General features: G+C 36.2%; 2 protein-coding genes across 3 annotated transcripts; one reads left to right on the plus strand and one right to left on the minus strand.

Moving 5' to 3' along the window:
* Window positions 1–25,238: 25,238 nt before the first annotated feature.
* On the plus strand, window positions 25,239–34,024 carry LOC114314283 (uncharacterized). Its single transcript, XM_028260760.2, has 3 exons — window positions 25,239–26,324; window positions 32,298–32,375; window positions 32,523–34,024. The coding sequence occupies exons 1-3, from the start codon at window positions 25,476–25,478 to the stop codon at window positions 33,750–33,752; spliced, it is 2,157 nt and encodes a 718-aa protein (XP_028116561.1). The 5' UTR covers window positions 25,239–25,475; the 3' UTR covers window positions 33,753–34,024.
* A 1,285-nt stretch (window positions 34,025–35,309) lies between these two features.
* LOC114314282 (protein ULTRAPETALA 1) lies at window positions 35,310–43,217 on the minus strand. Of its 2 annotated transcripts, XM_028260759.2 has the most exons (4): window positions 42,593–43,217; window positions 42,127–42,385; window positions 39,634–39,958; window positions 35,310–35,690 (listed from the first exon to the last, which is right to left on the minus strand). In XM_028260759.2, the coding sequence occupies exons 2-4, from the start codon at window positions 42,347–42,349 to the stop codon at window positions 35,516–35,518; spliced, it is 723 nt and encodes a 240-aa protein (XP_028116560.1). In that variant the 5' UTR covers window positions 42,350–42,385; window positions 42,593–43,217; the 3' UTR covers window positions 35,310–35,515. The 2 variants fall into 2 exon arrangements, with proteins under 2 accessions (XP_028116560.1, XP_082739950.1); XM_082883824.1 differs by lacking the exon at window positions 42,593–43,217 and having other exon boundaries at window positions 42,127–42,387.
* Window positions 43,218–72,089: the final 28,872 nt, after the last annotated feature.

Consider the following 72,089-nt stretch of genomic DNA (forward strand, 5'->3'; position numbering starts at 1 on the left):
CATCGATCCCTTGGCAATTGAGTTACGCGTAAACCGATTCACCATTGAGTGTGTACTCATTGATCCAGGGAGCATATCGGAGGTGATGTATTACAAGACATTCACCAAACTTGGCTTCTCCGAATCAAATCTCTCTCCGGCTTCTTATCCACTATTCGGCTTCAACACCAATCCAGAATACGCATTGGGAAAAATCACACTACCTGTTCGAGCGGGCTCCCGAACAGTGGATGTGGAATTCTTGGTCATCAAGCTGCCATCCCCGTATAATCTCATCATCGGGCTAACTTGGTTACATACTATGCAGGCCGTGCCAAGCACCTATCATCAGCTGCTACGCTTCCCGACAGAATGCGACATTGAGCAAATCCGTGGCTCACAGAATTCGACACAAGCATGCTATCTCCTTACTGGAAAGAAGCCAAAGGAGTTGCAAATGAATTCTATTGACGTACCGGATAGGGAGAGCCTCGACGATGTTGGGTGGCTCCCAAGTGAAAAGGCCACGGAAGCCCTAGATCGAGTTGAAATCAATGGAAACCTAGACAAGTTCTTTATGGTCGGTGCCTCTCTGAATCAAGCCGACAGACAGCAGCTAATTTCCTTCCTACTCAGCAACCTTGATGTCTTTGCATGGACTTCGTATGAGATGCCGGGTATAGATCCGTCTGTTTCGCAGCACCGTTTGAATGTTGACCCTAAATGCAAGCCGATTATTCAGAAAAGTCGACGATCAGCCGCAGAGCACACTGCCGCCATTGTTAAAGAGGTTGACAGGTTGCTGGACGCCGGGATAATCAGGGAAGTGACCTACCCTACATGGTTCTCTAATACTGTGGTTGTGAAGAAGAAGAATGGGACTTGGCGAGTGTGCGTTGATTTCACATACCTAAACAAAGCCTGCCCCAAGGATTGTTTTCCCCTACCCATAATTGACCAGCTTGTAGATGCGATGTCACGCCATCAGCGCATAAGCTTCCTCGATGCTTACAGAGGCTACCATCAAGTCGCCATGCATCCGGAGGACCAAGACAAAACTGTATTCCTCAGCCCAAAAGGAACCTACTGCTATAAGGTTATGCCTTTTGGGTTGACGAATGCGGGGACAACTTACTAAAAACTGGTCACTGCCATGTTCAAAGAGCAACTCGGCCACACTATGGAAGTGTACATTGATGACATGGTGGTCAAGTCCAAAGAAAAGCAAACTCATCTAGCCGATTTGGAAGAGACATTCGGCATTCTACGCAAATACAAAATGAAGCTGAACGCTTCCAAATGTGCGTTTGGAATCGGCTCTGGAAAATTCTTGGGTTACATTGTCAACCACCGTGGAATCGAAGCCAACCTGAGGCAAATCATAGCAATCTTGGAGCTCGGCTTTCCTCGTTCAATAAAAGAGGTTCAAAATTTGATGGGGATGGCTGCCGCACTCAACAGGTTCATTAGTCGGTCTACAGATCGCTGCCGACGATTCTTCCATACACTACGGCAGGGCAAGGCTTTTGAATGGTCCGTCGAGTGCGAAGCCGCTTTCAACGGCCTCAAAACCTACCTCCGATCAGTTTCACTCTTGACAACACCGTCGGCTGGCGACCCGCTCATTTTATATCTGGCAGTTTCTGACTGGGCCGTCAGCGCCGTACTAATAAAGGAAGAGCTGGGGAGCCGCGGCCAGTGTATTATGTGAGCAAGGCAATGGTTGACGCCGAAACACGCTACCTTCCGTTGGAAAAACTCATCCTAGCCCTAATCATGGTGGCAAGAAAACTGATGCATTACTTCCAGAGGCATAGCATCGGGGTGCTAACAGATTATCCCCTCCGATTAGTACTACGTAGTGCAGAAGCATCAGGACGTATTTCAAAGTGGGCTCTTTGTGACAACCCTCACCTCTAATTAGCGTTAAATTGTGATTAAGCATGATAAGTAATTGATTAAGATGAAATCCTGAATTGTTTACATGAGTGTGTTATTTTAAATGTATTTATATCTGTTTGTTACTGAATGATCTGTTCGTGTTTTAATTTCAAATTGCGAATTAAAAGTCTTATCGGCGACCGATTCAGAAATTGATTAGTGTTTTTTGCTAATTAGGAATTGTAGGATTTTATGGTAGGCTTAATTAAAATTCAATTTGGAATGATTAAATTAGAATAAACAATGTTAAACTAATTGAATATAAGATATTTACACTTTTGCCACTAAGTGGATTAATTCAAGGCCTTTTCTTCTCACACTCTACACTTGTTTGGCATCATTCTTCATCTCATTTTCTAGACCAAACGAGAGCGAGAGAGAGAGAGAGAGAGAGAGAGAGAGAGTTGGAAGAAAATTGTATTCATCTAGAAATTTTGTTTGAATTTAGAGGAATTGAAGAGGACTTGCAAAATTAGGCTACCATACTTGAAATCCAAGACTTAAGATAGGAAATTCATCCCCTTAACCATGAATTGAAGTTGTTACATGCATTGTTCATGAAGGTTTCATTGAAACTATGTTCAATTGGTGAGTAGAGTCAAGAATTTGCTTAAAGTGTTGATTTGAGAGTGAATTCATGCATGCATGTCCATTTTGAGGTTGTTTTCATGAAAATCCTACATGCATGTTCATATTTTAGTTGTGGTTCAAGAATTCACCATGTTTTAGAGTTCAATCTTGCATTTGATCATGTTTTGGAGCGTTAGAGTTCATAAGAACTCATGCATGTTATGTTCTTGCATTGTTCTTCAAGTTTCATTCAAAATTGTGTTCAATTGTCACACTTTTGAACTTGATTTTATAAAATGATCTTTGAAACATGTTGTATTATGGGTTTCTAAGTGTTTTTCAGAAAATTGGCCCAAAAGGTCGAGTTTTGATATGTTTGATTCTTGGTTTGAGCTTTGGAAGCAAATCTGGAAAACCCAGATTTTGGCTTCCACGCTCGAGCGACCACTTTTGTGTTCAGAGCTCCGCTCGAGCGACAGAATGTTGGTTCGAGCGTAGATTGCAAGATCTCAGGTTTTTGCTTGTGCAGACTCACGCTCGAATGACGAGATCCACGCTTGAGCGAGGAATTGTGTGTCACGCTCGAGCGACAAGATCCACGCTTGAGCGAGGAATTGTGTGTCACGCTCAAGCAAGCATCGAGCGGAGATTTTTAGCAACCAGTACTTTTTGCATTTTTACAGACTGCTCGAGCGAGGGAGTCTACACTCGAGCGACCCCTCTGTTTTGGTAAGCTTGCTCGAGCGGAGAAAGCCACGCTCGAGCGAGACCCCTGTTTTCAACAAATTTTGAAAAGTGTTTTAAAGTACATTTTTGCATCCTCATTCCATCCTAGGCATTCCTAGGCCATGTTTAAGGCATCTTAATGAGGATAATGTTATAGAACCACACCAAGCCAAATAGGGGCTAAGTTATTAATCTCAAGTGCGTAACTTAGTGTGTGTTCATGTTGCAACTGTATAGGTTGGCACCCGAGGATGCTGACTAGCCTGTCTATAGCCCAGTAATCTGTGAGTAACAATGCTGTAAAGCTACGTTCAATTATGATTATTTTCTGAACGATTAACTGTACTATTTTCTGAAATGATATTGTTTACTGAATGAATGTTTGTCCTATTTTATGAACTGTACTTGTGGCATTGTAGACGTCCCCCAAACGTCTCGGCGGGATGAATCCCGTTCTGTTCGTTTTGGGTTCACTACAGTTCGGACTCAAATCATCACGGTTCTTAATCTGAACCAAAGAGTCCAAATCCGGCAAATCATTTTGGAAAATAGATTTTTAGAAAGAAGTGCAAAACATGGACTGCTTTACCAGATACAGAGTCGTCACCTAAATATTTTTTTATGGGGGAGTTTAGGAAACCCTGACTCGTTTGCCTAAGGCCACGTGTCCGTCATCACTAAAGTTGTCTCGGCTCGGAAACTTGGGTACGATTGGAGAAGGTCAGCTATGAGCACCCCCTCTCGCCTGATCCGAAGATCGGCCTCTACTAACCATGATATCTTGTTTTGAAAACATTATGCGTTCTTATACCGGTTATTAGCCTAGAATTACTATGTGATGCGTACGGCAAAACAAGTATAGACTAAATTGCCTAAGTCGGAACAAAGCATCGCATTTTCGTTTGTTTGGAAAATGGTTCGAATTTTGCTACTCGTGAGTAGACTAAAATACGGATTTCGATGAATTATCCCAATTCAAACAATCCAACCATCACCCACAGGCATTCATGCAGTTATATCACATAAGCATATAGCCACATGGTAAGCATGTTTTCATGTTAACATTCACACTCATGCGAGATGCTAAAGCACAAATACTTATATCGTACTCCGTGCCAAAACAGTGAACTAGTTAGTAATCATATGCATGATCCTAATTCATGTTAAGGTGGCTAATATATCTCATACAAAATGTTACTAGAATAGGCTCAGCTAATCTATGAATGGCATGTGAGATGCGACAGATAAGATGTATTCAAGTTTCATTTGAAATACGATGCAGTTAGTATGATGCGCCGAGCCCGGTGCATGCAAGACTGATGAATGATGCCAACATACGAGCATAAGTATGCTAATTGAAACATGCCCTAATACTAACCGTTGAAAGCAGGTAAGTAAAAGGGAGAAAGTAGTGGGGGTCGGAAGACATGCGCACAAGCACCCACACTTATTACAAATTCGCCCTCGCTCGGAGGGACCAAAAGAATAATACAATTTAACTAACTATCAAGCTAATTAAATGTTACAGACAATTAACTAGTTAAGCAAATTAACTAAGCTAATAAAGCAGTAAAAGCAGCCTCGGGAAGAGGGCCCAATGCAAGCGCACTCGGTTCCGCTCGGAAACCCACCACCATGCACAAGTTTGCCTCTGTTTCCCCCGCTTTGCTCCTCTAAAAATTGCACAACTCCCAAGGTATGCTCCATGGACACTGTGGATCACCACCGACCAAGTGGAAACCCCACCGACCATGTCCGGATGGCCATCGACCATTTGTTAAGCTCTCGGCCACAAATATTTGGTCGGTCGGCAGCATAGATGGTTGGCCGGCCAAAGCTTCCTACAGAAACCTGTTTTGACAGCAGCAGAGGACAAAACATGGCATGGCAATGCATTTCAAGCAATGTTTGCACCAACTACATTCTGTATCATGTTTATGACTCAAAGGAGGATGGTCCTCGATTCTCAGACCATCAATCGCACATTTCAATGTGTGATGGCCCAAGAAACCAAGTGTGCCATTTCAATGTCGAATGAAATGCACTTAAACAAACAAATGGCCCAAACTCTATCACTTGATCAAGAGACAAGGCATGAATGCCAATGCAATGCAACCTAGGCATGCGAACTAGGCATGCAATATGAACATGAAGACAAGTGTCCTAGGCACACAACCTAAGCTAGCAAGCATGCAATAACTATGCTAATGATCAACATGCAAGATGTAACCTAATCATGCAAGTGTATAAGGCATGCAACATGTTATTCAACCTAGTCAAGGAAATGCGTACCAAATGCAAGTGTCGCTTAAACATGCAACAACAATACATGGTAAGTCAAGTATGCAATCAACACACAAGGAGAGCATGCCACAACATGCAAAGGAGGGACTTACACTAATTTGAACAACTCTCTATTAGGCCCAAAACAGTGGCCAAATGCTATGAAAATGAGAGGCAAAACACACACAAGCATGCACATGTTAAGGCCTAAACACTTAAGAATCAAGAAGCATCTTTTAAGCACACTTAAAAGGGAATAATCATGGACATATGGCATACATAATAAGCTTTGAGAACATGTAGAAAATGATGCCAAATCAACCTACCAATGCAAGCTAGGCATGCAACCAAGCCCAAGGACCTAAAACATGATCATATGACACATGAAGCAAATGACCAAAAAGAACCAAAACAGTCCTAAATCATGCAAAAGTAAGCCCTAAGAACCACTTAGATGGCATCTAAATGACCTAATCCTAGAGGCATACACAATAGCACAAACATGATGCATGAAACCCCAACCTCTCAACATATTAAAGCGGCATCAAATGTAAGCATTTAAGCATACCATGAGGACTGAAATGTCATGGTAAATGGTTCCAAACCACTGAAACAAAGCAAGTAAAGCATGCTCCACACTCACACACCCAAGGCTAACAAGCCAAAATGCAAGGTGGCTATACTAAGCATGTCATGGTCGACCAAAATAACCAAAAACAGAACTTAAGCATGCTAAAACAAGCACAAAAGCTTCACAAAACTAGGCCACAACAAGTAAGCATAATAGGCTAAATGCTAGGCACATGTTAAGGCAAATTTATGGCATTACAAGACAAGTATGCAAGGCATGCATGGTGTGTCTAAACTAAGTAAAAACAGTGCTATATCATAGCAAAATAAACACAAATAACACTTAAGACATGGCCAACATGAACTTAAAAATGGTACTCACACATGAGGCTAAAATGACACTTTTTGAAGACAACAAGAAGAAGAGATGACCCTCTCCTTCTTAGGACCTTAAGACACCATCCTCACCACTGAAATCCCTCAAGATTTTAGTGGTGAGGAGGCCCAAACAAGGTGGTCCCGAAGCTCACAAAAAAGGCACAAAATGAGGCCAAACAAGGCCTAAGAGGGGTCAAACACCCCCAAACAACAAAGTAACCTTAAACAACTATGTTAAGCACTCAAAATCAAGACTTTTATTAGTTATATACAAAGTCTAAAAACAGTTACAAGATTGGTTAAAAAGCTATGCAAAAATGGGGAATAAAGGGTGAAGTTCTTACCCTTGATGACCCCCTTCACAAACAATGCTCCAGCTGGTTGTTTGAGCTCAAAACCAGTCAAGAACTTCAAGAACAGCTCTCTGGCCCCTCAGAAACCGAGATAAGGTGTAACTCTATGTGTTTGTGTGTGCAATAGTAAGACTAAAACACACACTTATGCACTAAAGAGAGAGATATAGAGATAGAATAGCTACAAGTATGAACTAACCCTAACTCAGAGCTCCCTCTGTATTTTTTTTGTAACCCTAATGGAGGGAGAAGAGGCCCCCTCTTATAGAGCTCACTCTTGCAAAGCTTCTCAAATAAGCTAGTCAAGAGGGAGATCCCTTCATACACGTGTATAGAGGGGAGCAAAGTGGGTGCCAGCTATCACAGCTGGCACAAAATATCTGCCAAAAGCAAATGCACAGTGGTCGGCCAGCCAAAAGTGTAATTTGACCAAAATAGATGGCCGACTGACCATCCAGAGTGCCGACCGACCAAATATTTGGCCGATGGCAACAAAACCTAGCCGGTGGCCTCAAGCCATGGCCGGTGATGTGTGGGAATGGCCAACAAGCCATTCCCTGCCCCTGAAAGGCAAAACACAAGTGTTTGGCGCAAAACACAAGTGTTTGGCGCAAAACCAAACACAAAACAGTCGAGTCGAGAGATCCTGGGGCAGGGTGCGTGGCGGAGACCTCCGGGAACTCAAGACGAACACAAACATAGATGATCACCGAGTGCTCAAGCGGTGACGTCCAAGTCTTGAGGACGGTCAAAAATGGGGTGTCTACAGGCATCCATAGCAACTGACTGCTACTGTTACTGTTACTGTTACTGTTACTGCTACTGTTATAGAGATCTCTGTCAGTTCCAATGTTTGGAACTACTATTGTTTACTGTTTTGACGGCTATCAACTGACTGTTCGGTCTATTAAGACCTATTGTACTGTTCCGCTATTGGATGTACCACTTATGAATGTTATGATTTCTAATTGACTGATATGGCATGAAATATGAGCCACTGATTGAATAACTGATCTACTGATGCAAATGACTGTTTTAATTACTGAAAGGACATTCATTCTTAACCTCTTTACACAGTTGTTATTCACTGGGCTTTAGTTCACTGTTTATATATATGTATATATGTAGGTGGCCAGGTACCAGACCGAAGCTAGAAGCGTCAAGTTAAGCTTACGTTTTGTCAAGCCAACCGTCGTGCCTCACTTCGAGGTCCCAAGTCTGTTCAAGCCAAGGCTATTTTTGGGGTGTCTCAGATTCACCCTTTTGTCTCTGTTTTGTAACGAATGTTTAAGACTTTTGACTGTACAGTTATGGTGATGGGATTGGATCCCTAACCTGTATGTTACACGTATCTGATATGTATATATGTTTATGGTTATGATGTGGACTAGTCCATAAAAGTCCTTTTTCCATTCAGATTTTCATAGCTCATTGGACATCTTTCATTTACTGTTTGGCTTCCGCCAGCCCCTTACTCTGTATTATTGTCATTACTGTTAAGCAGGCATTTGGTAATCACAGATTACTGGCCAGTTACGATACTAAACCCATAGGGGCGGGTTTAGGTCGTGACAGAGTGGTATCAAAGCACAAGTTATACCGCACACACGTGTCCAAATGAGCTATAAGATGTCCTAGAAAAGTAATTAGGCCATTGCATGAGCATGAGAAAGTGTGTGTGGCCATGATATGAATATATGTGCTGATGTGGTTAAGTAAGCAATTTCCTATGTTTATTATTACCGTATTGCATATAGTGAAATGGAGAATGCAAGAAATGCCGATGAATCTGAATCATCTGAGGCAAGAATGGCAAGGTTAGAAAGAATGGTTGAACTGTTGACTGAGGCCCTAAGACAACAACAAAACCAACAGCCCCCACCTCTTCTAGTACAACCAGAACCGAATGTTCATAATGATGTAATTGCTTTGACATAGAAGTTTAACAAAATGAAGCGACCATCATTGTCACGCCCCAAAATTTGGACAATTAAATATTAAATTAGGACTAAACCCCAATTAATATTCCATCATCCAAATCCTAGGGGTGAAACAAAAAAAAAAACTAAACAAAAACTAAACCATCCACCATAAATTTATAACTAACAAATACCTCAACATTAAAGTAACAATACAAAGTCAAAATAACTTAAATAAAGTATGGTTACAAACCATGCCAAATTATTCCAATACTAAAGTCATAAAATAAATAAATACATAAACTATTACAACCTTAAGCTCAAGAAAACAAAAGAAATCTAAGAGATATGCCCAACAACTATAGTTACTTCTCGTCACCACCGCAGCCTTAACTAATCCTGCAAAGGAAGCTCAGCTGCGCTCAACAGAACGCACCCGAGTTGTCAAGAGACAAAACGGGTCAGTATACAGGTATACTGGTATGAGTACAAGAATTGACACCCACGTGTCCACCAGACACAAACAAAAATACATTAAATTCTTATTACAGGACAAGACAAGTAGTTCCAACCGCACCGAGACGAATGGGTAGTTTCTCGAGACACGGTGGCATTTAGTTTCTTGTCCGTACACAACGAAATATAAATGTATTATAAAATAAACAAAATAGAAATAGAATTATGGTGGGTCAGCCCTGCATAAAAAGTTAGTAAGACCCACCATCCTGCAAAACAAATAAAGTTAGTATAATTTAATCATAAGTAACTTGTTGAAACAAATATAAAATTACACCGTTTCATACTTAAATAATTCGAATTGATCAAAACTCAAAGAACGAAAGTTGTACAGAATCAAATTTCCTATAAGACAACGCGAACGAATTTAACAGAAACTGAACAGGTTAAGAGAAAAACTTGATATAAAAATCTAGATAGAATTCAATCGAAAAATCTGAAGCTGAAAACGAACCAAAATTGCCCTAAGATGATTTTTTTCGAAAAATTTCAAAACACGAAAAGTGTGCAGAATGATGCTTTACTTCAGTTTACGCGAAACCAATAAAAATGAGCTCGTTTCATGGGTTAAAACAGCCTATAAAATCTGCATTACCAAAATGAATCAAACCGACAATAACCAAGGTCATCCGATTATAAGTTCTAATCGATCTTTTTAATAAAAAGCTACAACACAAAAGTTGTCCAAAACCACGTATACATGCCTCTCCTCAAATTTCATAATTTATTGAGGTCGATTACTTTTTTTCAAGATGTACAAATCAATAAACTCATAATTAAATTTTTGTACCTTAACTCCACCACTTCGGCCCTCCCCTTCCGGCCTACACATATATCCCATGTGCCTCCCGTATACCTAACACCGCTCCGAAGCCAAACTTGCACGGGGATATCGTCCCGAGTTTGACTCACACTCCCCGGATGGTTAGCATATACGTACGCGCGTAAATCAAAGCACTCGTCTACTCATGAGAACGAGGCAACAATATAAATAACATCTCATCAACATCCTGAGACAAATATAACAATGCCGGGCATAAGGCATTAAACAACTCTCATAATCCTCACTTTTTTATACACTCTTTCTCCCCATCACTCAAATAAAACAACAATCCATGGAGTCATGGTGGAGTATAAGGAATTCATCTATAGGTTCATAATTAATTTTTAATTTCATATGACCATGAGTGTAATTACAACCATAAAATAAATCCATATAAAAATCATAAACATGGCATACACAATTAATCCAAATAAGTAAAATCAATCCTTCATTAACATGCAAATACAAAATCAATACAATATCAAAATAAAAATAAATAAATAAAAACAACGAATCAATCCATCCTCTAACCAATATCAATGGATTCTAAGTTTATTTTAATTTTATATAATCATGAGTGTGATTACTATCATAAAATCAATCCATATAAAAAAAATCCGAAACCTTGCATGCAACTAATCAAAATAATTAAAATCAAACAATCATCTAAAAACCCTAAACCTTACACAAACAACCAATCAAAATAATTAAAAATCAATCAATCATCTATAAACCCTAAACCTTACTTACACAACTAAACACAATAATTAAAATTAATCAATCATATAAAAAAAAACTAAACTTTACCTACACAACTAATCAAAGTAATTAAAATCAATCAATTATCTAAGAACCCAAAACTTTACGTACACCACTAGTCAAAATAATTAAAATCAATCTATCATCTTTGTGTGAATACAAAATCAAACTAATATCAAATAAATAAATAAAAACAAAGAATTAAATATAAATCAAGGGAAGTGGATTTTGTACTCACAATAATTTTTGAAGATCAAAGAATCACTCAAAGAATTAATAAAGTCACCCAAAATAAAACCCTAAACCTTGCATACCCAACTAATGCAAATAATTAAAATCAATCAATCATCCAAAAAAAAACTCTAAACCTTACATACACGTCTAATCAAAATAATTAAAAATTAGCCAATCATTCAAAAATTCTAAACCTTACATATCCAACTAATTAAAATAATTACAATCAATTAATTATCTAAAATCTTAGACCTTATATATACATCTAATCAACATAATTAAAATTAATCAATCATCTAAAAATCCTAAACCTTACATACTCAATTAATTAAAATTATTACAATCAATTAATCATCTAAAACCTTAAACCTTACATATACATCTAATCGACATAATTAAAATTAATCAATCACCTTAAAAAAAAAAACCCAAACCTTACATACCCAACTAATTAAAACTATTACAATCAATTAATCATCTAAAAATCCTAAACCTTACATATGCGTCTAATCAACATAATTAAAATTAATCAATCATCTAAAACAATCCCAAACCTTACATACCCAACTAATTAAAATTATTACAATCTATTAATCATCTAAAAATTCTAAATCTTACATATACGTCTAATCAACATAATTAAAATTAATCAATCGTCTAAAAAAATCCCAAACCTTTCATACCCAACTAATTAAAATTATTACAATCTATTAATCATCTAAAAATCCTAAATCTTACATATACGTCTAATCAACATAATTAAAATTAATCAATCGTCTAAAAAAAATCCCAAATCTTTCATACCCAACTAATTAAAATTATTACAATCAACTAATCATCTAAAAATCTTAAACCTTACATATACGTCTAATAAACATAATTAAAATTAATCAGTCATCTAAAAATCCTAAACTTTACATATACATCTAATCAAAGTAATTAAAATTAATCAATCATCTAAAAACCCTAAAGTTTACCTACACAACTAATCAAAGTAATTAAAATCAATCACTCATCTAAGAACTCTAAACTTTACATATACTACTAGTCGAAATACTTAAAATCAATCTATCATCTATAAACCCTAAATCTTATATCTACAACTAATCAACATAATTAAAATTAATCTATCATCTTTATATAAAACAAAATCAAACTAACATCAAACAAATAAAAATAAATAAATAAAACAGCGAATTAAACATAAATCAAGGAAAGTGGGTTTTGTACTCACAATTATTTTTTTGAAGGTCAATAAAATATTTGGAGAACTAAAGAAGCCACCAAAACAAATCCCTAATCTTTTTTTTTTCTCCTTTTCTCCTCTCCTCCCACCGTTCTGCTCTTTCTCACGCCATACAGAGCACTCTCTTTGTCGATTAAACACTTTTTTCCTCGATTTCTCTCTCTCTCTCTCTCTCTCTCTCGCGCCGTACAGCTGCTTCTCACGTTCTTTTCCTCTTAAGATTATGACCTAATCACTTACAATATAACAAATGGCTATTATATTATAAAACATAAATACAATGTAAATATAACATAAATAAATATGATATATATTTTATTTTATTAAATAACTACAACATATATAAATATGTTTTATAAAATCAATATATGTAACACCCTCTTTTTTTTTTTATAAACAATATAATTAATTACCTATAATTAAATAACACATTAAATTAATTACACAACACATTAAATTAATTAAATACCGCATTAAATTCTCATGTGACCACAAAATTAATAAAATCAAAAATAAAATAAGATAATAATAATCATAATAATAAATAAATGACTTAAGAAAATTAGGGTCGCTACAATCATTCCAAGGAGGTCTTGAGCCACTAACGGCCGAAGCATGGGTTTTAGAAACTGAAAAATTGTTTGAAGTGTTTCCTTGTTCAGAGGCACACAAGGCTGGCCAAACAAAATCTCCGGATTATTTGAAGTGTTTCCTTCGTGGATATCACGATTGGTCAAACAAAGTCTCCGGATTCGGAGCCCCATCAGAGCACGATGCCGTTGGGCCGATAAAGCCTCCGAATTCAGAGCGCCCTTCTTGGATATTGCAATTGGCTAAACAAAGTCTCCAGATTCGGAGCCCCATCGGCGCACGACGCCGTTGGTCCGATAAAGCCTCCGGATTCAGAGCGCCCTTCGTGGATATCACGATTGGCCAAACAAAGTCTCCGAATTCGGAGCCCCATCGGCGCACGACGTCGTTGGGCAGATAAGGCCTCCGGATTCGGAGCGCCCTTCATGTATATCACGATTGGCCAAAGTCTCCAGATTCGGAGCTCCATCGGAGCACGACGTCGTTGGGCCGATAAAGCCTCCGGATTTGGAGCGCCCTTCATGGATATCACGATTGGCCAAAGTCTCTGGATTTGGAGCCCCATCAGAGCACGATGTCGTTGGGCCGAAAAAGCCTCCGGATTTGGAGCGCCCTTCGTGGATATCACGATTGACCAAAGTCTCCGAATTCGGAGCCCCATCGGCGCACGACGCTGTTGGGCCAATAAAGCCTTTGGATTCGGAGCGCCCTTCATGTATATCACAATTGGCCAGTCTCCGGATTCGGAGCCCTATCGGCGTATGACGCCTTTTGGCCGATTAATTCTCCGAATTCGGAGCGCCCTTCGTGCATGACACTTATGGGCCGAATAATACTCCGAATTTGGAGCGCCTTTCACGATGAAGGTTAAAGTGGAATGCTCTGTTAAGATGAGTTGGCAAAAACCATTTACACATCAAAGCATATAAACATTCAAAATGAAATGCTTAGTTAACTTGGGCTGGCGCAACAGAATAAACAAATAAAAAACATTCGGAATGAGATGCCTAATTAAGCATGTAAAAATTCAAAATGAACCACAAATATATAAAATAAAGCATTTTATTCAATTAGACAGTAATTACACAATCTTGCACGCAATCTACGTTTGAACATTACAATATCTATTTTTATACGACGTCTCCTTCGTCGTCACTCTTCTCGACTTCGAAAGCGGAAAAAGAGAAGTGATCGCGTTGGTATAGCGGCAACGCCGAATCAACGCCCGTTGCTCGGAGAGCCTCCGCGGCTTGAAATGCCTTGATCCAACCGTGCTTAAATCCACGATTTTCACATCAGCAAACTTCATCGGCGAGCTTTTCCCGGGTCTTCTCTATCCCAACCTTCCGGCCCTCGTGAAAGCCTTTTTCATAACCTATGGTCCTCACATTTTCTACGGCGAACATGCTTGCCGTATCTCGGTCGGCAATCGCGTGACTTAACAGCCGTTGGGTCACTCTCTCTTCCACGACCAGGTTGGACTGACCTGTCGCACGCGACTCAGTGGTTTGAGCCTTCCTAAGCTCCCTGAGCTCACGCTTGGCCTTCTCCACGCGAACCTTCAAACTTCGAATTTGTTCGTCTTTCTTCTCTATTTCCCGTCGCGCGGCGCGTAGGCGCATGCCGACTTTGTAAGCGATATACAGCCCTTTCACCACCCCATGGATGCCTTCTCGAAATATTTCGAAATCCTGTCGACCAACCATCGACTGCTGGACTTCCGGTGGAAAGATTTGTTGAGTGAACTCGACTGCTACACCTGGGTCGTTGATGATAGAGTCCGCCTCTGTCATCAATTTATTCCCTACGAAAACTGCAAAACTCAATGGTCGCGGTGTCGCGTCGGGCTCGTTTCTCGGTCGCGGTCGCGGTCGCGGGGAACTTGCTCGTTGCTGTTTTTCTTTTCGAGGTGATTTTCTTCGACGACTTGGGAGCTAATGTTTTTCCCGTTCCCTGGGCGTCCTTCCTCCCATGCGCATAGGCTCGCTGCTGCGATTCATTGCAGTGTCTAGGTCAGCCAACGTTCGTCCTTCTCTTCTGCTGTTGAAGAACAGTATATTTGACATTCACACTTGTCTAAAGCTAGTTTAGATTGAGTTTGAACGCGATAAGTGGAACCTCTGGCACAAAGAACTCACCCTATTTTTTCCTAATGTATGCAGCACACCTGAGGCGACTTCATTAATGTAAAACTTTAAAAGCCTGATGCCGATCGGATTACTCCATGAACTAATATCATTCGACTTTGGAGCTCATGCAGTGACTGGGGCAAAGACAGATTTATGAATCTGATCAGCCAAATATCTAAGCCTGATGCCGATCGATTCATGTCGCAGCCACTCCATGAACTAACAGCGTTCGGCTTTGGAGCTCATGCACTGGTAGGACAAAGGCAGATTTATGAATCTGATCGGCCAAATATCTAAGCCTGATGCCGATTGATTCATGCCCCAGCCACACCATGAACTAACAGCATTCGGCTTTGGAGCTCATGCACTGGCTGGGGCAAAGGCAGATTTATGAATCTGATCGGCCAAATATCTAAGCCTGATGCCGATCGATTCATGCCGCAGCCACTCTATGAACTAACAGCGTTCGGCTTTGGAGCTCATGCACTGGTAAGACAAGGGCAGATTTATGAATCTGATCGGCCAAATATCTAAGCCTGATGCCGATCGATTCATGCCCCAGCCACACCATGAACTAACAGCATTCGGCTTTGGAGCTCATTCACTGGCTGATATAAGGGCAGATTTATGAATTTGATCGGCCAAATATCTAAGCCTGATGCCGATCGATTCATGCCGCAGCCACTCCATGAACTAACAGCATTCGGCTTTGGAGCTCATGCACTGGGCTGGGACAAGGGCAAATTTATGAATCTGATCGGCCAAATATCTAAGCCTGATGCTGATCGATTCATGCCATAGCCACTCCATGAACTAACAACATTCGGCTTTGGAGCTCATGCACTAGTTGGGGCAAGGGCAGATTTACGAATCTGATCGGCCAAACATCTAAGCCTGATGTCGATCGATTCATGCCACAGCCACTCCATGAACTAACAACATTTGGCTTTGGAGCTCATGCACTGGCTGGGGCAATGGCAGATTTATTAATCTGATCGGCCAAATATCTAAGCCTGATGCCGATCGATTTATGCCACAGCCACTCCATGAACAGTATTCGGCTTGGGCAATGATAAATTACTAAACTGCCTAGCTATCTAATCGGAAAGTATACGAGAATGTTTTATTCAAAGTACAAAGGAAATTTAATAGCAAAGTACATTCATCAATAGCAAAATTAAGCACAAATAATAGCAAAAAGCAAAGGAAATTTTCATTAGTAAATTGGGCACAAATTGTAGCCATATTACATATGAAAACTACTAAACAAAAAGCTACAAGTTCGCATGAAAATGCCTAGCAAAAAACTATGAATGTAGCAATACATGAAAACTACTAAACGAAAAGCTATAAGAATACATTCAAAATCCTAAAAAAAAAACATCCACTATGACTGTCGCCCAAATTAGTCCTTGGAGTCAGACTCCAGCGGCTCAACATCCACTTGCTCGTATGGAACCGGCATAGCCAATGTCACATCAGCAGCAAGGGCTTTGAGCCAGCCGTATCTGAATCCGCGATTTTCAAATTTAGGGACTTCATCCACATAGTTGGTGAAAGCAGCACTTTGCCCGGCCTCGAACGCCTTGGAAGCCTCCGAGTCGACTGCTTTCTTGGCCTTCTTTAATTCTTCTAGCTCAGCCTCCAGTTTGGAAATCGCCTCCTAGGCTAACTTGAGCGCGTCTTCGCTCACATCTACCTTCTTCTCGGCGGCCAATCTCAGCTAATCCGCATTTCTCGCCCTCTCCATCTCGGCCTCGGCCCTGGTGCTTTCCATTTTCGCCCTCGCCGCCTCAAATCAGCCTTGCTCTTTTGACCCTCTACTTCCGTTTGTAAACGGCCAAGTCGTTCGACGGCGTCATGCTGGCGACGACCTATCTCGGCTATTCTCCAGGCCGTTTGCGAAACAGGAAATTAAAACCAAAACAATATTTGCATAAAAGGAAAAGACAAGGTCAAGGTATATACTAGGAGAGCCGATTGAGCGGCTAGTGTTATTGCCAGCAGATCCGGCTCTGCCCAAAAAGTCGCCTTGTCAGCCAGCAATGAGACGGACGTAGCCATACTGAGTGCGATGGCTGGGCCTTTAATTGCCAAAGCATCAGAGGAGATCGGCGTGTTTTTTATCTTCGGTTGAATGACAAAAGACACAATCACATCTGATTCCTTTAAACGAGGCCGTTTGTCGGCATGGTTTTCTTCTGAGCCGGCCTTGACCTCGGCAGGACGCTTCTCTGCCCTTTGCTCAGTCTCTTGATCGGCCTGCACAACCACCTCGGACTTGGCACTTCGGTTTCTTGCCGTTTCCTCCTTAATAATAGGTAAAGAGGGCTGAGATTCAGCAACAGGCAGGGAGGGTTGAGATTCGACGGCAGGTGGTACTTCAGATCGAATGGCCTCTGCTCTTCGTCGCGCGACCATCCTTTCTGCATTTCTCTTTTTGGCAAGTTGTGTAAGGCTTAACCCAGCCATGTCTTCGAGGTATGCGCCGGGAAGGTCCTCTAAACTGTTAAAAACGTCGTCAAATAGAAGGTCCCATCGGCCTGAAGTGGACGGAGGGCCTGCTGAATTGAGGCCGGCTTCCTCAAAACCTAACTTCAAAGCCTCGTCTACTTCCGTTTCAGACTGATCTGACTCGGCGACCTCAGCTACTTTCGCCCGCTCCGAATTGGACCCCTCGAAACCAACTTGCCGCAAGTTTTGAAGTCGGTCAAAATAAGAGCGGTAAGAAACTCTTCACCCTTCGGAATTGGGATGTTTTCTGCCGCCGAGAAGGTTGTATATGTCGTCTCGTAGCGAAGCAGAACGTGGGCTGCCCTCCTTTGTTTCTGAAGACTTGGACGGTCGAAATATTTGAGCGCGACTTTGATTTTCGAAAAAACGGCGTCGTCGGTTGAAGTCAAGACTTTTTTCAAATCGTTTCCTGCACAAGCAAAACCATGAGGTCTCAAAAATGAAGCTTTATAAATATAACAAAAATAAACACAAGAAGCTACACGGCCACCTGGTTCGCCCCTCCGTCTAGGAATAGGATCGAGGCGGTCTTCACCTTTGCCGAATTCTCAGTTACCTTGGACAACGACCATAACATCATCGACTCGTTTCCTAGAACTAGAAAGCATAGTCACCAATTGATGGTTGGTGTCCTTGGTCCTAAGAAAATAACGTCCGTGCCAACCAGAAGACTTGGCCAAGGCATAATAATGTCGAATAGCAGGAATGCTGAGGTTAATCCTAAGGTGACGGTTCAGCTCTATAATCCCCATTGCGATTCTAAAAAAGTTGTCATTGGGTTGGGAAGGGATTAGACCCTAATGGCAAAGCACAGCCCTAAGGAATGGGTGAAGGGGGAAACGGACTCCACCATCTGCGATTGATAGGAGAGGGAAGACAATTGTGGTTTCATCAGCCCTCTTCATATCGAGGGTGTTGTCTGTCACGAGTGACAGACGGACGTCATCAGGAATGAAAAAATGGCGTTGAAAGTCAGAAATTCGATCTGAGGAGAGGAAATCTTTCAAATGTTTTGCCATTTCCTTCAGCCTATAGGAATATGCTAAACCAAAAACACACCAGGAAAAAGGATTCAAAGTAGAGGGGGAGAGAACTTACAAGAGACGAAGAGGATAGTAAAGGAAGGGAAGTTGCAGAGGTAATTCGGAAGGCAGTCCAGCGACAAGCACCTAAAAATGTGTATGTATTTGAAAAGACGTCGAAATTTTAAATCACAATAAATAGAAGTGTACGAAGGCGCGGGAAATTGAAATGATAACTGAGAGGCGTGTGCTCAGACATCTGCGTTGGAATGAGGTCAGCCGCCGAATTTCAGCTTTGACTTTTCAAGTTCGAAACCAAATACTCCAGCTAACTGTCGTTAGAGGAGTGCTTAGGGGGCAATTATGGGAGCCGAATATTGGGAGTCGTGAAGAGGCCGAATAGTTGAACTTAGAGAGTCAAAATATATATAGCATTCGACCCCGTCTCGTACGTTCAAATCCTACCCTATTCGGCCAAATAGCGGGTTGAGTAAGGGGCCGAGCGAAAAGCAGTTTGCTACGAAAGAAAGTTGAATGGCGAATTGAAAGTGGGCCCAATCACGAGGCCCAAGAAATAAAAGATATAAATAGAAGAACATTAGCCAGAAAGATGTGTGTGAGAATCATTACGCTTAACTTAAAATACAAGTAATCCAGAGAGTAGAGACTGACTTGCCCGTCGGAGTGCTAATTCCGGCACCCCCGACCGGAGTGTTTATTCATTTTCAGGTGACTAGCTAAGGATCACGAGCGTCCCCAGGATCAAAAGAGTATTTCCAAACCACTTCCCCATAGAGTCCTTTCTTTGTTTGGAGAATATAGTGAATTGAGGCGAAGAGAAAAGCAACAAGAGATAGAGAAGAGAGAGAAACTTATGCTTTCAAGTCAGTCGAGCCCAAGATATTCGAGCTACAGATCATTTTCCTTGATTATATGAAAAGGTAGATTATTGTTTACTTACATATTTTTCAATTATATTTTTTTCCAAACTAGTCCCGTTACATCTTCTTAATTTTTGTCTCCCCAATTCCACCCTAAATGATGTGGTTAAAACTCATGTAAAGCGATTTTACACTCCTTTTCTCTCATCTTTAACTCCCTCTAATTTCACATCTTTAAAAATATAATTAAAATGACAAAATTAAGAGACAAATCATTTTCCTTTTCCAAACATTTTTAATTTGTATATTTAATGCTCGTTGAAAAGGACATTCACTTAAGAGTTTTTGCAGATTTATTTTTGCTTAACTTATTGCTTAAAAGTTGAAAAGCAAAAAAAACATTAATAATATGTTTTTAAAAAAATTTGAAAAAAAATCTTACAGTTTGATTAATGATGACGTGATATTATAAGTTTAAACATTTTAAGGCAAACTTCACTTTACCCTTTTATGATTTGGGTTGGGTGTGGATTACCTCCCTGACATTCAGACCTCCATATGGTTTGTGGACTAAAACACACATTAATTTCTGTTAATAGAATGTGTAAATTTACCTTTATATCCCATCTTCTTCCTCTTCTCTCTTTTAAATTAAACCTGCAAATACACATACGTACATATATATATATATATATATAAACACACACCTATTTTCTTTCTTCTTCCTTACATCCTACCAACTCTAACAAATTTCATTCCAACTTGTACAAGAAATCCAAGCGGCACACACATTTCCACACCAAAAAACCAGTCACTCATTCTCGCCATCAACAATAAATGTATATATATTATCCAATCATTCAATATTCTACAAATCAATTTAAAATCTAAATACCAAATTCCTAAAATCATTCCCAGTAGTTATTCATTATATTGGCACAAATCATTCAAAGTAGCTATTCCTAAAAAAAATAAACAAATAAATAAAATAAAATAAATTTTGTGAATATATACTTTTTCATCCTAAAAGACTCTTTATCTCTTCCATCACCACTCAACAATCCAAATTTCATTCATATATGCATATATAATGTAAATATATACATAGAACCTAAGGTCCCTTCTAAAGGTAGATCTCGTTGGTCAGTGGATATTAATTTTTAGCTTCAAAAAATTTTGATTGATGCAAACCCAATATTTTTCTTCCAAGCTTTATTATTTTTCTTATTAACTTGAAGTGGCCATGGAGTTGTAGAGAAGGACCTGGGTATGCCTATGTGAATGGAAGGGAAATCTAAAGAGAGGGAAGATTGGTGAGGGAAGAGGAAGTTGGTATGGTACAGTGTGTTGGAGTTATGAAATATAAAGATAACAGTAATGATTCAGGCCCCCACAAAACATCATTCTTACAGCCCCCACTCACTTGTGCTTGGTCCAAATAAGGAAGAGGAAAAAAAAAAAAGATAATACAAACACATCATTAGTCCACATCACTATGAGGGTGGTGGGGGTCTTCCCAAAAGGGGGTCCTAAACATTTTCCCAAAGATAAATAGTCCACAAATCATATGGGGGTTATGTGATGATTTCCCAATATCAGAGGGGGTAATCCGCACCTGGTCCAAACTAACGCTGTGTTTGGTTGGAGGATTTGAGGAGAGAATTGGAAAGGAAAAGGAAAAAATTAGATGAAATATAAATAAAATATACTTACATTTCACCTAGTTTCACACACCTTTTCCCTTTCATTTTCCAAATCTCTCTCTAAATCTCCCAACCAAACACAACATAAGGGGGATAAAGTGAAGTTTGCCTAACATTTTATTTGTTATATAGCCTAACTCTTTTGTCACCTAAGGCCATGTTTGTTTGGTTTTTGGGGAGGGAGATTAGACTAATAGTTTGTGAGATCTACTAAAGAGTGTTTGGTTAGGGACATAAGCGAAAGGATTAACTATTATCTTGGATTAGGGGTAGGTATCAGCTTGCTGGTCTGCCTAGCTCAGCTCCTATGTTTTTAAGGTTTGAAAACATTATTTTAACCTATAAAGCTGTAGGGCTGAGCAAGAAATCCGTAAAATCCGTAATCCGATCCAGTCCAGTCCAATCCGATAGGTTTGGATTGGTTTTTCGAATCCGTGGTTCGGTTCCGGATTGAAGAATTAAAAATCCGTAGTCCACGGATTGGTTCCGGATTGAACCTCACGGTTCCGGATTGGAACCGATCCGGACCGTATACAAATAGTCTATATTTTTATTATACATCCTCCCCCATAGTATCTTCTCTTATTCTATATAAAATCTAAACTCAAACCTAAACCTCGTATAATATCTTCTTTTATTACTTTTGTTTTTTAGTTTTTAGTTTTAATTTGTAATGATCTAAATACTTATGATGAAATTAGTTTTTTTATGATTGTTTAAATTCTAGAACATTATGTCGCTATTATAAAAAAACATGTTGCTATTGTAGAACTAATATAGCGCTATGTTTATATTTTTATAAAATTAAAGTATTATATATATATATATTGTTATTTAATTATGTGAATCCGTGGTCCTAAACCGATCCAATCCGTGTTGAAATGGATTGGTTCGGATTGGTTCCAAGATTTAAACGGATCGGATTGGTTCCGATTTTTCAGGAACCGTAGATAACGGATTGGTCCTGGTTTTATCCCAATCCGGTCCAATCCGGACCATGCTCACCCCTATAAAGCTGGACTGAGTTTTTTTTTAACTCGATTAATTAATGGGCTGAGTTTAGAAAATCTCACTCTGGCCGGCCCGGTCCGCACATATTTAATTTATATATTACACTGTCAGATACATTTTGTTAAAATAGGATCCTTCTACAATGCAAAACTCCTATTTATGAACTTAATTTTTTATTCTGAAATATATACATTTTGCAAATATTATTATTGAACTCTCCAGAGTACATTGTTGCTATGAAATATGTTTGGTTTAAAAAACTTTTCAATGTTTTAATTATTGGAGGGATTCTATTTACGCCTCAAAAATTATTAAGTACTTTTAATTTTAAAGTACATTCTATTTAATTATTTAAAATTTTATTTTACTCTCATTACATCTTATTATTTTTTTCAAATTATTCTCAAGGTAAACTCAAATAATAAATAATAAACAAACTAAAAAAACTAAATTATTTCAAAAATTTTTTAATATAGAAAATAATTCTTAAATACATAAAAAAAACCAAACTTACAAGCACATAAGTATTATAAATACAGAAAAAAAACCAAACTTTTAAAAAAGCATTATAAAACTTTTCAATACAGGAAAAAAAAAAAACTTATGCTATAAATTATACACAAGAATACTCGTGGAAAAGTAAAAACCAAACTTTTAAGCACATAAGCATCATGAACTAACAATAAAATGCAATTTTTTAAATGACAAAATAAAAACAACTTCAATAATATGTTATTGTTAATCTAACTAATGGACCCTTAATTTTTTCTCAAAAAAACGATATAGAAAATAATGGGTAAATTACAAATGCACCCCATGAGGTTTGCTGAAAATACGAATTGCCTCCTGTGATTTGGAAAATTACAAATATCTCCCTGTCAGAATTTTTTATTTAACAGAATTAATTAAAAAAATAAAATTTCTAATTGTTCACATATACAATAATAAAATTATTTGAATTATTAATTGAAATAAAATTTTAACATTATTAAAAACTCTTAATCAACTTGGTGATTTATTAATAAAATGACATATTTGTTATGAAATTAGAAACCTTGGAGGCATAATATAATTTCTAGAACTACAAGGGTAATTTGTAATTTAAGTAAATTTCAGGGGATGTATTTGTAATTTACCCGAAAATAATTGATGGTGCTGTACAAAAATTGTAAAACCACTTTATATGAATACTTATCTCTTTTTTGATGGGTTGCTTCAAAAAACTATTTTAATTATTACTCTCATTCATGATTTGATTTTATTCAAATTTTCTTCTAGGATTTAGGGTTTTAAAATAATAAAAAAATAATGATGTTGATGATGATGGTGAGTTTTGGTAGGGTAGATTGGAGTTTTGGAGAGAGGATGGAGAAGAAGTAGAAGAAGTAACTTTGATCTCTTAGAGAAGAAGACACTGAGATTTGAATAGGAATAACTAATTATGGTGTACCATGAGAAGAAGAAAAAAAATTATTTTATGGTTTAATATGTGTTATCCTTATTAGTAAATTCATATTAGGATATAATAGAAATTAAAATTTATGAATTTAAATTAGGCGTAGTAAGACATATTTTGGGTTCAAATAGAATCCCCTTTATAATTGCTAATTACTTTATAGGCTTTTGTTTATTTATGAAAAATGTTTAGCCATTTATTTTTATTTTTATTTTTTTAATAGCTTATGTATATGGTCTGATGAGCGAGCTTGGAAATTATAATTTATTTAGGACTGGACTTGGGATAATTGTATAGGTTTGATGTTTGGACTGTGTGGGCTTAAGTAGACATAAAGTCCCTTATTAGGTAATACCGAGTCGACCTAGTGAATGACCACCTTAGGACTAGTAGTCACCCATTAGCAGGACTATCAATCCCACGGAGGGTTGGGATTAGAAATTAAGAAATTTTTGAGTAAAATTTATATTTTTTTGAATAAAAAATAATTATAATATTAAAAAATACTAAAAATTTAAAAATATTAATTTTATATATTAATACTATGTATAGTATTACTAATTTCATGGTGTACAAATAAGCACTATTTATTCTATATCTCTAAAATTTTCTCATTTAATCCCACTGCATTTTAATCTCATCTATTTTATGGAGTCAAACAAATGTGACCTGAGAGAAATTGTGAGTCAAAATACTCAAAAGACAAAACAAAACAAAACAAGCATGGTATACTCAACTCGATTAATAAAAGGATAATTTTTTTTAAGGATCTTTAAGATCATCTCCAATGGTTACTCTCAAATCTGTTATCAAATTTGAATTTGTTGAAAAATAACTCATTTTCTTACTCCAATGGTTTCATTGAACATATATCAAATTCAGGATTTCATTTTCTTTCATCAAATTGAGGACCAATGTGTTTTTCATTATATCATAATTCACAACTGTTTGATTTTTACCACCGAATGTCCAACAGATGACCATCTCAAGGTAAAAATTTGTGAAAAAATTACACTGACCGATCGACCAGCCGAACATATGCCTGTCGATCGGTATTCTGATGATGTTTTAAAAACCTCAAATAAAACTTTTACTTAAATTTAGGCTTCATTTGGAAACATACTATTTTAGTAACTTTTTGATTTGTTGGCAAAAATATGGGGTAAAAAAAATTAGTATATTTGGAATGACTATTTGATTTTTTACAAAAAAATGCTCAAAAAGTAGAGAGAAAAAGAAATATTTACCTTTTTAATATAAGTTGTAAATTTTTTAATTTTTTAATAGTTTTTAAAATAAAACAGACATACCAAACGAGACCTGAACCAAAAAAAAAAAAAAAAAAAAAAAACCGAAAATTTGCTGCACTATTAGCCTGTGTTTGGCAAGTGAGTTTGCAGGCTTTTTTGGCTATTTTAGTCACAAAAAACAAAATATGCTATTTTAGTCATAACAAACAAAACATCACATCCAACGCATAATCATTACATTCTTCTCTCACAAAAAAACTCAAAAAAATCAAAAAGCCAAAAAATCTTTCCTAAACTAAATTTTTAAGCCCAAACTAAAATAACCAAAAAAATTAAAAAACTAACCCACGTCCCAAACGGAGGCTAAAGATGTTCGAAGCAAAACTATAACATCATAAGGGTTCTAGTGGGTACTAGATTTGTGGGCCCAGCAAAGTTTCTCATCTGAAATCTCTTTTGAGAAAAAGTTTTAAAACCCTAGCAGCCAAGCCAACTAGGGTTTAAGAAAGCCCTAAAACTCGCTCCCGATTTCTCTGCTTCTCTCACATATATATACTTTTGACTCAGTTCACTCCAAAACCATGAGGTTTGTCTTCAAAACCCTAATTTCATTGCTCCAAGATGGTGGGTTTTTTACGAGATCCCACCATTGAAGAAGAGGACCTCAATCAACAGCAACCTTTGAAGCTCGAGAACTCGGACGACCCACTTCCTCTTGACTTCTCTTTTTCCGAGCTTGACGATTTCTCTTTGTCCTTTGTCGATTCAATTCTTGATTTTGACTCTTTAATGGATTTGATTCAAGAAAATCCTGTTCTGGAAATGGATGATTCGAAGCCAGCAGACACAGAAAAGGTTGATTCAGTGAAGATGGATGATAAGGGGATGATGGATAAAGATGGGTCTTGTGGAGAAACGAATTTTGGAGATGGGTTTCAGAAATTGGGGGATTTGGGCTCTTCGATTGAGGAAGATATTGGGAAGGTTAGTTTGGATGGTTTGGTTGTTGCGGAGTCAGGTGTGATGAGTGATCAACCAGCGAGTGTTGGTGGGAATGGTGCGAAGAGCGTTGAAATAGTGGGTGTTGATGAGAATGGTGTAAAGAGTAGTGAAACATTGGGTATCATCAACGAAAGTGGCTGCAAGAGTGCTGAAATTGTCACTATAGACGGAGATGGCCCGAAGAGTGATGAAACAGAGAGTGATGGACATGAGAGTGGTAGCAGTGAAGATACAGATAGTTCGAGTTCATCGGCATCATCATCGTCTTCTTCTTCAAGTAGTGAAGAGGAAGATGATGAAGATGAGGACGAGGGGGAGGGGACTGAGGAACAGAAAAAAGAGGGAGAGATTGATATTGAAGAAGGTGAGATAAGGGATTCTGAGGTGGTGGCTTGGAGTGAGGATGAGGATGATGAAGAGGATGGCAGTGTTACGAAAGGGCCTATTAGATCCAAAAACGAGCTTGAGGTAATTGATGGGTCATTGTTAATTACTTTATTTGCTCTCCAATTGGTTAATGACTGATTAAAGCATTTCAGAGGCCATTTATCAATTTCATGCACATATCTGATTGTTGATTGTAAATATTAGTCTCGATATTGCTGAAAGTATGTAGCTAGGCACTCTGATACTCCTGAGATGGACTTGTTTTTGAGGACTACTGATTTTTTTTTGATTTAAGGAAGAAGCATGACTGTACCTTATAGGTTATACACAAGATGTTCAGAACTTCAGTAATATTTACAGAATCACACTCATGATTTTCAGAGTAAAGCTTCAAATGTTGGTTTAGTGGATAATGTGGGATTCAACTAAATCGAACTTCACTGCATCAGCAAATACAATATTTTATTATAAAAGTAAAACATTGAGAGGAATCTTAAATTGCATATATAATGCCTACTTCTGGATGCAAACTTGCAGTTGTTGTAACACATTTACCTATATAGTATGGAAAACAAAATATTGAGATGATTTTAAGTTCTAGCTGAAATTTAATGTTAAACAATATGCAAGAATTTTAGTTCTTTGATGGCATCATTTTGAGTGTTTGTGAGGTTCTTGATATTAGATATACAGACATATTTTATTTTTAACTGGTAAATATGCTTTAGAATTTCTATTTAGCACAAATGTTTTGCAGTTTCAGGGAGCATTGCAACTGATAACTGATAATTTATGTTGTATGAAATGTCCACTATAAGAACTGTTTACCATTCAGAAATAATTATATCTCTAGAAATGATCACATGTTTCAAAATGACAGCTTCAAGATGTAACAATTCTCAGCAAGAGGTATATATGTTATACATTTAAAAGCACTGTTTATTGTTCTGAATAACATATAATACACAAAAAGCATATAATACACACACATGCCTGCATTGATGAAATCTTGATGTCTGCCTACTCGTCGCGGTCTCTAGTCAGTTTTGCTGATTATTTTTAGAAATTTCCAACATCTATTTGCATTGTTGTATGTTTTCAGTTAATTTTGAATAATTAATGCTAAATCAATAGAAATATGTTTTATTGGTTTATGTATCAATTAGGAGGCGATTATGGAAAATAATTAGAGCTAATGGATAGGTGAAAACTGTGTGGAGGTGATTCTGCAGTGGTGTTATTGCTGTTAACATGTTAAATCACAAGATTATATATATATATATATATATATATATGTATGTGTGTGTGTGCGTGCACGCGCGCATTGTTGAAATGACCTTGTTGGCAAGAGGTTCCATTGTTTAGGAGGTCAGATGGCGTGGACATGACTTAACATTTGCTTAACTAAGGCAGGGTTCACATTAATGAAGATTTGTCAATGATAGCAGGCTGATCACGAGGGATCTTTTGATGTGAGATGAGTAATAGATGGCTATGATACCTGAACCCGGGCTTTAATATCGGGTGTTGGGGGTGTGTCCAAGTGTCAAACCTCCCTGGCCTGAATCTTAAATCGAAGATATATGGATATGTATTTAAAAGTTGGATATGGGTATACGGATACATCCTGAAATTTTAAATTTATTGTATGTTGTAACTTGTATTATATCCTTAATTTAGGGAGAAATGATGATTTCTGTCTGTGGCCATGTGAGAGACTTGATTTTTCTTTACTATTAATTGTGGGTTTCTTCTTCTTCAAATACTGAATAAAAGAGTCCATTCAACACTGGCGGATGGTGTGTGTATATTTTTTTAACTCATGGATGTGCTGTGTGCAGTTGTTTCTCAAGTCATTTGTTGGATTAGCCAATTACCTTTTTTTTAAAAAAAATTTAATTTATTTTTGTTGGTTGGTATTTTTTTCTTCTTCGGGTTCTTTTTTTTTTTTAATCTGTACCAACTGACATCCAAATTCTCTTCCCGTGCTATACTTTTTCACCATTACATGCATGACCAAAGCCAAGAAGTAATTCTAACTTCTCTAGCATCTTCTTATATCCTTGGTTGATCTCAAAGGTTCTCAACTCATCATAATACACAGAATCTGCCAACTTAAGATTTAGATTAATTGCACTCTAGATGTTCTTGTGACCATACTCCAGTTCCAACATGTCAAAAATATGTAAGAAATAATGTATAGAGAAAGAGAGAGAATAATTGTATGTATTATTATTGATTGATATATTGATTTCTATTACAATGATTCATGATTCCTATATATAGAAGAGGGTGAGTGTGTAGTAGGTAAGGAGTAGGTGAAGTGGAGGTGGTAGTGGTGTAGTGGGTTAGTTTTAGTGGAGTAGGTGAGGTGGTAGTGGTGTAGTGGGTTAGGTTTAGTGGAGTAGGTGAGGTGGTAGTGGTGTAGTGGGTTAGGTTTAGTGGAGTAGGTTTAAGTGGGTGAAGTAGGTGATAAATTTTAACAGCCCCCCGCAAACTCAAGGGGGATAGGAACTAGCCAACTTGAGTTTGGAGAGAGTTACAAAACAAGAAAATACATAAAAATAAAAGAGGATAGGTGACACTGTATGGTCGTGTCAGACCATTGGTGAAGACACTGGATGGTGGTGTCATAACATTGTAGAGGACACTGTATGGTGGTGTCATAATGGTGTAGAAGACACTGGATGGCGGTGTCAGACCGCTGTAGAAGACAGTTTATGGGGTCATGTCGGACCGTTGTAGAAGACAGTTTATGGGGTCATGTCGGACCGTTGTAGAAGACAGTTTATGGGGTCATGTCGGACCGTTGTAGCAGACAATGTGGTGACAGTTGTTGTGACAGTTTACGGAGTCTTGCTGGACCTTTGTAGAAACTAACCGGAATCAATGTCGGGACAGTTTACAGAGTCTTGTCGGACCCTTGTAGAAACTAATCGGAATCTATGTCGGGACAGTTTACAGAGTCTTGTCGGACCCTTGTAGAAACTAATCGGAATCTATGTCGGGACAGTTTACAGAGTCTTGTCGGACCCTTGTAGAAACTAACCGGAATCTATGTCGGGACAGTTTACAGAGTCTTGTCGGACCCATAAAGGAGCTAACCGGAATTAATGTCGGGACAGTTTATAGGGTCATGTCGGACCCATGAAGGAGCTAACCGGAATCAATGTCGGGACAGTTTACAGAGTCTTGTCGGACCCATGAAGGAGCTAACCGGAATCAATGTCGGGACAGTTTACAGAGTCTTGTCGGACCCTTAAAAAGTCGCACCCTCAAAAGGTGTGCCCAATTTTTCAAAAAAGGCGTGCCATCAAAAGGCGTGCCCAATCCATGAAAAGACGTGCTATCAAAAGTTGCGCCCTCAAAAGGCGCGCCCACTTCATCAAAAGTCGTGCCCGACAGAAAGCGTCGAGCCATCAAAAGGTGAGCCGGAGACGCGGCGAGGCACGTGAGCGACAGAGCGGCGTGTCGGCCGCGTCGTCAGTGTCAATATAAACCAATGCGGAGGCGGAGGAAACCAAACCAGACTGAAACCTCTGAACTTGTCATTCTGAAACAATCTGTAAATACTCTGTATCCAACCCTTCTCGGAAACACTCAGCAACCCAAAAAACATGGCCTCTTCTTCCCGTTCAGCTACCCAGAACATGGCCTCATCTTCCCGTGGTCTGCTCACTCTCTTTCCCGACCTCAACGAGTCAACAGGAGAGATAACAGGTGCGGTGGCCCGTGAACCTCAACCAAACACCTCTGGTTTTGCTCCGTTGAACTTTCCGATGCGGTCGGTGGAACAAAAAATGGCGGTGCAGTCGGATGTGGAGGCCAATCAGTATACCTTGAAGTCATGTGTGGAAACCATGACTGCGGTTACAAATTTGTCGAACCGGCTGCAGAGTAGGACAAATGAGGTGCAGCAGTTAAACGCCCAACTAGCTCTGCTCCAACGCATGTATAAGGATGCGCGAGCAGAGATAAGTGTGCTAAAGGCGGAAAACAAGGAGCTGAAGCGGAAGGCCAGTTTTATGTTCCGATTTGGAGGGCCGCCATATGCTGCAGTGGAGGAGCAGGGAGTAGTGATCATGCCCAGTGGAGTGGGAAACACGGAGGCAACACCGGCAAGGGCCGCCCAAGACGGTGGCAAGAAGAAAAGACCGGCAGAATAGGCGAGAAGAAAAATCCCACTGTTCCGATTTGTGTTGGTTGTGTTTTGTTTTGTTTTGTGTTTTTATTTTTATTTTTATTTTTATTTTTATTTTTATTTTTATTTTTTTTTTTATGGTGTAAAATGCTGATCGGGGTTGATCCCCGGCATGAAGAAATGACAAGTTTGTAAAATAATGTTGTTGTTGTTGTTTTTTTTTTTTTTTTTTGGAGTGTTTTGTTGAAAAAATAAAAATAAAATGAAAGAAAACAAGGGAGAAAGAAAATAGATAAAAAATATTTATAGATGGATTATATGAAAAACATCAGTGCGATTGTTTCAAAATAAAGTGGGGTATTTAAAAAAGAGGAAAAGTGACTTGGAAAAAATAAATAAAAATAAGTGATTTTTGAAATCAAATGGAGGAGACAGAGGGACAAACCCATGTGATAAAGTGGAGAGAGAGTCGGTGAGTGGGGTGCAAAAGGTGAAGGAGAAATGATGGATTGAAAATGGTTTGGGTCAAAAGTGGACACTGTTAGTGGGGAACATGAGTGCATTGATTATTTGATATAATAATAATAATAATAAAAATAAAAAGTTAGAACAGTTGGAGAGAATGAGTGGAGTATGGTAAGGGTTTCATCCAAAGCCAAAATTCCTGCAGCGAATCACTTCGCAAATCCTAGCATGAGCTTTTTCTCTTTCCAGGCTTATTCATGAATTTCCTGGTGATTTCAAGAGCCTCTGGTGGCATTGTGGCAGAGAACACCCCAACCTGGATTTTGGGTGGCAGCAACTGAGAACACCCCAACCTGGATTTTGGGTGGCAGCAACTGGAAAATATCATAGATCTGATTTTTAAAAACCTCGTGACAGCATTTCATCAGCTTCATCCAAGACAAACATTTTGATGTAAACAGGGCGAAGTGATTGTCTCCGCAACATGTCAAACACACGACCAGGAGTACCAACAACAACATGAACCCCACTGGAGAGAATGCGCTGATCTTCGCGCACACTAGTCCCTCCAACACAAGCATGAACCTTCACACTTTGCTGGGCAAGTTCAAGAGTGGGTGGAAGAACCAAAGCTTGGCACTCAACCAAGCTATAATCTAGCTGCTGCAGAATTCCAGAGCAGAATGTTGCAGTGTTTCCAGTTCCAGACTGTCTCGTCATATGAGGTGAAGAATTCTTCTCCATCAGCCTCACACATGACTACAGTTGCACAAATCTTTGTTGATTTTATCAGCGGAATAGGTTGAGGTCCGGCGGGCGGCTAAGGTGAGGTTGCCGCCCGCCGGGGAAGCGAAAATATTAGGTTTTAAACCAGCTCTGATACCATGAAAGAAATAATGTATAGAGAAAGAGAGAGAATAATTGTATGTATTATTATTGATTGATATATTGATTTCTATTACAATGATTCATGATTCCTATATATAGAAGAGGGTGAGTGTGTAGTAGGTAAGGAGTAGGTGAAGTGGAGGTGGTAGTGGTGTAGTGGGTTAGTTTTAGTGGAGTAGGTGAGGTGGTAGTGGTGTAGTGGGTTAGGTTTAGTGGAGTAGGTTTAAGTGGGTGAAGTAGGTGATAAATTTTAACAAAATATCTGTTGATTTGTCTCATCTATTAAGGCATGAGGCTTTGCTTGAGATAATTTAGGTTATGTAAATTCTGTTACTCGTGAAAATCAAAGAAAGTGCTCTTGCATGGCAAGTTGTTTTTTGTTGGATGTATAAATTACACGGGCATTAATAGATGTGTATGAACAACATTCTTTCTTTTTCCCAGATAAAGTGACAAGTAGAGGGGCCTCTGTATCAGTGGATATTAAAGGATCTATATGTGTGGTATTTTTGTTAATACATTTTGAGGCTATTAAATTGCTTTTTGTAATTATTTTTCAGGTTCTCCCTCCGGTTCCTCCAGTGAACGTGACCTTGCAACCACACCATCAGATCCTGCCAGTAGGGGTTATTTTATCGGTAAGCTCACAGAAACCATGTACCAAAGCCCAAACAGAACAGAACTTCCAATACTCACACACGCACACATTGGGTGCTAGAGGTCACCAGCTCCAAAACGTCATATTTAGCTGAATTACTTAAATGATTTTGTCTCCAATCATACAGATCGTTGGCACCCAAGTCATCGTGGAAGGTGTAGAGAAGCACAACCCTCTTAATGAGGGTTCCATCCTTTGGATAACAGAAAGCCGATCCCCGTTAGGGCTGGTGGATGAAATTTTTGGTCCTGTCAAGAACCCTTACTACATAATAAGATACAATTCAGAAAATGAAGTCCCTGCCGGAGTTGAACAAGGCACTTCAATCTCATTTGTACGGGAATTTGCCCAACATGTCCTCAATGACAGCAGTCTTTACAAGAAAGGGTATGATGCATCCGGTGAAAATGATGAAGAGCTATCAGAAGAAGCTGAGTTTTCAGATGATGAAAAGGAGGCTGAATACAAGAGAATGCTAAAGATGACGAAGAGAGGCTCAAATGACCCTAAAGTTGGGAATAATAGGAAAAAGGATAGGAAGAAGTTTAAAAATCATGGCGGGACATGGCAGAAAAGTCGGCCTTCAACCCCACAAACACAAGAGGGGGTTTGCCAGCCACCAACCAACCAAAACAAGCGTTGTGCCCCACGTCCTGCAGCATCACTGGATAATGGTAGTTGCTCATACTCTTTTGGCACAGGCCAACAAGGTTTTTCTAGTAGCCCCAGCTTGGTTCCACCATTTCCACAACTGGTTCAGGCCCCGGGTTTTATTCCGACTTCCAGTGGAGTTTGGACAAATGGAATGATGCCATGTGAGCAGCAGCAGCAGAACATGGTTTTTCATAATGGAGTTCCAACAAATGGTATGCCGTGGATGCAACAGAATCAGTTTCAGCAATCCTATCAGATGCCTTTGCCGAACAGAATGCCATTTCAGCAGCAAATGCAGTTTGTTCCGAGCCAGAGTTTACCTCCTAATATGGTTTTCCCTGCTGCACAACCAAACTTCTGTGCAGGACCTGCATTTGCACCTTGGCCTGGGAGTTTGGGTCAAAGTGGTGGCTTCAACCAACCATCTGGGATGGGCTTGCAGTGCCAACAAGCTCCCATATCCAGGAATGTGGGAGAACAACCACGTCAACCTTCCATGTCCATAAATGTGGGAGAACAACAGCGTCAGGCTCCTATGTCCATGAATGTGGGACAACCTCGTCCTCTTATCCCAGGTAACATTGAAGTTTCTCAGCCTCAACAATTTAATCAAGGCGTGCATCGTGGTCGTGGCAGTAAACCTTATCACCACAGAGGCGGTGGTCGCTTTGGAAGTGGGAGAGGCCGGAACCAATCAAAGTGATTGTTTTGGAGGTGACAGAGGCCGGCAGGAATCGTAGTGAATTACGGGGTTATACCGTGCTTTGCTTACTCCTTTTCTTAATGAATTTACTCTCTCTCTCTCTCTCTCTCTTCTTCTTTTTCTTTTCTTTTCTTTTCTTTTCTTTTCTTTTCTTTTTTGTTTTTTGGAATGGAATTGTGGATAAATTTACAATACTCTGAAAGGAGGTGTAAGAATTTTGAAATTTTGGTTTACTTACATTATCTTCTCCTGGCAGGAGCTTTGTGCATTAAGTTGTTGGTTTAATATTTATCACGCTTTAAAAAAAATAATAAAAAATAAATATTTTTTTGCGCATCTTCTATTTAATACCTCAGTGTGTGTGTTTAAATAAAATGTGGGGTAGATTTGAGTCGTTTATTTGATGAAAGTAGTGGGAAATTTTTTTTCGAAGTTTTGAAAATATAGGAGAATTTTGTTACTATGTTGCTCACTGTTTGTATTTGTTGCTGCAATAACTGATTTTCGAAAGCAATTTTAGATGGGAGTAAAAAAAAACTTTGAGAGCTTTGCCTGAGACTAAAAAAGGCATGGCACATCCGGAGGATAAAATGGGAACTCACAGAGTGGGATATCTGATTCATCAAATGGGATTATTTTAGTTCAATTTCACCCCTCCTCATCCATGAATCAAACAAGGCGCTAGGTGTTGCGGAAGAATTTTATTCTTCTTCCTACTTGTTTCTTGTACCATTTTCCTTTTTCAAGTGAGGGAAGTGCACATACACTATATATTATCAATTAGGGTTCATGATTTATTACATTTTACTATCCAATCGTTTAATGTCTTCATTTAATCTCCTAAATATACAATCTGTTACACTTTAATCTCCAACTTAAACATCATTCAAAGTCAATAATGAGGAGAGATTTTTTGAATGACATTTGAATTGTCACAATTATAATGAGGCAGCTTCAATTTGCTTTTGCATGCCTATCTTTTTCTTGGTTCACACCATTTGTGTCAATTGATCATGAACTACCATACAAAAATTAAATATTCATATATCAACTATTGAATAGAAATTGTTCAAATATCAAGTACCAACCTAAGTTTTCATTCAGTAGTGATATCCGAATAATCAATTTTTATTCAATAATTGTTATCCTAATGATCAAATGATGTGAACTAAAAAGTTTTGTAGTGTGTAAATAGAAGCTAAAATGTAGGGCTCCACAACCATTCAATGCCAGTGCTTGAAAAGGATTCAACCAATTGGGACCCAAGTTTGTCATCTGATTAGCATTTTACATTTATCACTTGTATGATTTATAGTATATCACTACCCACCCTCTATTTCCAAATATTCCATCCCATCAAAGCATAGAGCTTTGGACAATATGTCCATCTCTGCTTAGTTGTACAAACCCCACTATAATGCAAGAATGCAAAATTTGTCTCCGATGATAGGTTCAAGCTAAGCTATTTGAACTTCAAAATTGGTGCCATCTTCACAAAAACAAAAACAAAAACAAAAACAAAAACAAAACTGGAAACAGCTCATTCTAAGCACTGAATTTTAATAAAGAGAATAATAAATTACTGAATTTTGCTAGTTCTAAACCAGTCAACTGTGAATTCAAGTACAATTTTAGAGAGCTTCAGTGAAGCATTCTGTAATTGTTGAATGGGGCTTTAAATTGAAGTAACAATTGGAAGAAGGAAGAACCCACCCAAAATAGAAGGAGCATTTGGACTAAAAAACACTGTTTTGGAGACTCTTTTAAGTTTTCGCATTCCTAGTGAAGTCAATGCAAGTCTGGCAGTTGCAATCTGAAAAACGACAGATCTCACATCCAAAACACACGCATGAGGTGCAACCTCTGCATGTTGGAGATCGGGCACAGCCCCTATACACCCTGCGACTAGCTCGTTCCTCATCATCATCACAATTTGATCTGTAAAACACGAAGCAATTAACCATGTGAACCCATAATTTAAACTATGAACACATGTAAATAATAATATGCTAGCATTAGGATGGTTAAATAAGTAGTAATGCACATATATTAGACAGGTTTTTTGTTATTTGAACTTCCATATGTGTTTACAGTACTGGTGAGATTGCACAGTAACTTCAGGAAGAATTTAATACAATTGTTTCTATGATGAAGCTTTAATATTGAATTATATATGTTGGTAAATTGTGTTTTGACTCAATAACCGCAAAAAAATTGCAATAAAAGAACTTGTGAACACACAGGTGCTTCTTGCTTTTGTGGAGTAGCTAAAATAGGTTACTTCAGAAAAGTCTGTGATACATAGGTCTCTCTTCTTTTACGTTTTGATTTTTATGCTAGAAAATTGAAGTGGGAACTGAGAAATTCCCAGAATTTATCAGAATAATGGGGGTTTCAGTTGCCCATATTTTTCAGGATTTAAAAAATCTCATCAGTCCAAAGAATTAGATTTAACTCCTATGCGACCTGAACTTTCAATCTCTTGGGATTTTCATTGATTGAGAGTTCAAATTCTCCACATTCTGAAACTTGCAGGAGTTTCAACTCCTAGGAAATGAACGATCCTTACAGATATTTTCAATTCAATCATTTTCAGTTAAAAATGTTCATAGACTTGAGAACACAGATCATTCTAGTTTCCATAACAAGATATTCTTCCTTGCACCAATCACTTTAATACTGAAAGTCTGTTAAAAGTGACATAAGTAAATTGCAGTTAAAAACAATATTCAACTATTTTATTGGCTTCAGTAGCCAGCCAGGTGAGCAGACATTAGCAGGTCATCAAGTAGATGAATATAAATTGTGTAGCCTATGGAGCAGCCGATAAGATTGCCAAGGAAAGTTATTATGTTTACGATCAGAGAATTTGGCAGCTTGATCTATAAAACAATTTGAAGGTCCTAAAAGATCATTATTAAGGCAGACATCCACTTGGTCTCTTTCCCTAGACGTTTCATAAGTTAAGATTCATTTTCATGTACTTGTATAAGTACAGACCTACAGAAGAACATGTCAACTCTTGGCATATGAATGATTCACAATAGTAACCACAGTTATTCTGACAAGAATCGGGAAACATCTATATGTGCAACATTACACCATACTTCATTTTTGATTGCTTTATCATAAAGGAAACAACCGTCACACGATACTTTACAACCCTTCTTAAATCACTAGCTGATATGTTCTCAGCGATTTGCATCACAAAAACTAAACATTTTCTGCATATTCTATACCATGTCTTTGTCATGAAAAATATAATAGTTATACCATACCACCAAAGATCCAAAAGCTAACCAAACCAAACTAAGCCTGGTGTCCCAACAGCCGAGGTCATATCATTTTTCACCATTCTGCTCTGCTCAATGATCATATCTCTGTATTCATAATCACCTTATCTCTCTAGATGTGAGTTCATCATTAGTATCATTCTCCCCAAAGCCAAAAAGGTGAGTTTTTACCAGCCTGAGTGTTTTGTCACACTGCACTACTTAGTCACATGGTGGCACTACTGCCTCTGACATCACCCAATAGATTCCAAAGTTAAACATTATTCAAGATAGGATCATGCCAGCCAACTGATATTTTAGACAACAGAAATGATACATGAGAGGCATGTCAGTATCTAAACTCTAAAGTCACTTGAGCAGTTGCCAAGCTCCAATAAGTCCTAATATTTCAATGTCTTTACAACCAATCAAACTAAGCTTACTTTCCATATTTAAATTCCTTCAGCTCATGACACACTTAAACAAGCTTCATGTATTTAAAAAGATAAGTCAGCATCAACTAGTACATATATATAGATACTTTGTCATGCCAATAATATCAATCCAACTACGCTGTCTTTCATAATTAAAAATCTGACAAACACTTAAAACAACTTTCATGTACCTGAAGATAAAACAACATCTACTTTAATATTTCTATGCTTAGTCTTGTCAAAATATCAATCTCTCATTGAGTGGATAACAAAAGGCACAAAAAATTCTTTACTTATATGGTAAAACAAGGAAATTGAAATATATGAAATATCAAAAGGTTCATTTATTCCAATAAAAATTGAAAAATCATATGAGTTGTGGTTATGTTGTAATTATGACTAAGAAAGGTTATAAACTTGCATCATAATTTAAGTTGTTAGGCAATTGTTGAAATCACTAGGAGGAAAGAATTCAAGAAACACATTCACGGAGATACTGGAAAGACATTTCCCTCGCATGCCAAAAAACCCTTTACCATCACTTTTCCCCAGTAGGCCAAGAGGTGAAAGTGTTCATGCCTAAGAAGGGCCCAACACCAGGTCAAAGATGAAATCTCAATGTTACTAACACGGTTTGCATTATGTGCTGTTGCCAAGATATCTGAAGGGTTCAATCCATGACGTACATTTCCTTGAAAATTCAAGGAAATCAACAATGCTACTAAATTTTCAAATTATCTAGACAGTACTAAATATCGGCTTTGGTGGTTTCCACAAATATAGATACATTATAATTGATAAGTGATATTTCTAAAGAGTCAAATAAATGTAAATATCCAAGTACTAAGACCATTCTAAAATTAGAATGAAATGACTATTTCCAAATACTGCAAGCTCATCAGAGCTGGGTAAATGAAAAGGCTAAAATTATGTTACTAAGGCATATATAAGCTGTAAGAAGCATATCTTTAGAGAATCAGGCATCTCATCAACAACATAAGTTGCCTCAATAATTCAAGCTGCGTACAGCACAAAAAATTAAAGGCATGTCAGGTTGGTGTACTAGAGTCATCAATCTTTGCATACAGCTAGGCAGGATGATAAGTTATAATGTCAATGGACAATCACAATAATAAAGCCCTGTTTTTTAGGAGAATAACCATATGAAATGGGAATGTTTAATGAGTCAGGCACATTCTGATTGCTCAACAACAACAAATCAATCTGTTGTACCAATGTGAGGATTATTACGCAATTCAACAGTCCAATACCAGTCAAGTAATCTTAGGCTGAAAGAGTGTACATGTTGATCATACATTTTATTTTATCTATAAAATGCCATGGTGAAGCACACAAATTTAATAATTCACCTTGCCACTCACAAGAAAAAGAATCATTTTTGTTATTATTTTCATTTTAATGATAAGCTAGCCTATAGAAACCTCACAAATCATCAACATCTACCACCCATAAATCTTAATAAACAAAAATAAGTTCATCAATGAAACTACTTTATAAGTATACCTTGAGGCTTGAACTAAGAAACTTGAGACCACATAGTCTGGTATATTGATGGTTGTTACCTCAAAAAATCACAATAAAGAAAAAAGGAAAAAAATATAAAAGAAGAACACTACAAGGCCCCGTATTCACAGCGCCATCTTGACTAAACTGCAAATGTTGAATCCTCAACAATCAATTTGTTAAAAGAACAGCTACAAGCAACATGAGAAGTGAATATAGCAACTTGCTAAAAATAGTATGAATCTGTGATAGACCAGTGTGAGGAAGAACTAATTCATTCTTTGTATCCATACAAAGGATATGCAATTATGATAGTTGTTTTCTGCACTCTTAACGGAAGCCATGCCCGCATCAAAGGTCTATTGAGGATGGAAGTATAGCAATGGAAGACCATATATCATGGATACAACTCTCTATATAATAACACCAAAAGCTTTCTACACTTCATATTGACACCAACAAATATAGGCAGTCAACATCCTCATCAATATCTACCAAAGTTCAATTTGTAGGATGGAAAACAAACTTTGGTAGCACGTTCAAAAATTCTTAAAAGGCCTTCCGTGCCAAAGACAAAAAGGTATTCAACATGCACCTCTAAGAATATTTAAGCATGCATTCATTCAGATAAGCAAGTACAAGGCTACGTACTTGTCATATGGCATATCATCGCATGTCCAATTCACATCTGCCAGGGCATCATGATAAATCCTGCACTCCTCTTTGTTGCGGAGACGAAACCTGCGCTCTCTGCCACACCTACTGCAGCGAACAAACTCATCACGATGACAAACTCGCCCATTATGTGATCTGTGAGATCCATTGGCACCTTTGGATGCTTGATTGTAATATTTAAGCAGTGGTGTCTTAAACAAAGGAACCTTCTCCCCACTAAGAATGACCCAAACATTATTCTTCCATTTCCTAGCTGTTTCTCGTCCAGAATGCTTCTCAAATGCAGCAGGGGTCATCTTGTCTAATCAATCATTAAAAAGAAAATCAAACACACACGAAAACGAAAACATTGCAAATAAACAAACTAATAAGTAAGCTTAAAGGTAACATATTAAATAAATAAGAGAAAACAATTAAATAACAAAACTAATAGACCACAAAGAAAACAATGGATTCAAAACCCCCATGTAATCCTATGCTTCTATTGTTCAATAACCACATGTGACTAACACCTAAGAACGACAGACATCAACACATGACACTGATTTTCAAAAAACTAGAATATGGACACAACAAGGATATGGGGATACATTCAAAAAATTATAATTTTAATATATCTTATTTATTATTCATATGAACATAAATTTAGGACATAAAAATGAGAGGGCTCAAAGCATATATGAGTGTATATTTGTTTTTGCTTTTTTTTTTTCTTTCTAATTTTTCCCTACCTGTTTTCATATATTTTAATTTAACCATTAGTCAATTTTCTAAAATTATATTAAAAAAAGGGTGTCATGAGGAGTGTCTAGCACAAGACGTGTTTGTGAAGTGTCCCCAATATGTTCTACAATAAAATATTAAGTAAAAAAACTGACGTGCCACATGGCATGTTGGACAAGTGTAACGGCACCATGTCGGTGTCCAAAACATGTCGGACACAGGCACAGCACCTATCTTGTTGTGCTTGTGCTTCTTTTGCCAACACTAAATGCTAACTTCGTCATGAATGCTTAAAGAGAAATAAATCGCATAACAAAGCATCAAGTCTAGGGATATCAATTTTTTCCTACCCCACTCTACCCCTACATCCCTCGCCCCACCCATGCAAGTTTTTCCCGCCTTCAGGAAGCGGGGAGGAGTGGGGTTTTCCTCCCCCGCCCCCCACTCTGATTACATTTATTAAATATATAAATAATATATAATTTTAAATATAATAAGACTTAAATACTAAAATGTTACACTATTTTCACTTCTTTATTTTTTATCTTACATCTTTGTACTCATTTCACTTATAAATCATTATACATAATATACTGTGTCATTTTTCATTTTTTTTAGTACCGCCATTCTTAATGTTACAAAATTAACCCACCCCACCTCCCCAATTTGCCACACTCCCAATATGGTACAAGATTGGGGTAGGGGCACTGCAAACCCGTCCCCGCCCCGTTCCGTTGTCAAACCTAGTTGAGGCCAATGTTTTCTAACTAAAGCAATGGATACCACCAGAAAATAACCGGAGAGCATACACTAGTATCAGCTAAAAGAATTTTTTTTTTCATAGGTAAAACAAGGATGTTCAAACTTGAGCCTCTTTATCGTGAAGAACAAAATGCTTTGTTTAAAAAGTGTCCCAACACAACACTGAAGGCTCACATTTGAGAAATTGGAAAGACCATCACGGGGCTAATTCATTATTTCACTACTCCACTACAACTTTCCAACCATCCACCGGCCACCAGGTAACTTTCTGATTATTACATTTTGCAAACTTGTCTGAATCGAAATCATCGCATCCTAATTAATAAGTATGAGAGGAAATGCTCCCCCTTGTTGTGTAACCCAAGTACACAGTTTGATCCCCAGCAAATGATTCTCAATTGTATGAATCATCAATCATGAATTAGCTGTCAGTCAACAACACTAATGATGCCGTATCATTGTAGGCAAGAAGAACATGTCATAGTGGAAACCAATGTAGAAAAACAAAACATGCTTTTATGATTAATACAAAGACTAGACTTATTCAAACAGGAAGAACAGAACTCTAGTACTAAAAGTCAAAACATTAGGCACCGAAGCCGACAAATGATTGAATTGCGCCAAACATAGTTTTCATCATTGTACATAAGAGCCACTCTGAAAAGAATCACCAAATCAAGAAAAACGCCATGGTTTAACTCAAACAACAACATCAAAAGCAAGAGATGTATAGCTGCACCATTTTGTTGAATGTTATTAAAGAAAACTGGTTCACATAGACAAATCAACATACACTTGACGTGTGTGAAAGAAAAATGGAAGTAAATCTCCAAATGCGATTCAAAGTCATGAATAAAGGAATCACATTCGATCGTAAAGCAGACTAGACAATACAGAGTGGCGAAGTATCAACTTCAAAACCAGTCTATACATATATATATAAATGATGAGAACTACATGCATCGAAGAGAGAGAGAGAGAGACCTTCCTGACAACCAGGGGTGCATTCGCAGGTGATTTCGAGATCGCCAGTGACGAAAACCCTAAGCCTCCCAACAGCATCACCATACCTATGGCTGGTACAACCACACGTCACCTCCACGTAATCATCTCCTCTCTTCAACCCACTTATCTCTCTCACCTCCTCTTCACTGAACACCACAACATCCACAGCCGCACCGCTCTCTCTCTCTACACCATTCTCCATTGTCTCTCTCTCTCTCTCTCTCCCTCTCTCTAAAACCTGTTATCGCAACCCAAAAATAAGAAAAAAAACCAACAAAAGTCTCAGATAGAAATCGAACCAAAACTCGGTATAAAAAAGAAAAAAACGAAGAAAATCAAATACGCGAAATGGGTATGCAGAGACTCGAGTGATACAATATGAGGATATCTATCAATATATATAGGTCTATAAATGAAAGGTTTAGAGAGAGAGAGAGAGAGAGACCCAGAAAAGCAGAAAAGAGAGGGAGGGAAATATCCTCAACAAGCACGCATCTCCCAAGGCTGAGCCCGAGAGATCTGGTGGAGAAAACGTTGAAAAGATGGAGCTGTAGAGAGAGAAAGTGTTAGAGAGAGAGAGATGTTTTGGTTTTGGTTCGGTGATGGGTGTTGAATGAATGAGCTGGCTAAGAGGGGGCGGAAACAAAAAAATGTCGAGAAGGGGAGGGGTTGAGAGAGAGATAGAGAGAGAGAGAGAGAGATAGGAGCTCTTATTTTTTTAGTGGAAGGGAGGTAGCTAGGGCTACCTGCATGACATGACATGAGGAAAGAGTGACCCAATTATTATTGTATTAGGTTATTTTAAAAAGTTAATTTTTATTTTTTTTAAAAAAAATATGTAAAAAATGTTGAGAAATAATATAATTTAAAATAAATTAAAAAGTTAAAAATTAACTTTTAGACATGCTTCTGCATTGGTTAATTATATTTATTGTATTATATTATGATAGATACAAATTTGTTATTATATATATATATATATATAAATTGATGTGGTTGGCTTTATTGATATTTTTTCGTTTGTGGGTTTTATGGGAAAAATCCCTCTCATGGGAAGAGGACGAGGTTTTCGAAAACCATCCATTCTCTCTCTATTTCTTTTACCAAGTACTTTTACAGGTTGTACTACTATCCCCTTTTCATCAACTTTTTTTTTTTTTTTTTTTACTGTTTGCAGTGTTGTCTGTGTGTGTCCCCAGGTGTGGAGCACTTATAAATATTTGACAATGTCGCAAATGCATTTTTGTGTATGCATTTGAAACGTTGTTAATTTGTCGTAATAGAAATGTACAGAGGCAGAGACGAGGTGTTGGGGAACCGGGTTAGAGACAATGGTGATGATGAAGCACAAAGCAAAGCATCATTGTTGATAATAATGTTGTGCTGGCTTTTCTAGTTCTGTCTTGCAATTGCTGTAAATTGCGACAATCAGTCAATCAAAACTTGCATATTTATTCCAACTTTTTTATATTTTAAATTGGTGCACAAATAGAAATCAACTTTCTGGACAGATTTCATTATTAGTCCTTGTTATTTTAATTACAACATATCTATCCATTTTCAATTTCAATTGTATTATTAATATAAAAGATTCACGATTTGTCGTGTTTCATTTTGTGAAATTACTCTGTGAATTTAATTTTACTATTTTTAATTTTGAGTTAATTTGGGGTGGGCTGGCTATGGTGGACTTTTCATAGAAGTGAGATGGAGACTGGTGGTTTCATTGGCCAAGCACACACCCTCCTCCACCACATCATTAAGGAGAAAGGATACAAAGAGGTCTAAAATATTGAGACAAACTCAGCTAAATGCAATTAAGTTTGATCTTTCTTGAGAGACCTGAAGTGGAGGACCACCCTCTCTCAGGAAAATTGACTGAAAATTGCAGATGTAACTCCTAATAAAAGCAATTTAACTGAAGCACTCAATATATTCTTTGGATGGACAATCAATATTATGCACTCAATTTTAAAAACAAGACCTAGTGAAATAAGTCAAAATTTTGCGGCACGTGAATCTTAAGACATGATAATAAAAAGATTTGAGAACAGAAAAATCTCAAGACAGTAAAAACTTCTCTCCAACCGAAATTAGGCCGACTAACATGCCCAGCTGTAGTGTGGCTTTTTTGAGCCATCACTTCAATAAAAAGAGTAATGGTGTTTGTTGCAGCATGGAGATGGATGGCATTCATTTTGAGTGGCCCTTTCATGTGTTGTCTTAGCTATCTTTATGGATAACCATGCCACACCACCCCCACCCTGTTTCCTCATTTTGTTTTCTCACTTTTTAGCACAAAAACCATAATTGCATGCCAATAATACCCATATCTCTCTTCCACATCCATTTTTTCAAGCTATCTAGCTCTACCAAACATACACAAACTTCTCTCCTCCATTGCAGATCAAGATGAAGAATAAAATCAGCCAATCATTAGCCGCAACGCAACTAGTCTCTTCTTCTCATCTTGTACCATAATTTCTCCACCACTATAATTGACAAAACTCTTTTTTTTTTTTCTTTTTCTTTTTTTGGTGCTGAAGGTCTTCAATGGCTGCGAGAATGGCATCAAAGCTTCTGTGTGTGACTTTCTGTTTCTGTTTCTGTGTTGTGTTGGTGGGTGAGAGAATTGTTCCGTGCCAATTTGGCTTCAAGATGAGTCTTCAGCTTGATTTTCTATTTGTACCTAATGATTATAAAAAAATAATAACCAGTCGCAAAATTTGAAAACACTCTCCCCTAACTTATTATAATCAATTTTTTCAACTTCATTATTCTATTTCTATGGCATAAGAGATAAGATGTAGTAATTGACCTGAAACATAATTCCAAAAATGTTTGGCATGGTTTCTTCATAAAAAAATTAATTTGTGAAAAGACGATTTCACATGATTGGCTTTAAATCGATAAAAATGCTTGCTTAACAAAGCCACCTGATGTAAAATATGGCCACACGCTGACAAGAAGTTTGAAAACACCAACCCAAGAAAAAAAAAAAAAAAAAGTTACGGTCCAGTCCTTTGGACCGAACTTAATACCTATGAGATCTAGTTCCAAAATAATTTAGCCCACATTCCCATTTTATCCCGGATAATCCACATGTTTGATTTCTATACTTTGTGCACATGTCACTGCCATGACCTACCATCGCCCCTTCCAGTCATTGTCAATCATTTCTGATCACTGGTGATAACTTTTGGTGACCTCTGAAGATCACCTCCGGCAACCTTCACTATTGCCACTATTCTCTGACCCCTGACAATATTTTTTTTATCCATTTTTCATCTCAAGTATGTCACTACTACCATCACCTCCTCCACAGATCAAGTGGCAACAAAATAAAATGAGAAGAAAAATAATGAAGAGAATGAAGGAGAGAGACGAAAAGCCATTACCAGAAAATAGTTCTCATTATTTTTCACATTCATAGATCAAGACAAAGAATCAAAAATCAGATTCAGCAAAAGGGATGGCAACAGGTCGGGGCAAGATCAGGGATCACACTCCCCATCTTCGATCCTTGATGGTAGAAATTCCCTCGTCCCCGGCCTTGATCCCTAACGGGGAACCTATCACCGTCCCCGCCCCCACCCCCTAACGGGGATCAGGTTTCCCCGATCCCTAATATTCCCTGTCCCAAAAAAATAAAATAAATAAATAAACAGAGATCTTCTCCATAGATCGCATCACAAACATCCAGATCTGTGCAAAAATTTTTTTATCACCACAATCTCTCTCTCAAATAGTTCTTTACATTGTTTTGTTCACAGCATCTGTGCATGTGCTTTTGGTTGTTTGTATATACATGTATATGTAGAGAGAGAGAGAGAGAGAGAAAGTTGCAGGGAGCGAATCGATCGAGCTAATTCTTGCCTTAATCTTCCAAATCGAGATCGAGATCTGTACACCCTAACTCTCTTCGGCAGAATGTATGGAATGACGGTGGCAATGGACTGATCTGTGGCAACTGAAGAGAGAGACACGTTTGGAGATCTTGAGATCATCGGAGATCTAACACTGACAGATCTGAGATACACGACAGCACCGATTTGAGATAGACGAAAGCGCAGTGTCAAAGCAGACGTTGGAGACAAAGACCGAGGCAGGAAGGTGGTGATGAAACCCATCTGTGGGTGATGAAGAAGTGAAACAATGATCACACTAGTGAAAGAGAATGAAACGGGTGTAAAGAGAGAGAGAGAGAGAGAGAGAGAGAGAGAGAGAGAGAGAGATAGATATTTGAGATCTGTGATGTGAGAGAAGTGAAGTCAGTGTGTGTGTGAGGAAAAACACTAAACACATGTGTGTGTGTGTGTGTGTATATATATACAGGGATGTTCGGGGATAATTCAGGATGAGAGGCATGGCTGAGGGAACATATCACCCTCCCCGACCCAAAAACAGTTGGGGATCCATTTTTCAATACCAGCCTCAGCCCTATGGGAGGTAATTTTTGGGAAAAACCTGGCTTATTAGAGAGGGGCGGTCCGGGTCTTGTCGGGCTGGGTTCAAATTGCCATTCCTATTCAGTAATAAATTTATCGTTGTTTGTTTGTAAAAAAATTATAGAAGGAAAATCAAGAAATCACTATTACAAACCAATACAATAATCAGAGATACATTCAGTGATAAATTTATCACTGACTGTTTGCAAAAAAAAAAAAAATGTAGAAAGAAAATTTAATCATCACCATTACAAATGATAAATTTATCGCTGCTAATTTATTAAGTTTAATATAAAAACAAACATATTCAATAATAAATTTATTGATAAATGTATCACTGTTTAGTTTATCAAGTTTTATGCAAAAACAAACATATTCAACAAATTTATTGATAAATTTATCACTGGTTTAAACAAGATAAGAGCTCTGATGAGCATTGAAAATACCTAGATGAACTCATCATCATTTTGATCTAACACCCTGAACATCTCTCTCATGTCTTTTTTTCGTCTTGCTCGTCCATTATTAACTGGTACAATGCTCCGAACTCGTCATTGTCGACACACCCATCTCTGTTCATGTCGATTTTTCTTGATCTCTCTCAGATCTAACACCATATTTCTCAAATCCAAGGGCCACAGAGGCAGCTCTCATGTTCACCAACACCAACGAACAACCGTTCAATTGCCAAATCTTCATCACAAACTTCCTCACCGCCGTCGACACCGTAACCCCTTCATCTCCGGCTAACATTATAGTGGCGTAATCAATGGCTCTTGCAACACAACAGTGCATATGAAATACCTTCTCACACTGATTACGATTTCTATATCCAAATCGTTCGTTGCCTCCTTTTTAAAACCCAGATCCTTCCGGGGAGGGAAAGAGAGAGAGAGAGAGAGAGAGAGAGAGAGAGAGAGAAATAAATAGAACCACATAATTCAAACCAAACGCACGAGTATAACAACAGGGATAAAATCGAGATAAAAAAATATAACAGGACTTCTTGGTGTATGAGATAGAAACTTAAGATCTAATGGGTAATCGATTCAATTATTAAGACCGGCTGGTAAAAAAACCTCCCCCCCAAAAAAAAAAATCTTAACAATTACCAAATATATTAACTTTTTAAATTATAAAAAAAAAAACTATAATTTTTTTTTTAATTTTTAAACCCCACCTTAATTTTTTAAAACTATAAAAAAAATTTAGAAAACACTAGTTGTGCAACTTGAAAAAAACTTTTATTTTTTTTTCGTATCTTGAGAGCAAATATTAGATGTAACAGTGATATTATCTTTAGTAATGTCACGCTCTTCTAAAAAGGGGAAAAAAAATCAATATAACACATCATATGACCGTCTAATAATAAAGCAAAGCACCATGTGGACATAATATAATTATTGAATTTTATTGAATAGTTTTTTTTTTTTTTTGTGTGCGTGTGTGTGTGTTCTAGAAATGGAACTGCAATAGATAAATTAACAAAGTTTCTATGGTACATGTAAATAGTAGACCTTCACTTATTTCATATAATAGATTGTTATTCTACTGTTACATTGAAATTTTACGATTACTTAAAATTTGTGTCACCTTGGCAATTAACATGGGAGGCAATACCGTTGGCTAATCTCGAAAGAGGCCTTTCACCATCTCAATTAAAAATATATTTAAAAAATGAAAGAAGAGTGTGGCCATAACATAACAGCAGTTCCATGTATAAAATTCTCCTCCTTAGAGGACCACTCAATTTTTCAGCTTGATAGTTGTTGTTGGCCTACCACTTCGAATTAATGCATATATTCATATAGTTCTAGTGGCATAGACTGCTAGTCTTTCACATAATCTATTACTATGATGGCCACCTAACTTAATCCAAGTTTGTCTTACCCACGAATTTTTTTACCATTTTTAATCTAATAAAAGTGTGTTTGATTGGACGAACTGGATAAGGATGGATTAGAATCTATTGGACTTAAATCCTAAGACTGTGAATCTCTCAAACTATTTGGTTGGGTTGAATGTGTACCTCGTGTTTATTTTCTCATGGGATTAGATGTTTAAAAATGACTATTTTTATTGAATCTAATGTTTGGTTAGACGGACTCGATGGGATAAATGAGCAAAAGACTATTTTATTATTTTTCAATTGTTTACTAAGTAATAGCAATATTAAACATACCTTTAATATTTTAATTATTTTTCGCTAGATTAAATAAAAATTTATTTTATTTTATTTTTTACACAATTAAATAAATTTATTTATTTTTAAATAAATAAATGAAATATCAATTAAAATATATGTTATTTTTTCAATTAAAATTTTAAATAAATTTATTTTAAAAAATAATAATAATTAAATAATGAAATTAAATAAAACATCTATTAAAATTTAAATAATGAAATTAAATAAAATATAAACAAAATTTTAAAATAAAATATCAATAAAATATGTATAAAAAATTATTTTAAAAAATTAAATAAATAAAACACCAATAAAAAGTTAAATAAAATTACGTTATTTTTAAATTGAGACATTTAAATTTTATTAAATTTTACTAAATATAATACATAATTAAATAGTAGAGGGTCAAAATAGTCATTTCACTACCTAATCCCAACAGTAAATAATCCAACGTAAATTGTCCCACACCCCTCCTCTCGGACAGTATAATCCCACATATGGGGGGATAAGGAGTCCGGTCGAACTCCATATCCGGCGGACTAAAAAAAAACAAACGTCGGATAAAAATCTTTTCCCGAATTACAATCCGAACAGTAAATAACTCCCCTTAATCCCCCAATCAAACGCACCCTAAGGGTGGGTTTGATTGGACCGACTGGATAAGGGGGGATTAGAATCCATCGAACTTGAATCCTGAGACTGTGAATCCTCCGGACTATTTGATTGGATTGGATGTGCATCCCGTATTTGTTTTCTCATGGGATTAGATGTTTGGAAATGACTATTTTTAGTGAATCCAATGTTTGGTTGGACGGACTGGATAAAGATAAGGATAGGAATAAATGTTCAAAAGATTATTTTACCCTTGTAATTTATAATTTATTTATTTTTATTTAATATATAATTTTAAATTTGTAATCTATAATTTATTGTTTTTTTATTTAATATCCATGTTTTAATTTTTATTTTAGTATTTTTAATTAAATTAAATTTATAATTTAAAATTTATATTTTTTTATTTAATATATAATTTTAAATTAACAACACTAAAACAATAATTTTATTTAATATATTAAAAATTAAATTTATAAGGCCATAATTTTTAATTAAATTTAATTCATAATTTATAATTTATATTTTTTATTTAATATATAATTTTAAATTAACAACATTAAAAAAATAATTTATAAATGTTTAAAAGACTACTTTACCATTTTCTAATTATTTACTAAGTAATAGCATAAGAGTAAAATGAACATTTCACACCTTAGTCCAATTGGATACCAATCCCATGAAAATAATACCACCTCTCTCCTAAGATTGTTTAGTCCATTATATGATGGATATGGAGTCCAGTTAAATTCTATATCCGGCGGATTCAAATGGACACCAAACGATGGACATTTTCCTCCATTAAATAAGCAATCTCAATAGTAAATAATCCCCCTGATCTCTTGAATCAAACACCCCATGAGGGCCTAAAAGTGTTGATGAAGTACTAAGGAAAACTCAAACTTGGCAGCTTTGTTAGGTTGGTGAAAATTACATCAATTGTTGAAGTTTACATTGTCAAACCCACCCTTGGGGAGGTCAAATATTGAAAATGTTTTTACATGTTACGCACCAAGTTTCCTAGCCTCCCCCTTTCAAACAAGAAAAGGATTCCGTGCTTGTGGGTTGTAGGAATTTTCGTCGTCACATGTAGTTGAATTTTCAATAATAATTTGGTTCTATTTGCAACGATTTCCAAATGAGTTTTCTATTCTTACATTTGAATATGATATTTGGATAATTAATTTTTTACAACTCTGCAGAAAACTCTATTTGAGAGCCTAATTTTTAAATTTTTTTTTTCCGAAATTTGGCCTAATTGGTCATCCTACCGGTCGTCCGACCGATTGACCGGAACAGTGCAAAATTTTTATTTTTTTTTGCAATTGATATGTTAATTTTTATATATTTGAAAAAAATATTTTTTGAATTTTTAAATTTTTTTATGTGCTTTAATAGAATTTTGAGTTGTATATTTGATTATGAGTTGTAAATTTTTGTATCAAATATCAAATGTCACATCAAAAATTTCTCACTCAATTCAAATCTCTTTTCAAAACTATTTTCAAAACTCTTTCACAAAACAAATTTTTCACACTCAAATCATAATTTTAAAACTCACAAACTCAAAATACAACTCATACTCTTAAATCATAATTACAAAACTCTATCAAACGCAACCTTAATGTTTTGCGTGAGTTCTTAATAATTTTAACACCTACTAATGCAATCCATCTTTCTAGGATGTCCTAATTTTGCAAAGAAATAAATTTTAAAGTTATCTTGGACACCTAGTATTATCTTTTACATATTCGCCTAATCCTATATTTATTTATTTATTTATTTGAGTCACATTGCATTTTTGCCTAGTGATTTGGTAAAAATTCTATCAATTCATACCATAACTCAAAAACTGGTTATTTTGGGAATTAGTTATTTCAATTGACTTTTTACGAAAAAGATGTACAGAAAAATAGAAAGAATAATTGACTTTTTGATAATGACTTTTTAACTTTTTAATTATTTTAAGTGATTCCCAAACTTGGCCAACTCGGCTATAATTATATGTCCATGTTAAAATATACTTAATTTGGTGGATTGTGGTGTTCTTTTTCCCTGTGTTTGTTGGGCTATATGAATAGCTTGGAATGCCATTTGTTTTGAACTAACTTAACTTTTGTAGAGTTTCTAAGGTTGTAGCTAAAGCTACAGAATGGTAACAAAATTTGAAATGGGGGTGAGCTCTAAGCATTGCAACTGAAGGGCGCAAAGAGATGGTTTAAAACTTGTTCTTGATACAAGATTAAACAACTTAAAAGTGGAAACAGATACTTAACTCATGAAATAATTAATTATGAGAAATTCATCGATATATCATCAACTTAATAATTTTATATGTGATTACAAATACCTTATGAACTAGTTAAGAGTAGCAACAATTAATCATGTCTATCGAAAAACAAACCAATATGCATATTTATTAATAAATCAAGGCAAAATAGAGTTGATGGATTGCACATTTTTTATTACTTTTTCACACTTCATTGTAAATCAATTCTATGACGATGTTAGAAGAGTTTCATGTCTAGATATGTGCTCCATAAAATTGCGTCTTTTCTACCAAAATACACACGTGCGCGCGCGCACACACACACATATATATATATATATATAAAATTTTTGAATCGTGTATAAAATTTAAAGAATAATATTAGATATCATGAAAAAAATATTATATTATGAAATGCTTCATGAAGATTTTCCATCTTTGATTAGTGTGTGGTATTTTATTATTTATGTAATCTAATAATAGAGAATTTTCATAATATTTCTTTTATGATACCTAACATTATTTAAATTTAAAATACATGGGAAGTGGCAAGCCAAAAAAGGCATGCCTGCATTTTCAACACGCGTATGGACACACAGTATCATATCTTGAGAGGGTTTTATGTATCAGTAGTTCCAGATTTAATCGAATCGAATCGAATATATATGATGATCAGTGTAGATTATTTTTGTCTTGTTAGGTACGAGAGAGATATGATATGATGCATTCAACTCAACTCTCTCGCGTGATAGTCTTGTGTTGGGTAGTAGAGGTGGTCACAACCAAGTCGAGCTTTTAATATATAGCCCCCCATTCACCAAATGTAATGATTTAATTAAAAACTTGTTTGTGGAAAGTGGAAAAGTGTGCTTGCAAAGATGTGGACAATCTCCTTTATATGTTGCATTATCATGCTCTCATTATTCATGCAAGGCCCAAGCCTCTGCATGTGGCTTAAGATTTTTTTTTTTTATAACTCGACCTATTGAATCGATTTATTTGGAGAATCAATCTCATAGTCTACTAATGGGGCTCAACTGCAGGTGAGGCTTAGGGTCTACTTCCTCTAAATTGCAGGTTCAACTTCCATTAAGTGTTATCAACTTTTTAGGGCCACACCTGCAAATTCTACTAGAGATTTGCCCAATCCACGTAGAGTACGTGTTTTGCGTGAGTGTCGGGATTAATTAAGGTGCATATAAACTAACTTACATACTTGATCATCAAAAAAAACAAAAAGAGTGCGCATGGATTGGCCTCGAGAAATTATTTACATATAGATTTCGAACCTTAGATCTTGAAGGGAATACATCCCCCAAGCCTCAAACTTTAACCACCAGACCAATCCTTTAGGATTTGGTAGAAGAAAGCTATACAAACACCGAAATTCTCAACACTAATATAAGAGAAAATGTTTGTATTTAGATAAATACGAATATTTTCTTTTACAATGGTGATTTCAATGACCAAAAATTTTGGTGTTCACTACATTACTGTCTTATGGTATGTTGGAAATAAAATGAAAAATAATCACTCATTTTTTTAATTTTAATTTGTGTAGATCATTCATGTAAAATATCGTATTAATCCAAAATGATGGCTACATTATTTTCTCATATTTGTTTTGAAACAAATGAACAATAAGTACGATTAAGAGTTATAGAAATTTAATAAAAGTAAATGTGATAACCCCGACCTCCGTAATATACTATTACATTATTTCAATAAGCTTAATTACATGATTGTATGTTTAATTGCGTGATTACATGCTTAATTTTGTGATTATCTGTTGTTACATAGAATATCTGTTTACTTAACGACTTAGAATCAGAAATTGGAAGCCTAAACGGCTTCAGAATCTGAAATTGACTAGCCCAATAAACTAATTAGAATATTTAGAATTTTATGGCAACTTTAATTGAAATTTGATTCGGATCAAAATAATTAGAATAAATTAATTAGAATTAATCAAAACTATGTGAGATTAATTAGTTCTAAGCTAACTTAATTAGCCTAAGCTAATCACACCCTATATAAACCTAACTCATGTCTTGAACTCATAATATACAACACTAGGGCTGAAATTGTCGAGAGAAAGGGAGAGAACTCTACTCTAGAGGGAGAAGGAGAGGAGAATTGTAGAGAACTTGAAGGATCAAGCTTAGATACTCTTGAATTTGCACTCTAGGTATGAAATTCTCCTTTAATCTATGTAGATGAAGCATGTAGAAGTTGAATTCATCTAGTTTTTGAGTTTATTTGCATGAAATTGTGCAATAGAGGCATGAATTACCTTGAATTGGAAGAATTGAGTTGAATTATGTGCATGCATGCATGATCCTTCATTTTTGAGTTAAGATTTCTTGAATTTCATACATGCATGAGGTCTAGAAGGCATAAACTTGAAGGATTTCATGGTTTTATACATTTCATACAATCTTGTTGCTTTTGAAAAGAAGGGCATTCAAGTTAAGACATAAGTTTGAGTTCAAATTTGAGAAATGAACCATGATTTTGGACAATTGGTTTCAAATTAACTATGTTTTCATGTTCTGTAATGTTTTTCCATGTTTTTGTACCAACCATGTAAAGTTTGAACCATTGAATTGCAGGTTTGAGCTTCAAACACAATTCTGAAAATTTCAGAATTTGACCAGTCTGCTCGAGCGAAGAAAGTGTCCCTCGAACGTAAAAATCAAGCTCCTAAAAGTTTTATAGAGAATTGTACGGCGGCTCGAGCGACCAAACTTGCGCTTGAGTGAACCTTGTTTTGCATTACTTATGGCTTGAACGACAGAAAGTTAACTCAAGCCTAAAAATCAAGCAACCAGTACTTTTATAGAGTTTTGCAGATCGTTCGAGCGAAGGAAGTTGCACTTGAGCGAAGACCCTATTTTCAAGAAATTTTGACTAACTCTTACAAGTACATACTTGCATCCTTATATCATTTCAAGTACTCTTAGACACCAATTGGCCTCATATAAACATGGAATGAGTAAGAAACACATATGAAGAGTTGAATTAAAGTGAAACGGTAATTGAATGGTGCTTATTTGTTATATGTTTTGTTTAGGTGGACGTCCGAGACTAGCATCGATAGAACCCACTGTGAGTAGTAACTTTATAAAGATATGTTCAAATGATATTTACTTTCGAAACTGTTGTTGTACTTGAAATTGATACATGAATGATTGAATAGTTTATTGAAATGATATGATGATTGATGGAATGGTTTATTGAAATGCTATTTTCATTCAATTTTCCTTAATGAATGAAATTTCATTTGAAATTTGTAATTGTGGCACCCCTTTAGTGAGACCCTTGCCTAGGAGATATAATAGCCTGACCAAATTGTTTAATAGGCCCTTACCGGGGAGAAATTAATACCATGACCCATTGTTTAATAGGCCTTTACTTGGGGGAAATTAATACCATGATCCATTGGCCCTCGTCTGGGGAAAACAATACCGTGGCCCAATGGATCAATTGAAACACAGAAATCTCTAATGTTAGACCCACGTGGTCACATTGAATATGAAATATTGATTGACCCTTGTGGTCCCATTGTCATTGATGCATTGTTACTCTATTGGATGTGTCACATACATGGATTGTAATGGCTGCTGATATTGAGATTGGAAATGTTATTGAACTTCATTCATATAACATCTTTATTCTGTTATTACGCACTAGGCCCTAGCTCACTACTTATATGTATATGTAGGTTAGCAAGTTGAGCATCAAGGATAGAGATCGCCTTGGAGTCACTCCATTGTTAGCCTTTTGTAGAGCTTCCGAGAAGGAGCTAGCTTGGGCTCATGTGGAGCCGAGCAAAGTCTAAACCCCTTTTGTTATAAACTTTTATTTGGACTTTTAGTTTCGTTGTTTTTTGTTTAATTGTAAGTATGGAGTTTTGTCGAATGGATTTGATGTTTTAAACTTTTGTTATGTGTGTACCTTATAAATGGTTGCACAGCTGTAATGTAAAGTCTTTTCATATAACTGCAGTTCAATGGATTATTTTCAAGTCTTATATTGCTTCCGCTAAGCCCTGCAAATTAGATCTAAAGATGTTTTATTAACAGAGGCTGTAGATAATCCAAGATTACTGGTCGGTCATGACACTAAACCTATTGGGACAAGTTTAGATTGTGAAAGTAAATATACAAATTATGTAATTTTGATTATTAAATTTTAAAATTTTATTATCAATGTCTACACAAATTTTGAAGATCAAATCATTGAAGCCTAATAAAAGGTGGACTGGACGGGTCCAACCATCTACAAACTAAAGAGAAGCCCATTTGTTTATCATGGACTGGACCGTCCATTCTATGAAGAAGATGATGATGTATTTAGGCCATTTTATAAGGGGTACACGTGTCTTTCACCTAGAAGACAGGAAATGATTGTAATTATTTACATTAGGAAAAAAAAAAAGGAAAAATTACAAATAAGTGATACTTCTATAAAATATTTATAAATTTATGAAATTTATAATTTTAATTATTAAAATTGACAATCTTTTTCATTATTTGTAATTATTTTTAGAAATTTACACTAAAGTGTAATTTTCCCCCCAAAAAATGATTTTTCTTTTTGTTTTGATATACAATGATTAAAAAATAATTTGTGTTCTTTCATTTTATTTATTTTGTATTTAAAGGGCCAGCTTAAGTATTATAAATTTTCTTAAGAAGAACTTACGTGTAGGTCTTAATAAGTGAACTTATTAACAATAGGTTCTATGAAAAAAATTTGTCATAAAAAATATCACTAATTGTAAATTTTAACGACAATTTATAACAATCATGATAAAAAAAAGTCACTAATTGTCAATTTTTAGCGACGTATGTAAAAAATTATCACAAAAAAATTATTTTTATTGACGATTTTACTAAGACTTATTTTCAGTAGAACTTGATGGAAATTAAGTCCAACTATTAGGACCTATTGGTAGTTTATCCTTTTTTTTAAAGTTTAATTTTGACTTCTTACTAATTTTCATAATTTTTTTTATGAAAATAAAATTTAAATTTTTAGAGATTTATCTTTCTCACCAACTTCATTAATTATCCAAACTAGTAATGAAAAATTTCATTCTCTCTATTTCATTTATTTTCTCACTAAATTGCTCAATCCAAAACCAAAACGAATGTTAGTGATGCGCTTAATAAAAAAAAATTAAAAGTAAACTATTTTTACTTTAAACTATATTTGGATTATTGATTTGAATAAAAATTTAAAAAAGAAAAAAAATTACAAGTGAAATGTAAATAAATTATAGATACATTTTAGGGTAAATTACAAATAGGTCCTAATAGTTGGACTAAATTCTCATCAAATCTTATTGAAAATAAGTCATAGTACAATTGTCGCTAAAAATAATTTTTTGTAATGATTTTTTATATATATATATCGCTACAAATTGACAATTACTAACTTTTTTTTATCATAATTTTAATAAATTATTAGTAAAACTTATAATTAATGACTTTTTCTGTGACGAATTTTTTAAATTGTTACTAAAAGTTAAAAATTAGTGACTTTTTTGTAACAATTTTTTTAAATTGTCACTAAAATTTATAGTTAGTAATATTTTTTGTGATAAAATTTTTGAACTATAGCTGAAAATTAACAATTAGTGATATTTTTTAATCGTGTATAATGAAAAATATCATTAATTATCATAAAATTTATTAGATAATAAATTCACTTAGTAAGATCTACACGTAAATCTCCCTACATTTTACCTATATATCATCTATTTTTTTTCCTTTTTATTTTAAAATTTATAATCTAAATATAATTTAAAAATAAAATGAAATTTACAACAAAAAAAAAAAAAAGAAAAGAAAGAAAGAAAGGAAAAGAAAAAAAAGGCTCAAATAGTGTAGTAGATCCATCGTGTCGTTATCTGTCTGGTTCAAGCCACGTGTAAAGAATAAATGGGTAAGTAGAAGGTGGCTCCATGATGGCATCTGCTTTGCTTTTGTGGAGAAGTTATTGGTCACTTCAGGACAGCGTTAAGGGGCGTTTCTCATTTACTGCGATTGATAAAAAAGTTTATATTTACGATTTCATAGTGAGTGGTTGAAAAATATAAAAGAATATAAAAATTTATAATTAATTTAAAATATTATTACGTGATACTTGAGATCAATTAATAATTTTTTATTTTTGTGAGACTATAAACCTCGCTGTACCAGATTCTCTTCCCATTTTACGACCACCCCGAAAATTTTGCTAAAATTCAACTCCAAAATCAAGAATAAAAAAATTAAATAAATAAATAATGATAATAGTATGTCTTGCACATTTTGACTTTGTATAATAAAATATGATTCAAACTTAAATTGACCTTTTTCGCTGTAGTAAATTTTTTTTTTTTGTTGGTTTAACTATAACTTATTTAATTGACAAAAAAAAAAAAAAAACTTTTCCACTTAGTTTTTTCATTAATAACTAAATTAAGTTTTTTAGAATTTACTAAACCTTCAATGTTTTACCCACTCAATTTTTCTCACTAATAAGAAAAATAGTTTTTTATTATTTACTAAATGCATCAATATTTATAATAATAATTTAAAAAAAAAATTAAAAACAAAAAGTTATTAAAAAATTTAGGACAAAGCACTAGTAAATCCTAAATTTAGAAACGCTAAACCATTTAGTCTTGTGATTTTTTTGGAAAACTGATAGGTCCCATTTTAATGTCAAAGACTTGAAAGTCCATGTTTAATGTGCTACGTGTTTAAAAGTAAGGGTTAATATGGGTTATTATTTGTTTTAATTTTACCAAATTGTCCAACATCAATATGCAGTGTTTTGTCGTTGTCCCTCGTATCTAGATGAATATGGAAGGTAATTTCTGGGTTGTGGATTGGGATCCCAATGTTGCAACGAGATTGTTTCCGTGATTTTTGAGTTTTTTTGGTTTGGGTTGGTAATGTTGATGTTAATTCCCAATTTAACATTTCATTGCCGCCGAAAACCCTAGGTTGCTGAAAACCTCATTCGTTATAATACATTGCTGCCATCGTGAAGTTGGGTTTGAGCACGGTTCCGACCTTCATTGACATTGAATACGCTATCTACACATCATCGGTGCCGACAATTGTCGTGGGAAAACATGGCGGCAGGTATGTACTGTATAGGTTTCTAATGTGTGCCTTTGATTTTCCGTTATCGATTGTTGAAATGGACTTGTTACGTTGTATCCCGTTGTCGATTGGTGGTGCGTTTTGTGTTGTACGTTGGTGTGTGTTAATGGAAGTACGGGAATAGAGTTTGGGTTTAATGGTTGCTGCTGTTGTGTCATTTATTGTGATGTAGTTGTGTTACGATGTGGATTGGTATCCTGATTTCAGTAAGCAATTACGATGGTCCTTATCTTTTGTGATGGTTCAATTGTGTGTTTATTTACGTGGGTGAAGGACCCCTGCTTTTGGGTGATGTCGTAATGAGTGGTAAAAAGTGAGGGGGTGGGTAGTGGAAAGTTTTTTTTTTTTTTTTTTTGTTGGATTGTGGTCACTTGTTTGGGTATGGTCTGAGAATAAGTTAATAGGTGATGTGGTGGCGTGACAATGTCAATGTTAATTTGAATTTGTAAGTTCCTTGAATTTCAGAGACGGTTGTACCATTGATTTGGTTGCAGCGATGTGGTGTAATAACCAGTAATTGAGGACATGTATGTGGTGTACATAATGTTTACAATTATTAGATTTAATGTTTGTGTACGTTAGTTAGGTGGCAAACGTTGTAGTGTGGTTTGAAGTTTCGTGTTTGAAATGTTATGGTGTTTATGTTACACGGTGAATTAACGTCTGACCCATGGGTGGTTTTTGTCCAAGGGGACGAAAAGTGTTTTGGTTAAAATGTATAAAAAATGGTAGTTGCAAATATTGTGCTTAGATTTGCAAGCAATGGTCAGATACACAGTGGGGCAACTAGTGAATGGTTAAAGACGAATTTATTATTAAAAGTTTGTGTTGGACAAGTAGTTTTAGTATGCGTTGTTATGGTATAGTTTTATTGATTGTTATTGCCGTGATATCGGGAATGTTGTGTTATTTGTTCTTTTGTGTTATGTGGTAAATTTAAGTCGGATCCCTTGGTGATTTTTACCCAAGGAGACGAACAGTGTGATGATCAAAAAGTATAAAAAATGGTAGTTGCAGATACTTGTTTAGACATGCAAACAATACACAGTGGCGCAACTATTTAATGTTTAGCGACGGATTTATTTTTCCAATTTTGTGTTGGACAAGTAGTGTTAGTATGTGTTGTTTGTTATGGTATTGTTTTGCTGATTGTTCTTGTTGTGATATCGGGAATGTTGTGTTGTTTGTTATTGTTGTTCAGTTGAGTGTTATTCTGTTGATATAATAATGTTAATGTTGTTGCAGGAAGTGCAAGTCGACAGAGTATGAGATAAAAGGCGGAATGTAGAACTCCGTAGTCATGTTCTTCAATTAAGAGTTCGACCCAATTGGCAACGAGAAAACAAGCACAATTGCCATTCAAAACAAGAAGAACATTTGCGAGGCCTGTGAAAAAAGTTGATGTAGATACAACGAAGCTAATGTACCGGTCGAATATCGCCGGAGTGATAAAAACTGTGTTTGGTCATATAAGACAATTACAGAAGACCTTGTTTTGGCTCATGATTGACACAATCAGAGTGCATAAATTGGATCCGAACGCATATAAGAAGTGAATGTGCAAAAGTGATTTGGAAACAGCAATGAGCGATGAATAAACCAATTTCGGCTCGACGATATCAAACTTGACGCAAACAGCAACAACCAATTGTGCAAAAGTGAATGTGTGATGAATACGGAACACTGTGTTCGTCTGGCCAAATGTACATATCAACAACACTGTAAACTCCATGGCTGCCAAAAAAACAAAAAAAACAAACAAACAAACAAAAACAAAAACAAAAACAGAAACATTACACATAGAGCATCATAAACGTACCATTATTCATGGTTATGCTACGTTAATTGAATCGGCTGAATGTCGCCTACTAGTTACACTATTTCAACGACACCTAGATGCATCTTTAAAAATTGCATCGTCATATCTTCATAAACTTCTACTCCATTGTCATATGTTAAGCAATGTAACACAAACACACCTAACCGATACGACATAAACATCAGTAAGGAAAAATCTCACAAAATCCTAAACATCGGCACATTGTGCATACATACCCACCACAACACGATACCGAAACACACATTGTAAACATCAATTCCCACACAAGAACATCAACTCAAAATCTGAAACCCGCAAACAAAACCCAAAAACCACATTGCAAAAAAAAAAAAATGTTAATCCAACACCAAACGACACATTATAAACACCAATTCCCACAAGACAACACCAAATCAAAATCCGAAACCCGGACACAAAACCCAGAAACCACATTGTGAAAATAAAAAAAAATGTTTACTCGCAACACCGAACTACACATTATAAACACCAATTCTCACACAAGAACACCAACTCAAAATCTGAAAACCCCACACAAGACCCAAAAACCACATTGCGAAAACAAAAAAAAAAATACGATACCAAACTACACATTACAAACACCAAAATCCCACAAAAAGAAAACCAAATCAAAATCCGAAACCCCCCACACAAAACCGAGAAGCCACACTGCGAAAAAAAAAAAAAAAATCAACAACTTATAACCACAACAATCATCATAAATACAATAGTCCAATAACCACACCAAAACAACATCAGAACCCCATCACAAACAAAACTAGAAAACTGAAAATAAAACTAACTTGAATTTTTTCACACAATGCATCAAACACATACAACTTCAATTAATCAATCAGCACCACCCCAAACACCCCACCCATAAATCTATCAGCAATACACCCCTTAAACAACATTAGTAACACACATCACCAACCAGGACCATCATATGCTTCCATAGGAGTCCACGAAATCCCCTCCTAAAAAAAGTAATGTTACATCATACCTTAAACGCATAATATGGGCATAAAGGTAAACTCTATATAAAACATATATAAAAAAATATATTATACCAAAAATAAAAAGGACTAAATGGTTTAATAAAAAATACTCAAGATTAAATAGAATAACATTTTTCAAAATGGGATTTATGAGTAATTTTTTTAAAAATTTATTATCAAGTCAAAACCATATATCATCAATTTGAGTACTTGGGCCCCTTAGGGTGTGTTTGGTAACGTTTACGTTTTCAGTTTATATTTACAAAAATTTTATAAACTGATTTTTGTTTACTTTTAGAAAAATATAAACTACAAACGCGTTTGGTAAATGGAAAAATGTTTAAAAAATTTTAAAAATATAAAAAAGAGTGAGAAATGGCAAGTGGTGGCGAGTGGTGAGTGGCGGCGGAAGACGGTGGTAGAAAGTGGTGACGGTGGGTGATGGGTAGTGGGTAGCTGGTGGTGGTGGGTGGTGGTGGTGGTGGGTGGGTGGGTGACTGTAGCGGGTGGTGGGTGGTAGCGAGTGGGTGGTGGTGGTAGTGGCAGGTAGTGAGTGGTGGTGGCAAGTGGGTGGCGGATGGCGGGTGGTGGCGGCTGGGTGGTGATGGCAAGTAGGTGGCGGGTGGTGGGTGGTAGCAAGTGGGTGGCGGATGGCGGGTGGTGGTAGGTAGTGGCGGGTAGGTAGTGGGTGGTGGGTGGGTGGGTGACGGTGGCGGGTGGTAGCGAGTGGGTGGTGGTGGCAGGTGGGTGGCGTATGGCGGGTGGTGGCGGTTGGTGGTAGTGGTGGTGGGTGGGTGGGTGACGGTGGTGGGTGGTAAGTGGTAGCGAATGGGTGGTGGTGAAAAGTGGGTGGCGGGTGGGTGATGGTGGTGGTGGGTGGTGGTGGTGGTGGCGGGTGGTGGCGGCAGGTGGGTGGTGGGTGATAGTGGTGGTAGTGATGGTGGGTGGCAGGTGGTGCGTGGTAGTGGCGGGTGGGTGGCAGGTGGTGGGTGGTGGTGGGCGGTTAGTGGTGGCAAGTGGTGGATGGTGGTGGCAGGTGGGTGGTGAGTGGTGGTGGCAAGTAGGTGGCGGGCGGTGGATAGTAGTGGCGGGTGGATGGCAAGTGGGTGGTGGGTGGTGGTGGTGGTGGTGGAGGTGGTGGCAAGGGGTGGGTGGTGGTGGTGAGTGGATGGCTGGTGAGTGGTGGTGACGGGTGGTGGTAGCAGGTGGGTGGTGAGTGGTGGTGGCAGGTGGTGGTGGGTGGTGGTGGCGGCGGAAGACGGTGGTGGAAAATGGTGGCGGGTGGTGGCTAGTGTTGGGTGGTAAAAAAAAAAAACTCAAAATTCAAAACAGAAACACATTTTTTGTGTTTTCATTTTTTGGCCAAATTTATAAACTGAGACCACTAATTTATAAATCAAAAGTTTTACAAAACAAGTTTTTATTTGAGTTTTTTAAATTTTTGTAAATATAAACAGAAAACTGAAAACGTAAGTGTTACCAAACGGCACCTTATTGTTTTGATAGATGATAAATAATAGGCAAAATTAGTGAAACATTTCTCTCTAACTTTGGGTTGTATAAGAGGTTTAATATGATTTTTTTTATCTGCTAAGGTCCCCTCGATGAATTTTCTTTGTGATCATATCACAGAAATTTTAATTTCTCTGTGAAATTAGATAAAATTTTCTATAAAAATTGAAATTTCTATGTCAAAATTGAAATTTCTTTGTGTCAGGACAAAATTTCTCTATGTTAAATTTTTTTTATGAAAATGTTAAGAGATCCCAACTATTATAAAAATATTAGATGTTATTTATAAATTCTTAATATTAAGAATCTTAAAAAAAACTTCCCATAACGAATCACTCATTCTATAGAATCTTATTTATATATATATATATATATATATTATCTTATCAAAAAAATTAGATAAATATGATAATTATTACTTTTTCCCGTTTGTTTAAAAAAAAAAAAATCTATTTTTAAAGCCCACTATTAAAAAGAAACACACGTGAAAGACAAAAGAAGTATAATGGGCAAGTACCGGTGTTACATTTGGGAAAGGACTCCTGAATTTATTAAGGAAAAAATAACAAAATGTTACCACATAATACTTGCATAGTAATTCTAGAAAATTCTAGATTTCGATTACATAGGTAAGAACAACCTAATCTTCCCTATTCGCCCAAACTTTAAAAAGAAAAAAAAAAAAAATGATTTTCATTGTTGAAGACATAGAAGGAAGTATGTTGTATTTGATTTCAACTTTGACATTCTTTATGTTGGACTTTTTCTAGTGGGAATCTCATATGCAATTATGCCTTTATTTAGTTTTTTTCTATTTTCCAATGGAAATTGCTTACCTATGTATACGTCATAAAGATTTGTTTGGGTAAAATCAACACATTCCCTATGAATAACGATGAGAATGTTGCTATTCACACTCTTCTTTTCTATTATGAGAATTGAGTAATAATTATTTTAAATCAATTTTATAGCATAAAATTGAAAGCAAAACAGATTTTGAAAAATAGATTTTTACAATTCAATAAAACTATATATATACATATATAACAGAAGAAGATGAAGATGAAGAAAAAGAGTTCAGAAAATAGCCTGTGTGATTGTGAGAGGCATGTCACAGACGTTGTCCTAAAGTCGTTATGTGCTCCCTCCGTGCAGGTTTTAATGATCACAAACGACTCCAAGATACAACCCAAAACCTTTACAGGATCTGACACAATGCACAGTTACACCAGAAAAATTTGCGAAGAATGTATCGATTGCCTAGAAATATGAAATATAAAAATACAGTAAAGAGAGAGAGAGAAGAGAAAACATAGAACACTTTTTTCTTTTTCCTGAGTAAGAGTCCTATTTAAATAGGCTATTTGGTGTTTGTTTGGAATAGACACACCCTTTGTTTGAAACCAAATATTTATTTAAAATTCAAACAAATAAGATGTTAAAAGAAATATATAAATAAATACAAATACAAATAATATAAAATAAAATACAAATAAAATTTTGAAGCTTTTAGAAAATTTTCAACAATCCCCCACAAGATTCAAAACTTTGTAAAACGTCAAATAAATAAAAATAATAATAATATGGGCAACACTAAAACCATACAATGGGTGTAGGTATTTTTCAAACTTAAATCTCACTTAGTGTTAATAATTTCATTATGAAAGAATCTTAGTGAACCAGGTCTTGAACTAATTCCCTTTTACCAGAATTCAAAATGTTACATATGTGGTATGACACATAACTGTGGCATAGGTTAGCACTATTAACAGTCATGTGCTCAATCTTGATTCTCATGAGAGTTTTAGGAACTAGCCCTATTTCCACGGTCGCGGCTTCATGACACTCTCACTTAGGTGAATCTTCCAAAGATAGAAGTGACGGATGTCTATCTTGCGAGAGTATGCCTGCCTCGGATTCATTTAGAGTAAATACTCTTCCTTAACTATCACATTTACATCAGCACTGATATCTTAGGGATGAACAGGAGAATGTAGATAATAAGTTTAATAAAGTCTCCTTCTTTAAAGTGTTGGAATACAAGTCACACTATAAGGATTGTTCCTACCTGTTGAACTTCTTTCTTGGGATCTCCAATCACAGAAGTTGGGTTACTTCCTTAGTTGACTCCCTATGGGCTTAGACCCATCCCCCTCGATAAATCTAAGACTACACTCTTAGATAAACCTTTTGTTAACTGATCAGCAATATTCTTTTCAGATTTTACAAAATTCAAAGATACAACATTTTTATTCACCAAACTTTTTATAGATTTATATCTCACTTGCATATGCCTATTCATCTTTTTATTAGTATGTGCTTGTCTCACAAGTTCTATTATCACAATGTATGGAAATAGCAGGTATAGGATTTTTTACAAATGAAATATCAATGAGTAAATTTTTAATCCACTCAGCTTCAATACACGTAGTATCTAAGGCTATAAGTTCTGATTCTATTGTACTTCTAGAGATAACGGTTTGTTTTTTAGAACCCCAAGATATTGCTACTCCATCTAACATAAATATATACCCAGTAGTAGACTTAACATCTAAGTTATCTGTTATCCAATTAGCGCCGCTATAACCTTCTACCACATTAGGAAAACCACTAAAGCAGAGTGAATAATCTAGAGTTCCTCTTAGATATTTAAATACTCTTTTCACAGCAGTCCAATGATCTTTACTAGGATTATGAGTACGTCTACTTAATCTCCCAATAGCATAGGCAATATCAGGTCTAGTCTTATTAGCAATATAGAGAAGTGATCCAATAATTTGAGAATATCTAAGTTGAGATACAGGTATACCATTATTTTTCTTCAAATTCATGCTAGGATCAAAAGGAGTTGAAACAAGTTTGAGATTATAATAATCAAACTTTTTTAACATTTTCTTTAGGATTCTAGATTAATTGAATGTAATACCTTTGGTTGTTTTCTCTAATTTCATACCCAAAATTATATAAGCTTTTCCTAAATCTTTCATATCAAATTTTGAAGATAAATAAGATTTCACATTTTTAATTATCTCTAAATTTGGTCCAAATAATAAGATATCATCAACATACAAACACAAAATAATACATTCTCCATTATCTTCTTTATAGTATACACATCTATCATGTTCATTGATCTTAAAACTAAATTCTAGAATTATCTTATCAAACTTTTCATGTCACTGTTTAGGAGCTTGCTTAAGTCCATACAAAAATTTAACCAACTTGCAAACTTTATGTTCTTGTCTTTTAACCACAAAACTTTCAAGTTGTTCCATATAAATTTCTTCATCTTCAAAAAAGCAGTTTTAACGTCCATTTGATGAATTTCTAAATTATAAATAGATGCTAGAGCAATTAAGATTCTAATGGTTGTAATCCTAGAAACAGGTGAATAGGTATCGAAATAATCTATTCCTTTCTTTTGTGTAAATCCCTTGGCTACTAATCTTGCCTTATATTTATCTATACTTCCATCAGGTTTTAATTTCTTCCTAAATACCCATTTGCAACCGATAGCTTTACTCTAGGAGGTAGATTAGTTAACTTCCAAGTATTATTTTGAAGTAAAGATTCAAACTCACTATTAATGGCTTCCTTCCAAAATGGTGCTTCTAAAGATGACAAAGCTTCTATAAAAGTATTTGGTTCTCCTTCAGTTAAAAAAGTATAAAAATCATCTCCAAAGGTTTTCTCTATTCTAGTTCTCTTACTTCTTCTAGGTTCTATGTTTAGATGTTGAAAATCATCTCTCAAAGGAATAACACTAATACTAGTAGTAGAAGTTCTATTTACAACCTTATTTGATATCCTAGTTTTATATGGAAAAATATCTTCAAAAAATGTAGCTTCATGAGATTCAATTATTGTATTATTAGTAATTTCACTAATTTCAAAATTTATTACTAGAAATCTATTAGCACTACTATTTTGAGCATATCGTAAAAAAACGGTATCAACAGTTTTAGGTCCTATTTTCTTACATTTAGGTTATGGAATTGCTACTTTTGCTAAACACCCCCACACTTTCAACATTTTAAGATTACGTACTCATTTTTTTCCAAATTTCATATGGTGTTTTATCATTATCATTCATAATTACTCTATTTAATATAACACAAGCAGTGAGTATCGCTTCCCCCCACAAACTCTCCGGTAAACCAAAACTAATAAGCATTGCATTTATCATTTCCATTAGAGTTCTATTTTTCCTTTCAGCTATCCCATTAGATTGTGGAGAATAAGGTGGGGTTACTTTATGAATAATTCTATGTTCTTCACAAAAAATTCTAAGGGTACCTACGCTATATTCGCCTCTGTTAGGACCCTTGTTGTCAAATTCCATGAAAAAACTAAGGTTGTTATCAGATTGTAATTTTCCAGTTTTGTTCTTCCTGCTCGAGCGGGAAAAGGATCGCTCGAATGGAGTTTACACACTCACTATATTTCGTGTGTCTGCAAAAAATACTGAGTGATGTGTTTGTACGATCGAGCATGGGATCTTCCGCTCGAGCGTGAACCCTGGTTTGGAACACGCGATATAGAGTCCCTGCTCGAGCGTCCATTCCCACACTTGAGTGGACCGCGCGATCTCTGTTTCTATATATTCGCATGTTGGTCTAATTCTAGGGTTACTTTTCCTAGATCTTCTTTAAGAGTCTTAGGGTTTCGTTTGAGGTTTTCTTCTGAAGGTTTTTGCTAGTTTTCCTTGATATATTAGAGAGGGTTTGAAACCTATGATCTAAGGTACATACATCAAGGAGTTTGTTACTTCATATTTAAGAATGTTCTTCTTCGGTGAAATCTGGGGATTCAAGTGTGGAGCATCAAAAGAGTTTGATACTGTACGTGGTCATTGATTCGACATTAGAAGTTGTGGATTCAACTTCATACTGATCAATTCTGAGATGAAGGCTGTGGCGAAAGAATTACAGAAGGTTTGAAGACAAATTTGATGCGTTTGGTAATTTGTTGATTGTCTTTGTAATCTTTCTTTCTTCAATAGTGGATTGATTAAGTGGCGTTTCGCCCGTGGTTTTTTTATCACAATTGGAGGTGCTTCAATTGTGATTTTTCCACGTAAAAATCGTTTGTGTCGATTTATTGTTTTTCGAAAACAACAATCTAAACCACTTTCGTAAGTGCTTGTTGATTTAGATTGTGTGTTTTGAATAATTGGAAATTGAAGGAATTAAATCTTGATCTAATCACGAATCACTTGGGATTTTCAATTGGTATCAGAGCAGGTCACTCTTTGTTTTTATCAAAACTATAGGAGTGTGATTTTGTGTGATTGGTGATATAGATTCAATTCGTGAAGGTAACTCGACCCATAGATCTCCGTTACTTGATGGTACAAACTATTCTTTTTGGAAAGCTCGTATGAGAGCGTTTTTAAAATCCATCGATGAGAAAGTTTGACACTATGTACTCTATGGATGGAGTGAACCTACTATCACCATTGATGGCATTGAGATTCCCAAACCCCTTGATAATTGGGACACAACCAATTATTAAAACTTGAGTTGGAACAGTAAGGCTCTCAATTCCCTTTTTTTGCTCCGTCACACCTGAAGAGTTTTGTCGTATCTGCACGTGTGAGGTAGCAAAAGAGGCTTGGGACATTCTTGAAACGATTCACGAAGGTACTACTTCTGTCAAAAGGTCAAAACTTTAACGTCTCACATCTGCCTTTAAAACCCTTTTTATGCGTGATGATGAGACGTTTGATGATTTCTATGCTAAACTTATTGACATCGTGAATTCATGTTTCACTCTCAGTGAAAAAATCCCTGAAGCTAAAGTTGTTGGAAAAATTTTGAGGTCATTACCCGAGAGGTTCCAATCAAAAGTGACAGCCATTTAGGAGGCTCAGAATGTTGATACCCTCAAGCTTGATCAGTTGGTTGGAAACTTGCAGACTTATAAAGCCCACCAGATTTCTAAGAAAAAACAAAAAGATAGTGTGGCTTTCACTAGTGCTCATGAGACTGCAAAAACTCCTGAGACTGAGTTTGATTTAGAGTTTGAGATAACGGCTATGTTTACTAAACAATTCAAAAAAAAATTTGAAAAAAAGAAGCCTAATTTCAGAGACCCTATTTCAAAAGACAAGAGGAATGATAAACCCAAAACTTTTTCACCAAAACTTGCTCCAAAAACTAAAAAGAAGATTGTAAAGGGGCAAGGGGTCAAGTGTTATGAATGTCAAGGGTTTGGTCATATTGCCCTTGAATGTCCTTCGAAAAAGAATTGGAAGAAAGTTTACACAGTAACTTGGGATGATGAAAGCGGGTCGGAGTAAGAACCCGAAGAAACTGAATTTGTTGAAGACGGGGATAGTGCTTTCATGGCATTTTGGTCCACTTTCACACAACCTATTCCGAAACCAGTGGAATTTACTTGTGGTCAGAATCTGCATCGTGCTCCCACCTTTGATGAGAGTAATTACTTGTATTGGAAAATCAGAATGAGGGCGTTTCTGAGAGCTTTTGACCCAGAAGGCTGGCAAGCCATTGAAGAGGATGTTGAAAGTACTAACAATCCGAGCAATCAGAGAGTCCTGATTACTATTCGTAGAGCAATTTTAGATGAAGAACAACAATGGGTTACTCACTGCACAAAGGCTAAAGATGCGTGAGACGTCCTGAGCCAATTTCATGAAAGAGGAGATTCATCTTCACCATCATCTAGCAACTTTCCTCCCTTAGTTGCTAGATTGGATGAGGTCAAGGAGAATAAGGAGCAAAAAGAGGATGATGAAACATCAGAAGACAATGATGAGATTAATGGTGATGATCTATAACAAGCTTTTGACAAGCTTTACGATGAATCTCTGAATTTGTCCAAATTCAATGACAAACTCTCTCAAGCTCAAAGCATGCGAAAGCGAGAATGTCAAGCTAAAAGGAGAACTTGTAATAGCAAAGCAGAATGTCATCAAGATCTCCAGTGACAGGCAAGACCTATGTAGGAAACTTCTATCTTGTGAAACCAAAAGGAATGAACTCCTGAAAGTGTATTCCACATATGAAAAGAAGCTTGAAAGCCTTGAGATGTCACAAGCTACATTGGAAGAGCTGGTTTGTCAGACAGATGAAGAACTCCGAATTGCTAGAGCGACAATTGCTATGTGGAACAAAGGTTCCAAATCATTAGAAGACATCCTTGGGTCTTAACAAATGGGTTGTGACAAAAATGGGCTAGGCTATGGGAATGCAATAGCTCACAAGGGACAGGTTTCTACATCACATAACCTGAAGACTCAAGCAAAGGGAAAACTGAAGGTACACCAGGGTGATCTCTCTCTTCATCTACCTAACAGGGGTAAGATCAACAAAAAGGAGGTGAAACCTGTCTTTATTTGTCATCATTGTGGTAGGTATGGCCACATTCGTCCTTATTGCTTTGAATTGTTTGGTAAGACGTCTCAAAAGGGTAGAATTTCGAATACTTTTTGGGTTAGGAGACAACCTTACATGTCTAGGCGAAATACCAAGAGTTATAAGAGTGTTCACAACGCCAAGACATTTACCAAGATCGCCAGATTTGGTTAAGACCAAAAAGATTTGGGTGAGAAAAGATGATTTGACTTGTTTAGTTGTTCACGTTACCCAAAAAGCACGTGACTCACACATGTGGTGTCTGGATAGTGGGTGCTCTCATCACATGTCAGGTGATAAATCCTACTTCACCTCCCTTAAAAATATGAAGGAGGAATTGTTACCTTTGGAGATGGTGACACTTCTAGAGTCATTGGTAAGGGCTTTATAAGTGTTGCTGGTCTTCCCAAGCTTGAAAATGCTTGACTTGTCGATGGTCTTAAAACAAATCTTTTGAGCATTAGTCAAATGTGTGATTCCCATTATGAAATATTGTTTTCAAAAAATAATTATGAAATTTTGGATAAAAAGGGAAATACTGTTTTGCATGGGGTTAACACATTTGATAACTGTTATGGGATTATTACTATTGTTACTACTAATGATCTCACTTGTCACTCAGCCATTATAAGTAACATTGATTTTTGGCATCAAAGATTAGGTCACATGAATTTCAAAGACCTAACTAAGATAGTCAACAAAGAGCTTGTGAGAAGAGTACCTAAACCGGGTAAGAATCTAAATCATGTGTGTGGACCATGTCAACTTGGGAAGCAAACCTGTGCCCCTCATAAAAAAAGTGAATAGCCTTACAACCAAATGTCTTCTTGAATTGGTTTACATGGATTTAATGGGACATACTCGCACTGAAAGCATTTGAGGTAAAAGATACATTTTTTTAACTGTTGATGATTTTACTCGATTTTCGTGGGTAAATTTTTTAAGGGAAAAATCTGATATGTTTGATGCTTTCTAGGCCTTAGTCCTTAGAATCCAAAATGAATAGGGTATTTCCATTGGGTGTATAATAAGAATCCGAATTGATCATGGTCGTGAGTTTGAAAATAGTTCGTTTTTGGATTTTTGTGATATGCATGGAATTAAGCATGAATTTTCTGCACCTATTACTCCACAACAAAATGGATTGGTTGAGAGGAAGAACATATTTGTTCAAGAAATGGCTAGGATCATGCTCCTTAGTAAGAAACTTCCTCCAAAGTTTTGGGCTAAAGCCTTAAATACTGCTGTTTATGTCATAAATTCCGTGTATTTAAGGCCCAGCACTTTACAAACTCCATATGAATTGTGGAAGGGATTGAAACCTAATGTAAAATACTTTAAAATTTTTAGGAGTAAGTGCTATATTTTCAAAGATAGAGAGCCTTTGGAAAAATTTGACTCCCGAAGTGATGAAGGTATTTTTCTAGGGTATTCAACCACTAGTAGGGCTTTTCGAATCTATAACCTGCGAACTTCTTCATTAATGGAATCAATCAATGTGGTTATAGATGACATAGGTTTCCCTACACCAGTGACAAA

The sequence above is a fragment of the Camellia sinensis genome, chromosome 8 (genome assembly GCF_055761805.1).
Source record: "Camellia sinensis isolate YWXY chromosome 8, ASM5576180v1, whole genome shotgun sequence".
NCBI lineage: Eukaryota > Viridiplantae > Streptophyta > Magnoliopsida > Ericales > Theaceae > Camellia > Camellia sinensis.

Excerpts from the sequence above, each read along its gene's own strand:
- LOC114314282 (XM_028260759.2), bottom strand. The coding sequence starts at position 42,349 with ATGGAGAATGGTGTAGAGAGAGAGAGCGGTGCGGCTGTGGATGTTGTG. Across the intron at positions 39,959-42,126 it reads CACCCCTGGTTGTCAGGAAG|ACAAGATGACCCCTGCTGCA; the intron begins GTCTCTCTCTCT and ends ATGATTGATTAG. Across the intron at positions 35,691-39,633 it reads GATGATATGCCATATGACAA|ATCAAATTGTGATGATGATG; the intron begins GTACGTAGCCTT and ends CGTGTTTTACAG.
- LOC114314283 (XM_028260760.2), top strand. The coding sequence starts at position 25,476 with ATGGTGGGTTTTTTACGAGATCCCACCATTGAAGAAGAGGACCTCAAT. Across the intron at positions 26,325-32,297 it reads GATCCAAAAACGAGCTTGAG|GTTCTCCCTCCGGTTCCTCC; the intron begins GTAATTGATGGG and ends ATTATTTTTCAG. Across the intron at positions 32,376-32,522 it reads CAGTAGGGGTTATTTTATCG|ATCGTTGGCACCCAAGTCAT; the intron begins GTAAGCTCACAG and ends CCAATCATACAG.